General features: G+C 37.6%; 1 protein-coding gene across 1 annotated transcript; it reads right to left on the bottom strand.

Moving 5' to 3' along the window:
- Window positions 1-14,816: 14,816 nt before the first annotated feature.
- LOC128029240 (cadherin-7-like) lies at window positions 14,817-66,971 on the bottom strand. Its single transcript, XM_052616888.1, has 12 exons — window positions 66,577-66,971; window positions 60,657-61,118; window positions 47,272-47,566; window positions 44,564-44,683; window positions 43,443-43,610; window positions 42,782-42,969; window positions 39,355-39,605; window positions 38,367-38,503; window positions 32,926-33,047; window positions 27,310-27,427; window positions 26,916-27,167; window positions 14,817-16,672 (listed from the first exon to the last, which is right to left on the bottom strand). The coding sequence occupies exons 2-12, from the start codon at window positions 60,894-60,896 to the stop codon at window positions 16,164-16,166; spliced, it is 2,400 nt and encodes a 799-aa protein (XP_052472848.1). The 5' UTR covers window positions 60,897-61,118; window positions 66,577-66,971; the 3' UTR covers window positions 14,817-16,163.
- Between the last annotated feature and the right edge of the window lie 5,118 nt (window positions 66,972-72,089).

Genomic DNA, 72,089 nt, shown 5'->3' with positions numbered 1-72,089 from the left:
CACATTTTCAGGATTCTTTGAAGAATAGAAAGTTCAAAAGAAAACATTTTATTTATTAAATATTTCTGAAACATTTGATCAGTTTAATGTATCCTTTCTTTGAAGTACAACACAGTTCCCATAATGAACGCACACACACAAGTTGCTTTTTTAAAACCTTCAGGACTTACACCACACCACACACACAAATCACAGAATCAGTCACTGAAACTAATATGTAATTCATTCACCATATCAGCAAGAGTTCTTTGTCCTATATCTAACGGCAACAATGTTCTATATGAATGTTGATTGTGGGGACAACGGCTCATCGGGTACACTGATGCGATGCAGTGCTCCATACAGAGGACAACTAATGTGGCAGAACTTATGTGGCTTGTGTCTGAACATGTTACCGCAGCCGTATTTCACCCTGCGCCAGCACAGCCGCATGCCTTTAGACCGGCTCCCCATGCGCAGATTAACCTGATTATGGCTATTCTATGTCCGTGATAATCCTGTATGGTGGGTTAGGATATAACCGCTCTGGGATGATAAACAGGGCTACAGTCATTTCGACAGCAGAAACCCATTTGCAGACAATAGGGTGGTGATTGGTGCTACTCAGTATTAACAGTGAGAAAGCCCTTGAGTATGACAGGCACTAAGAAGAGCTGAAAAACAAACCTGACAGTGTATATTAAAGTCAATATTCATTCTCACCGAAGGCTAATGAAGAGGCTTTCGCCTTTTTTTCAATAGCGATCCAATCAAAGTGACTTCGCAGAGGGTCTTTTTCTCCTGCAATGTCATTTGCACTGCAGATAGAAGGTAAGATTTAGGAGACATGAATGGCAACATAGTGGAGAGGCTTCTCTTTCTCACTTATGCATTTTATTTGGCACATCTAAGAAATAGTAGCATCATGTTGCTATGCCTCCAGTCCACTGCTGCTTGCCCATTCTTGAATATTGTCATCCATTAGCTTTGAGGGTGATTAAACTCTAAGTGTTTTTGAATTCCTGTAGGAGGCTTCAGTCTGGCCGGCTAATCCATCAGACCAGCCTAGATGAGCCATGTGGATCTGCGCCTTAATCAGAATGAATGATGCTGCAGCGATCAAGGATGCAGGTCAATCTCTTTCCAAACTTCATTTACATGAAATGTTCCAGCCTCCAGTACTGCATTTAAACACCTGGCTACAAGCACAGTTTACCAAATATCTTGCGCCCTTGAGATGCTCTCCCTCTGGATGAAGATGCAGAAGTCAGCAGAACGCCCCCTGGATCATTAAAACATTGGCACCTGATTATGGTATTGCTCACTGGCAAATGGCTTCTAAAGTGTAGAATCCGTTCTATATAGGCAAATTTAACCATATTATTGTCTCATAATGCCAATTAATGTACAGTATATGCAAAAATCACAATTTCAATCTGGAACTTACTTTCTTAACCTTCAAAATACTTACTGTAGCCCGATAGATTAGCATTTTTCTAAATTACAGAAATCTAGAAAGAGGTAAGGAGTATAAAAAAAAGATACAATAAGATGTATTGTATAATGACAGGCTTTTGATATGAAGTGGCAGCATTTAACAGAAGGAAAGCAAAAAGATTTGGCTGAAGAATGATAGACACAACTCTAACCGAGAGCCATGATCTAGATATGACTTTTGCGCCATGCTGCCCCTCATAAAATGTCTGGCAACTCAAAACTTTGCAACTGTGACACACAGTTTGGCAGCCTATCTCCAAAGATAATTGAAAGAGTTTACGAGGTTCGAAAACTAGCCTTGCTCTGGCGGTCTAGTGAACTCATTTTCTGAGTGGCAATTTACAGTTGATTTGCGGACACTTAAGAAAGGCATAGAGGGTCTGTCTTATCCTAAAGTTGTGCAGCCTGAGGCCTGTCTGTCCTAATCTGCAGATTGAGGTTCTGATAGCTCTATGTGTGTCTGATTGCTCTTGGTTTCCCTGAGGGGAACTGCCCTCCCCCAAGCTACCTCCTCCTGCTCTTGATTGGCTATTTTTTTTTCCTCTGCCGCTGTTCAAGCACCCTATATTTTGATCATAACAATCGACTGAGAAGAAAAAAATTCTAAATAAAAAATAGAAGGTAACCACAAGGCAAAAAATGGTAGCTGTTCCTGTTTTTCCTCAAGTAAACCTGTGAAACTGGAAGTGTGCGTTAATGATCTGCTGTTTTTAAAGCAAATGCGAGAATGCTGTACTGTGTTCTTGTGAAATGTGAAATGTGCAAATGTAGCTGTAGCCTTAATAACGGGCACTGAGAGCAGCTCTGAGACTTTTTTAGTTTGATTCACACTATCAGATATAATGTAAAAAGAAATAAATAAAAACAGTCAATAACTTTAAAATATTTCCAGAGATGTGTGATGATATTTATTCATCAAAAGATTGCAAATGTATGCAGTAAGGCTGCCAGCTGCACATTGAAAAACAGATAATCCTGTCAATAAAAGCATATTGTCTCAGCTTTAGAGTGATGAAAAAATGTGAATATATATGAAGAGTTCAGATGTAAAAGCATCCAAGTGCCATCTGAAATGTTCTTCAAAAATGAGCATTTTTATAAGGCTCCTGTGTGTATGTTCAGTAATTTTTACTTTAATGGCAAAGAATGGGTTCTGTTGTTTGCCAATTAAGTGTAATAACTGAACATAAACATGGGAGCCATGGGAGCCATGTTTATGTGTATATATATATATATATTGAAATAAAAATACAAAATAAATAGAATTTTTGTAGTTCCTGTTGGCACCCGATTATTGCAACGTCCTTTTCCCAAGATAACAGTTCCAAACTGATTTTGGAGAACAGCTGATAAAAATAAAAATAAAAATGTATGCATTAAGCAGACACTTTTATCCAAAGCGACTTACAGTGAACTCAGACTATCAATTTTTACTTATGTGTTCCCAGGGAATCGGACCCCCAACCTTGCGCTTGATAGTGCAATGCTCCACCAATTGAGCTACAGGAACACACTGATAAGAGATCAGATAACATTTCTTCATACAGAATCTCTCCAGATCCTTCAGATTCACAGCTCCATGATTATTCTCTTCATCTCACCCCACTCATTTTCTATTGGGTTCAGGTCAGAGGACTTGGACGGCCATGGTAAGAGCATGATAAACCCATTTTTATGTTGATTTTGATGTTTGTTTTGAATTATTGTCCTGATAGAAGATCCAACCACAACCCTTCATAAGATTTATAACAGAGGCAGTCAGGTTTAAATTTTTCAACTGTTGGAATTTGATATAATCCATGACGCCATACAAGACTTCCAGGACCTCCGGCAAAAAAATAGGCCCACAACATTAAAGATCCAGTAGTGTATTTAACCGTGAGCATTGGGGTACTTCATAACACTATTTGTTTGTCCCAAACCCATTTGGTGGGTTTGCAGCCAAAAAGCTCTTTTATTTTGTTTGTTTCATCTTACCATAGAATCCAGTGCCATCTGAAGTTCCAGTCGTGTCTGACAACTTAATATTCTGGAGTTTGTTTTTGGATAAGTGAAGAGAATATTTATTGAAACCCAATCCGAACAACATGTGGTGATGAAGGGGCTATTTGATATATTTTTAAGGCTTTCTGACCCCAAGACTCAACTAATATCTGCGATTCTCCAGCTGTGATCCTTGGAGAGTCTCCTACTCACTGTGCATTAGGACAATACACATGTCCTCCTCCAGGCAGATTGGTAACATCTTTAGTTGATTGGAACCTCTTAATTATTGATGGTGGATGTTCCCTGTTGGTAGAAATTGGGATTTTCAGCCACTTTATATTTTGTGAAGCTCAACATTCTTGTACTACATATCAAAACCATAGTCTTTGGTTTACTCCTTGTTCCTTGATGGATGATTAAGGGAATTTAGCCTCTGTGTTTATCATATTTATAATCCAGTTGAACAGGAAGCCATGGCTGGACAATTCTATGCTCCTAGTCACCCTGGTGTGCTCAGAGATATTTTACTCATAAAAATGTCTCCAATAATTGTGGTCATTTTTGGGATAAACATTTATTTCATAATGTAAGTTTCCCTCCACTTTCAGTTGTGTTATGTCAATGAAAGATTACAATTTTGTGAATTTTTTGAATAAAGATCAAAAAGATAATGCAGATTTATTTACACAGCTGCCTTTTCTCATATTTACTAAGGGGTCCAATATTAGTAAATATCACTATATATATATATATTGTTTTATGTTAGAAAATGTGAAAAGTCAAACCACTGTGAATGATCTACAGAGTTAAGTAGCTCTGAATGGAGGCGCACCAGTCAATCACATAATAAATTCTGCACAATGCTGACCTCTATATAGGAAAGTGACACAAAAGGCACCATTACAAGCACATCGGGAGATTTTTAAAAGCATAACAGAGACTCCATCGCAAAGTGTGTAAAGATTTCATGGTTAGATCACACCAAGATAGAGCTTTCCAACCAAAATTCAACAGATGCATGTGGTGCTAATATAACACTTCCCACACCTCCAAAAAGCACCATACCTTCAGAGAAGTGTGCTGCTGGTGGTGCATCATGATGCAAGACTGATTTTTTTATTAGCAGGACTGGGCATCTTGTTAAAATAAAGAGAACAATATATGGTTCAAAATGCAGAAAAATTTGGATAGGTATTCAGCCTGCTAAAATTCATGAGTGTTTTTCAGCAGGACAAAAGGGCAAAATTAACATTGGAGGGGGTAAAGAACAAAAATATTAAATGTTTAAATGGGCAGGAAAAGCCCTGTTCTCACTCCAGTTGAGGATCTGTCACATTACCTGAAAATTGCAGAGCACAAGCATCATCCAACCAATTTGAACAAGCAAATCTGGCTGTAAGAAAGGCTGAAATAGCGCTTGAACTGTGCACACAGCTGTCAACTGCTGCGAAAGTATCTTAAATGTGCCTTTTCTAAAGTGTGTTTTTTTTTTTTTTGCATTGAACTATTTTGTAATTTATGCTGTATACTGAAGACAAAGCACTGTAAAGAAAGCAACCAAGAGAAAGAGGAACACAAAGGAGAGGTTTTTATGTACAGTATGTGTATATTTGACTGTTTTGACGGAATCAACACTTTAAAGGGGAGCAGCTCAGTCATCCTGAGGTCGGTTCAAAGCAAATCAAATGTGCATGGGACTACAGCATACTACATTAAACATACACAAGCCACAGAGACGACACTCAACCCAGGGCTCAGCTTTAGAGGACAAATCCACGAGAATGTCAATATATGACTTGAAAATAGCAGTCTGCACCAGGCAGCTCTGCATTTGTCCGGCTCTAGATGTGCCTGATTGTGAATACAGATCTAAGACGTGCTCTTTAAAATTATCGATCAGAGCACCATTAGAAGAGCCCTTAAAGGCTTTGCTTTGCATATCTCTCTCACATATTTTTACAATTATTATTATAAACTCTTTTGAAATTATATTACGTAGGTTTCAAATCCAGGATGTTTTCATAACATTTGCGAATTCTTCCCTAACCTTTTTCTGGGTTTAAAACAGCCATTGCTTGCATAATTATCCTGGCTGTTTTAATGAGTTTTCCACTGGCTTGAAGTGGTAATTGGATTTTTCTTGGAGCAATCTTGTTAAATGCATAAAATCGTATATTTAATTTAGAGAGGAAATCGATGGCAAAGTGAGTGTCAGTGGCAGCGCTTGTGCCGTTGTGAACAACGAGGCAATATATCAACACACACACTAACATCTCGTTACTGTAATGAAAGCTGTAAATCCAAAGCATGAGCTTTATAAGTGTTTCATGGGAGCCATATAAGCAAGAATCCGATATTCTGTTGTGTTAGCGAGACTTTATTAATGTTGTTAATTTTCAAAATGGACTGCAATTTTTCACAGAAAGCCTGGAGCCGTCATATTTTAGTCAAACAAGAACAGACATTTCCAGTCAATATTGCTGAGCTCTGTCTCTCTGACATTTGTGTCTGTCAAACTGATTTAAAATCTGTGAGGGCAGTGAGTTGGAAAGCTGATGTGGTTTGATTTAAAGCTACAAACACCTTCCAAGTGCTGCGTGAAGATGACGTGCTGGTAGCTGTGCTCTTTCAGGTCCAAGTTCAGCTGAGTCCATGCACCGTAAAAGACCTCAAGAAATCAAAACGAGTGATGTGAGTTTGCTGTGAGGTTGCCTAAATGATGACACATTTAAAGTTAGCGTCTGTCCAATTTGTACCTTTATTATTATGAAATATTTAGGTTCTCATAGATATATTTCTCATTTAAAGCATGTATGATTACTGCAATATGAGTATGTTTTAAGGATTATGGATTGGAGGATTATTATTCTCTGACACAGTGATACCTGTGCATGAGTTTCTTCAAAAAATGCTGTAGGCTACATTTTCTGACAGTACGCAAATTTGGACACTGCTATGGTTTTTTGGCTGACATAGCCAAAGCCCACAGAGTGTGACAGACAGGTTCTAGAAGTAAAAATCCCATTCATTTTCTAAACAGGGAATTGTTTTTGAAAGTTAACTTATAAATCATGGAAAGACAGACTGTGAGCTACAAAATGGTTATTTGGTGGCATAGACTTTTGTTCAAGCCATCAATCCACATTTTTCAACTACATATTCAACAGAGGAATTTCAGATGAAAAAGGACATTGTCCATGATTCTGCAAAGAAATCTCAATGAAACTGCAACAAAGAAAAATAACCAAAATAAACCCGTTAGTGCCCACGCACTCCCATGAAGCTTTGCAAATGATGCAGATTTTCTCAGTGTACTTAAATATTTGTATACAGTATATATGCATATTTTAAAATCAGCATCTTCAAAAGATGTATTTCTCCATTGTTTTTAATTTTGTTTTTTTGTTTTTTGTTTTTGTTTTTTTAGTTCATGGCTTGTAACTCTTAACAAAAAAAAACCTTATGGAACCAAGCTTAATAAGTGGGCAGGCACTCCTGCACTCTGTTTGCTATAAAAAAAATGCCATGTCTGTCAGTATGCCTCATTCAAACTTCCTGTTTCATAAGAAAAACATCACAGGAAAGGCAACATTTAATGCTATAAGTGCCATTTCAGAACTGCTTTTTAAATCATGCTAATCAACTGAGGAGAAAGTAAGCACTACTTCTGTGGCATTAAACTCATTTTCTAAGTCATATTAATTTAAGTAATCAGCCACTGGACTGAAGTTGTCATTAATCAGACTTTTGAATCACTCAGTAACTGAGCAGCTGAAATGTCCTCGCACTGTACTCTCAACGAAACAATATCAATTATTTGATTAAAAGTTATACATAGAAATTGAAGTGGTTTCCTTTGCAAACATGAATATGTCCCTCTTTATACCAAGTCTTTGAGAAGACCCTGATGAATATCAGGGCATTGATTGTCTGCGACATGAAAGATAAGCATTCCTTTAGACAAATCCAGGCATTCACTCAGCCTGACACCAAGTTCACATTGCTGAATGAAAATATGTATGAAGTCATAAAGAAAAAGACATAACTCAATGTGGAGTAAATAAAAAATAAACAGAAGACAGGATGAGAGGGCTTTCTATTGAGATCTGTTCTTATAATTATTCTGAATAAATGACGAATGTCTGCTTGAGATCTCGAAACTGTGAACGGATGAGTTTTCTTTTCAGTGTGTTTTATTAAGCTCAATTGCATTTGACAGCCACTTGTAACAAGCCCAGCATTCCTCTCATGTGCCTTATGAGATCATTTCCTAATAACGTCCGTAATCTCGCACCAAACAGCAACCAGTTCGGAAAAGTAAACAGAATCAAACTCATGAAAAGAAAAGGCGACATTGATTTTCAGTCCCTTTGATATATGTGTTCTAGAGTCTCGTGTCTGTAAAGAGAACAGTGATGGGGTGACCCTATCCTCCTTTGTTTGCATTATCTGCTCGCTGCACTGACTTGCTTAATTAAAACTGTATTTATCATTACTTAGTGCCAAGTCAAACGAGATTTCAATTGCCCTTTTAGTTTTCATTTAGCGAGCCAGTTAACAAATAATTACATTTGCTTTCTGATAGCAGCTTCCCTCTAATGATCACAGACAGTATTCTCAGTCTTTATTACCATTAATCTGATAAACAAACAAAATAACAAGTTATCGCTCGCGTTGAAAGCCAAATCCATTACTGAAAAAATGATCACTTTATAATCATCCGGACTGGGAAAAAAAGACTAAATATCCTATTGAATTCAAATCAAATTTATATCCCCGACTTTGACAGGCACAACAACAGTTGATACTGAGCGCGTGTGAACAAAAGTGACAAATTGAAACCGTGCATTGTTTGGACACTGAGATTCAATCTCCAAACATTTATGCCATCTGAAAAATGTGGAAGATTTTTATTAGTAAGATTTTAATCAATCAAGAATAATCAATGTGAATCTAGCCATTTTTGTTGCTAGTTGTTTTTTCCATTATAATCCTATAGGAAATGGATAGAAAGGAATATGGTTACGTGCAGGAATGTACAGGGCTAATGAATAACATATGGTTAGACATACATTAAGGACCTCCCCTCCCTAGGGACTTAGGTAAAGTGTAATCTAAAGGAAAAGTTTTACCATGTGGAACCGCCCTGTTTACGGTATATAATGAGATGCAACCTAGTATTTCGACAGAACTTCTTGCAACAAGCTCTCGACTTTGTTTTGCTTAAAATAAAGTCTTTTCTTCTGAGAGAAAAATCCCTGACTGAGTTTGATCCTTGGGAGAACCGGCAAAATACACCACAGATTTGGCGACCCAGATGGGACTGGAAAGGAGCAGAGTGGACGACTGCTTTTGAGCTGACTGATGAGCAACACACACACAGTGGTGGCCACCATAGAATAAGGTAAGCATTTTTGCTTATATAATTAGTGTGTGTTGTTGACTGGTCAGCTCTGAGTGGTAAGGACACTTAAAATCTGCTCTTCCAAATTTAGAAAAATAATATGATATCTAGATTGAAAAAGGGGTTTTACTCCAGAAGAAATAACTGCATGCACATATTTGGGTTATTAATGGGAAGGCCTTGAAAGGCAACCTCGATTTAAGACAAATATGGTGTAGGCAGAAAGACATGGCATGCTGTGGTCTGTGTTTATTGGATAGCTGTGCCAGGTAGGACAGTGATAAACGGATAAGCAGATTAGTTAAGGAATCGCGAGGAAAAGTCCCATGGATACCGCTTTGAGAATGTATAAGTGAAATTCTCGAAGGACTGAATAGATGGGCCCTTAAGGACGCTCTAGGTAGAGCGAGCTCTAGGAAGAGCTGTGTTTTGTTGTGTGAATGTATCTGTGTCCGGACTGAATGAATGTGTGAACAAAGAAATTCCGTGTTGGGTGGGTAAAAGTTGCGCACCATTCTTGGACCGTCACTTCAGGGTGGCTGGGTGGAGTTGGACGCAACTAGTATCCATTTGAGAGGGATGAATGTATTATGAGCCTTGATAATAAAAGGACAATTAATGTGTGATTATCCCTTAGATAAAGGGAAAAAGTATGCAAGAATAAGCACTCTGGCTCAATAAAGAGTGTAGCAAGTGTGAATGGGTTTAGAAAAATAGCATCAATAAAGTTTGAACCAAGATCTATAATAGATTTTTGCATTTAGGATGTCTGTGTGAAAGGGGAGAAAATTTTCTGAGCCCAGTGTAGTGGGAGTGAGAACAAAGGAGGACGTTTCCACAGTAAAGTTGTATTACATGGGGGGAGCAAGAGGTGCTCTCCCCTCCTGGACCATCACTTGGGAGTGATCAGGTTACAGAGACTGGTGTTGAGAAAGGAATGCAGGAGCCCTAAAACAATAAAGTCAACTGTATGAAGGTTGTTTTAGAGAAAAATAAATACAAATGTTCCAAGAAATGGACTAATATAGAGAGGGCAGATATGGTGGAATATAGATATAATGATAAATTAATTAAAATAAGATATGCATTTATTATTGAACAACTTTTATTAATAGATGAATTTAAAAGATGCACGTGCTTAAAACTTTTTTAATACGTGAAGACATCTAAAATTTGTTTCTTGTTATCCCTGGGACAGTATGAAAGTTAATCCATTACAGAGTTTCAGAGATTGGGCTTGTGTAAATGTAAAAATAAAAGAAATAACTTGTGCAATGTGGAATGAAAGCAAGATTGGGTGACCAAGTTAATAGACATTTTGATTCAAAAGCTATAGGCATTTTACAATAGGAAGGGAACTAGTTGCTTAGAGAATTAAATTTAATTATTTTATTTACAACAATAGGAATTATTTTATGTTGGTTAGGAAACATTAATTCACAAATACCAGATTATTCTGAATCATGTATGCAAATATCGAAGAAAAAATATGATTGAAGTCTTTATTTTACCATATGCATGTCATGCTGATATAAAAGGAAGGTTTATTTTATTTTATTGCAGTATATTTAGATAATAAAGGTAGCTGATTTCTGCATTTTGCAAAGAAGAAAAATGCTTGCTATTTTCCTGCAATGAAGAACTTGCTTAACTAACAAAGAATAAGAGAACTGCTGTTTTCAACCAGATGATTTAGTTTTTATTAAGGGACCACTGAAAGAAGAGGTTGAAAAGTGAAAATTAGAAAAAGAGCTGACTGCTCAGAAACAATTTGGTCAGAAGTTACATAGGTACATTTGATTAATGCAGTCTCTGAGTGTTAAACTTTCAGATGATTTCTGGAACAGTGCCTTGACAAAGGAAAGCAATGAAATGGAGTCTGTCGAGGAATGGCAAAGCAGCAAACACAGCTGCAGAGAGAAGAAGAGGGAGGGGCTGATGGATGTTCCCCTCCCCTCCTGAAAGAGAAGAACACACTTCAGCAAGGGGAAAGACTGAAATTAAAGCAGGAAAAGGTGAATCTTTCACTTGAGACTTTTCCTGAGGGTGAAAAGAACATTATGAAATGCAAAACTCTGGCAGAAAGCAACCAGAAGCCAGACTGAGAAGAAGCAGAAAAACAACGGAGACCGTACGCCACAACCTCAGGTCTTTAAGTGCCATCACAGACTGACGACCCAGTACAACAGCCCAGGCTGATGATCTAACCAGAAGGACTTCCATCCCTTCAGTGCACAGGTCCTGCAGATTCAATGAACACATAGAGACTGCTTCAAATGTTAATTATTTTATTTCATTATTTTATTTATTATGTTTTAATCTTGATTAGTCACTGGTCTCACAGCACTTCCTTAAATTCTGTGTTTTAACTAACTTTCTCAATCTGCTTTTCAATAGGTACCAGTCCAGCCTCATGTCTTAAAGAAAAAATAATTTTGACAGACAGAAGTGAGTACTTGACTCACCAATCAGATAAAAATGGAGCTGGATTTGGCATAGTAAGACAGTTTCATTAAACAACTAGGGGAAAGTGCATAACTAAATACTTGACAACAATGCTGAGCGCTTTAGGAAAGAAGAGAATAAATAAATAAATAAAAAAGGGTATCCTGATGAACAATAGGAAAAATTTATATGGTTGAAAAAATAGAAATATTGGTCACTCCATTTTGTTTTAAGGTAATTTTCTAAGGTAAAACTGAATAAAATAATAATGAATAAAAGATTATTCCAAAGATCCAAAATCATGTAATCACATATACTGTCATCACTGGGGATAACCAGATGGAAATGTAGATGGTCATGGATCCAAGATATGCAGAGATCTCCAATCCTCTTCTCAGAGTCGCTCATGAGCAATAACAAAAAAGTATTTCACTAAACTTTAAATTAGACAAACACATGACATTTGAGAAATGATAATTGGCTCTCTCAAATGCTCAATGCCTAGGCCTAAAATTCTAAACAAATTCATCTAGGAGATTTTGGAAAAAGGAAGGAAAGAAAGAAAAGAAAAGTTTTTGGCAAAAAAAAAAAAAAAAAAAAAAAAAGGGGGAGTGAAAGTGTGTGAAAAAGTATGAATGATGGTGTTGTATGGCATGAAAGAGAGTGTCTGACGAGACACTGAGGCAATTCAATCGATTTGCCCAAACAGCTGTATACAAATTTGAATGTGGGCCCACAGGGCAAACTTATGCCCAGTAAAATAATGACCATGGATGTATTTGGTTAAGTTTCCTGGTCAGTACCAAGGTCTTTGTTGTGGCAGAAATAAAAACAGTGCCACACATGCGCAGCGTATAACATGGGAAGGCAGAGCAAAGCAAGCTTGCTCTGTCCACCCCACATCTAACTTTCTTTTCAGCATATCATGATGGAGCTGATTGTGTCAAAAGGATGATATATTGTCTTTCTGACTGTTAAAATAAAGTGGGTTGAGTGTTTTCCAGGTCAAAAGGCATATACTACTGAGCAAAATAGGAAAATATCCAGTGATATAATGGAACTCAGTTTACAAAACAAAGAAGATAACTAAATAAGCAAATTGCTGAGAATAAAATTGAAAGGAATTAAAAAATAGTAAAGACAGCACTGAAATTGTGAAAACTCAAAAAGGGGCCAAGACAGCCCTCAACCCACATTACATTTCCACAGGTCACACCAAGAAGGACGACTAGCAGATGAACAAATAAGCATGCTTGATAACACTAACAAAAAACTCTGAAGTTTTCCATTTACAGGTGACAGCAGTTCCAGTAAAGCCAAGGAATGCTTCGCTCCGTCAAAGAGAACCAGTGAGGGTGCAGTAATGATCTCAAGAGAGCCTTGCATTAATCAGCAAATCAGTTACAGAGTGACACCTGAGTTCACATCTCTAACCTTAAAATACACTAACCAGCTTCAACAACTCCACACAGCATGAAGTGAGGGATGAAGGGCGTGCTAGTAACGACCCACCCTTGCCAACGAGGGAAAGACCATTGCAACGACTCGCAAAGAGTCTCCCTGGTGAAGATGGAATGAGACGTGATGGGACTGCTACTGAGATCAAAATACTTGGGGGCAGATGTGAGCCAACAAATAGAAAAGAATAGGTGGAAAGATAATGTCAAGTAATGTCAGATCAAGAATTTGGAGGTTATTAGAAGGGAAATATAGATGTAGGAAGATTTGAAGGGAGAATAGAATGAAATGAGCAAAATAGAAAAGCTCAAGATTTGTAAACTGAAGAAGGAAAAGTATGTGTTATGTTTGGGGGACAATGCTGTATTTATAGAAGGGAGCATTTAATGAAGAACTGATCAAATTGAAAAGGCTAAGAATGGTGATAAAGAAAATGTTGGAAAAGTTAATAAAATGTAAGACTGGTTTGATTTACAATTAGGAACATGTGGAGCATAGTTTATAATTAAATAGGGAAAGTTTTTAGGAATGGCATTAATGACAGGAGATTTACTCTTTTACTGTATACTTCCTATATTGAGGTCACTAGTCAAAGCCACAGTTAAGCAAATTAAATTCAAAGATATCAAAATAATGGGAAATTGATACATAAGGTATCTAAGCTGAAGATCAACTCTTATAATCTTGTGATATTCAATGTGTGATGTGATTTGTATTTGTATGTGTATGTATTTTTACGCCTTTTATACAAAACTGTGATAACCAGGCAAATGCTGAACCAATTGCACATTCATGTTTTTAACAATGTCTACTATTAAAGAGGGGTTAGGGAGACTGGATCTTTTACTCACTCCTTGTCAAAGTAGGAGAGAGATGTTTGGTCCAGTAGTCCCTCAGAGTGGAATTTCATAATCTAGTCACTGGGGATAATACAATGTGACTTATTTAGTCACTAGGTAGTGTAACTAATATGACTGGATTATGGAGTAGCACTCTGGATAAGAATAATCAAATGTGAGACTTATTAAGTCTCAAAGGGGAGAATATGTGGAAGATTTTTATTAGTAAGATTTTAATCAATCAAGAATAATCAATGTGAATCTAGCCATTTTTGTTGCTAGTTGTTTTTTCCATTATAATCCTATAGGAAATGGATAGAAAGGAATATGGTTACGTGCAGGAATGTACAGGGCTAATGAATAACATATGGTTAGACATACATTAAGGACCTCCCCTCCCTAGGGACTTAGGTAAAGTGTAATCTAAAGGAAAAGTTTTACCATGTGGAACCGCCCTGTTTACGGTATATAATGAGATGCAACCTAGTATTTCGACAGAACTTCTTGCAACAAGCTCTCGACTTTGTTTTGCTTAAAATAAAGTCTTTTCTTCTGAGAGAAAAATCCCTGACTGAGTTTGATCCTTGGGAGAACCGGCAAAATACACCACAAAAACAGTTTACAGCATCTATCAGATTGCCAGAATTTGTAGGGGAAGAAACCAAAATGGAGCATGTTTCATGACTCAGAAAAGATCACAGCTATCTCACACTGCCATAGCGCAGGCCGGGCTGCAACAGGCGTTCGTGGAAAAACTGCCATCTTAACACGTCAAGCTGTGTAAGAGTCCAACAGAGAGACTAGACTCAGTTTAAACACACTCATTGCAGGGATCTAACTAGCCCATGCAAGACAATTTATAGCCTAAGCTTCACGTCCGACCGTGTTGTAGCGCACCCGCTCTTAGATGCGCAGTCTTATATCTGGATGCATGTTTGCATTCACTAACTGAATCATCAATCTCCTCTCTTGGAGGCTAATTTAGCAAAGGCCTTTTAAATGCTCTGACAAGCCTTGTGTCATTCATCAAACTCAAGGCTCCATTGGCTCTCTCGGCTAGTCTTGATTACACACCATGTCTGTGTGCAAACAACCCTGTTCCACAAACAAAAGCAGCCACTTTAGTAGTAGGGTCTCCACATCAAAATATGCACCACCATCTGGCAGTCCAAATGAATGGAAGCAGTCATGAGGAAATGGCCACAACGTTTGCTGCAATTAATGTGCTTTATTACAAAAATCTGTACAAAATGTCTTCCCAGCTTTAGGATTGAGCATGTGTTACTGTCATTTCATATCGATACACTTCAAAATCATGATCATAACCTGTCGGACAACAGCTAAACATTGAATATACTGTAGTAGTAGTAGTAAGGTCTGTGTTGTCCGTATGTTATACACCATTTCACACGTCGCCAGATATTGTTTAGGGTAATGTCTTTACATTCTTTTTTCTCTTACAGTTTGCAACTCAGACTCAAACTGACAACAGGCCTGCTTTAAAACAAACAGCGCTCACAAGATATTCAGCAAGAACCACTGCAGAAAAAAAAAAAAAGAAAAACCTGTACATGGGACAGCGTAAAGCACTACAAAAACATTTTGGCGCTTTGAGTTTCTCCGCTGAGACTGAGGTTTTCGAAGAAAGGAATAGGTTTAATACAAAAGACTCCCCTTCAAACGCTCGCTGTCATAAGGGATCTCTCAAAAAAAAATACAAAATAAAGTCTCAAAATAACTCGGGTTGACAGCCTCAACTGAAAGGCAAGTAATATACTTTTTTAGTGATTAAACCTGTCCTGCTTGATACATCAAAATCTATTCACTATGAGTTTGACTTGTATTTTGGTCGGTGGAACTGCGGGGTACTTCAGAAGGGGTGATGGCGATGCACCTCGACCCAAATTTTGCCACGGAACTAAGGCCTGATAACAAACGTTAAGCAATGCATAAAGGAATTTTTTTTCTTTTTTTTTCTTTTTACAAAGCAACAGCTGCAGTCCCTCGCAAGGCAATGCATTTGGAAAAGATATCAGTGTACTCGTTTGCTGAATTTATATTGACTTTTTTTTTTCCAAGAGCCTATGAGTCATAGAAACATCTGATAGAACAGAAACATTGATCTTTCGAGCATCACTGCAGCATGGCTAGCTGGATGACACTGTTCTCATTTATAACCATGGGGAGAGCACTTCAGATTTCTCTTTGAAACGATTGGTATTCCTGGACCAGCCCACATGGCCCTGCCGTCCACTGCCTATTATTCTCTTGGGCCTGAAGATCGCTCTTTGGGCGCTTGCAACCACACCCCAAGTCCAGACTTGGCAACTAACTGCAATTTAAATAGAAGTGCTTCAGACTTGAATCTCCACCGTCTATTCGTTATCAAAACTGCTGCTCTCTGCAGATATAACTTCCCCCTGTGCATTGAATGTTACCATTTCTTTGCTCCCCCCTTCTGTCAAGCATCAATGAGTCAGTGGTATTCTCTTGATCATTGTTCATTTCCATTATGCCCTTGATTGAGCAGACCTTGGCAGGAAGTTTAGTCCCGGCTAGGAGGAGAATATATTGCTGCTGTCGCCATGGCCGTACAGGTCGGCTAGCTTCCTGAAGCGAGGTCCCCAGTCACTAAGATAGTCATAGTTCTGCTCCGAGTCTGTGCTCAGGGAGTCTAGGGAACTAAGGGATTCAGCCACTGAGCCACTGCCCTCAAAAGCGTATGTCTGCAGGGAGTCATAGGGAGGAGCAGAAGGATCCACATCGGCGTCCTTCAGGCGGTCCCATATAAACTCCCGGAAGATCCCGTTGTCTGGGGTGATTTTGTAAGGGGGAGGGCGGGAGCAATAAAGGGTGGGCACCTCCGGGGTGACGTCTCGGCGGGCTTTGCCGTCTCTCACCGCATTGAGATTTCGCAAAGCCACCATGTCGAAGGCCTCTGTGTCTTCTTCACCTCCGCCTTCGTCATCGTAGCGCACAATGTTCTCCCGCACATCCCGGTCTTCGTCCAAGATCAGAGGTTCCTTCTTCCTCCTCCTCATTGTCACAATCAGCAGCACCAGCACTGCAAATCAAAGCCAAAAGAATCACACGTTAGTAGTATAAGCAAACCAGAGCGACCGCCAGCGACATCATATGTTAGCATTACAGAGGCAATACACATTGTATACACTATTGTTCAAACATTTTTTGTTTGAGACTTTTGTTGTTGTTGTTGTTGTTAAAGAAAATCAATACTTTGAATAAAAAGGGATGCATTAAACTGATCAATAGTGATATTAAACACATTTAGAATGTTAGGAAAGGTTTGTATACATACAAATCATAAATGTATTTTATTTTATAATATTATAATAATATTTCATAATATTACTGTTTTTTTAATAAAAATAAATAAAAAATGCAGCCTTTTCTGAGCAGAAAGTGGCAACGACAAATCTGTCAAGAAACATTTTTTTAACCATATGATGACATAATAATACATATTATTTACTGTATACTCTTTTTATAATAGTATTTATAGTAAAATAGTGTGTGTGTGTGTAAATCATGATATTATATGGTTTATAATGTTGTAACTGTGTAATATAATAATATGCATGTTGTTTACTGGCTATAGCATATTTACTAATAGTATACATAATTTGTTTTTATTATTACTATTATAGTTAATTTATATATACATCGTTACTGTCTGAATTTGTTTATTACTTCTACAAGAAAATACAATTTAAGTTTTGCTTCAAAATGCCATTTCAAAAAAGAAAAAGAAGAAAAATTCAAGGCCACTTCTCTAAAAGTGCATTTATTGGTAGTTAGTTTCCACCAGACTATTGGGGAGCAAATAGCTACACAGTGCTGTTTACACCTCAAGCAAATAGTCATTACGGTTTAACAATTTGCTAACAATGCGAACAACAAACCCCTTTTATATGGGAGTAGAATGTTTAATAAATTGCTTCATTACAGATTCATGTCCTTGTCACCGTAAACAACAATTCCATGAAATATCAGGGACCAGGAAAGATTTAGAGGCACCAAAGCTTTAAAACACACACACACACACCCACACACACACCCTTTCAAGCAGTCCATTTACCCTCCATTCAAGATAAGCGAAGACATAAAAGGTGTAGAATCAGATAGCATTCGACCATGACTGTATCTCAACGATATTTATGACACTGGACCAAAATATCACTTTCTCATTGTTTTCCACTCTATAGACCAATTCTGCCTCAAGGCCTGACACTTTAAGCTACAAAATGAAAGATAAGCTGAATTATCTCTACAGTTCAATTAGAGCAGATCTGGTACATTAGTTTTATCAATAAGTTCATCAGACTGGGTAGTAGTGATTTTAATAACACTGCTGACAAGAGGTGTTTCATCATGGGAGGTGCTCCTGGGAGCAGGAGGTGTTAAAGGATCTTATCTTATCCTGCATATTTGTTTACAACGGTTATTAAGCGTACAGACCCTTATCCGCGCACAAAAACACACGTGTGGCTGAGATTTAAGCGCATGCTAGCACTTTTTTCTTCTCTCTCTGTGCTCTGTCATGTGTGAACATAAGCAAACAGACAGAGAGGAACACATAGATGCACGAAGAGCGAGATTTAGAGCAGGATGTGTGCTGTAAATATGGGGCTTTAACAACCACTTGCTTCCTACCCACTCAGACACAAGCTGCTTATTCTGAAAAAGGCCAGCATTAAATCCTTTTAATGAATGTGGCATATGCCTACTGTACGTGTAAATCAGTCGGAAAATATCACCCTTCCCTGAAAGCACAGACCCCCGTATACAGGCACATCAAAACTATCAACAAGAGGCAAGGCTACACCATCACACAAAAGGCGTGTGTCTCTGCGATTCAAACCGGGGATCAAATGCACGGAGAAAGATGGCATGAAAGAGATGGAGAAATTCTGTCAACACAAAAAGAGTGCATAGCGAGAAATAACTAACATAAGACACATGCACAAAAAAAGGGAAATAAATCCATTTTTTGTGGTGTGTGGAATGCAAAAACCAATCATCCATGTTGCCGCTCTCAGACCATGAATGCGAGGGATCTTACAGTGCAGCCACAACACAGTCCTCCCACGGGAGTCTATCTCTCTCTCTCTCAGTGTAGATAGCGCATATGTGTATTTGGCTGCCAATACCAAGCTTGAGGGGGAGGGAAGGGAGCAAAAAAAGTAGGGAGAGAGAAAGAGGAGGTGTAAGTGGGAGCAGGCTGAAGTGAGAGAGAGAAAGATAGAGTGGAGGGAAAAGGGAGGCAAACGTCTAATGATCCATCCTTCAGGCCTGCCACAGCGAGTGTGAAATACGATGCCAAAGTCTCATACTTCATCCTCAGGCCTAGTGTCATTTTGCAGGGGCAGACAAGCTGCGCGAGTGGGCTGGCGAGGCAACGGCTGCCCGTGTACAGTCATAATCACAGTACACATACACACCGGGAATGATATAAACAAAAGCAAAGCCAATACCGGCCTTAAATTCAAGAGCAACATTCTTACACTAGGGTTAATGGTGAAAACAAAGAAACTACTATACAACTGAAGATAGCGGAATAGAAAAAAAAAAAGACAAATCTGTCGTTGTTTACTCAACCTCTTGTCTTTCTAAAAACCCCCCGGTTTTCTTTTTCTGTGGAACACACAAGGATATTTAAAGCAGAATGTCCAAGCTGGTTTTTGCCATACAATCAATGTACGTGAAGGGTGACCATGGCTTCAAGGCAAGGTTTTCTATAAATTAAAAATAAATAAATAAATACATACATTTCAGTATTCTCCTCACTTCAAGCTTTTGTATAGAACGTGTATAGAATTTTTTTTTTTCACTTTTTGAAGCTTGACAGCCTTTAGCCTTACTAAAGTAAAATTGCATGTATTTTAAAAGTTCTTCACAGAACCATAAATGCCAATAAAGAACATCCATATTTAATAGTGCATGCTGTACTAAATACAGAAACTTCTCTGTATGGTATAACAATAGTAAAGGAGACAACCTTGAAAACATATTGGACAAAGAGTTTGTACTGAAGTTTGTACTGAGTTCAGTTATTATGTACATATGGATTAAATTATGTATGAAATTGCTGGTATTTTTCTGGATCTGGGAATCTTTTCTTAGAAATCCTGAATGTGATCATACCTTTCTGTAAAGCAGCTCAGGTTGCTTTGAGTGTGATTTCTAGGGTGTAACAGAAAATAAAACATGAAATGACTTTTATTACTGGGTAATATACTTGGTACTTCAATTTTGCACTATATTTGATATATTTTTTATATATTATTCTGAATGCTTTAAATAACACATTCAAAAACTTTAATATACAAAAAGAGCAGCATTATACTAAAATATATTGCGGGTGTCATAGGGGTTTGGAACAACACGACAGTGAGTAACTAATGGCAAATGGCATTTTTGGGTGAACTATCCATTAATAATGTACACATGCATATCATATTTATACAGTTGTGTTTTGAATATTTTCTAGGGCAAAAACAAAGCACTTTTGCAACATGAAAAACCGTTCATTTTTCTTTAGCAACTCGGTTTAAAACAAATACTTCATATTTTGCTGAAATCAGATTTTGTGCGAAGCCTTGTTTTATTCAAAAAACTCTATTTACTCCTAAAAGGTGCATATTAGTACATTTGAGTAGTAATATGTACCCTCGGGGCACTACTCAGAACTTTTTAGGGTAAATAAGAAACGGAGAAGTCTCTTTAAGTGCACTGCTCCAGTGATGAGCTGTAGTATCCCTAAGGGAAAGATTTTTTTTTTCCTGATGCAAGGTTTGAGTTTTTTAAGCCACTGTCATGTGATTACAAGGAGTTATATGGATCTAATGCAGACTTAAGTCTTTTAACTGTTACAAACTGCATCCACTTTAAGGCTTGATTTACCCTCTCTACAGTTTTGACACAAGATGGATGTTCAACGGGAGCAGCAGATCAATTTAACATTATCCCCAATTTGCAGTAATTGGATTGAGAAAACAATCCGTCATCCAGAATCAATTAAACAACAAGTGGGATATTTTGCGGGGGCCTCGTTCTCATCGACCTCTTAAAAATGAGGCAGCGACTACTAGATTATGCTCTGCCCTTCATTGTCTCTTTCCCTCCCTTCCTCTCTTTCTCTTGCTCCCTTCACATATCTCAACAACTGCCAATAGCCCAGGGCAGTGAAGACCAATCAAGATATACTGGCGATATGCGGATCTATCTGGCTGTTGACATTTATCCCGCTGCCCAACACAAGGTGTTGTGCTTTATGACACCTGTCGGTCCCTGTGTTTTCACAGTGGCAACATTACCTGCAAAATAAAATATGATTTATTTTGGGTGATGTAAGAGCACACTACATCGCCTTAAGGGCCCTCATAAGTATTACTGACTACCATCCACTGCACTGTCAGAGGCTATAGGAGAAACGGGCCTGGAAGACAAAATGCCCTGCGATTGGTCGAGCAGGGATTGAAAAGGTGATGTCACTGTTGCGAGGGTGACCCGTGGACATCAATGCATCAGAGTGCCTCAGGCTTACCTAAACTCTCTGTGTTCCTCCACCTAAGACTGAAATAATGAGCACAGGGTTTTCCTCAGAACAACTAGTCACGCAGCGGCTGTCATCACGTTATACGCGCTCCTGAAATCCTTTAGATTATTTTATACAAACACTGATAAATAGCAATGTGTTTAGCGCAGCAGTTCGGTCGAATCCCTTCTTTTGAACTCCACTTACTTTATATCAAGTATTTTATGTTTGGGCTTGACAGCGCAACTGAGATGTTGTAATAGCACTAGGCAAGCAAGCAATAGAGAGTTCATATGAAAATCTGTCACCATCAACTCGCCCCATGTTGTTCTAAACTTTTTTTTTTTTTAAGTTTTAGAAGAATTATTTATACCAGAAAAGAAAGTGCTCTATTCCTTTTAATGGAAGTGAATGGTGACCAACTGTCAAGGTTGATTTTCAGTGGATAATGACTATTTTCACACACAACAGCTTCAGAAGCCTTTGAATATATATTGAATAAGTCGTGGACCATTTTTATGATGATTTGTGTGCTTTCGGGAGCTTGATGTCCTCTAGTCACCATCCACTTTCAGTGGACAGATTTTTCTTTTTCTTTTCTTTTTTTTAAGTGAACAAAAATGTTTTTTCTTAGTGTGAAGAACATTACAATTCTAAAGAAATTCTAAAGATTCTAAAAGATTCTAAAAGTTTTCTCCACCCATAAAAAGTATTTCGTTCAATGGAAAGGTTCCATGCATGCCAACTATAAGAACCTTAATTTTTAAAAGTGTGCTGTTTATGGAAATGAGCAGCATTAACATACTCTTAAACATCTTTTGTGTTCAACGAAAGAAAGAAAAAAATAGAAATACAAGTTGAAATAAAATGAAGCTGAGTAAATAATGTCAGCATTTTCATTTCTGGGTGATTAGACAAAAAGAGAAGAAAAAAAAAGAAAAAAAAGGAAACAGCTGACATGTCCTTGTATATCATTCATTCCCTGGCATGGTTTTAGTTCGCTGCTTTGATAGCTAAAGCAATGGCAGGCAAAAAGCTTGTTGATTCATTACTCCTAAATAAGATAAAAGCTGAAAAAGACGATTCTTTTTCCCTCTGCAGCTCTCCTCCTCTGAAGCCATCCTCCTTTTTTCCTCCTCCTTTCAACCATGAGTGAGCAGTCTCGAGCCCCTGGGGCCGGACTCTCTTTGCCAAAAATAACTGAGTTGCTCAGATCAGGCAGCGCAGTGGTCTAATCCAACTTGTGTAGTTTGGGAGGAGACGGGTGTAGGGGTGGCGGCAATGAAGAAGCCTACATTCACACGAGACGGCAAACCACAGACTATTTGACATCATTTACAGCTGCTAGTTGAGCTCAGATTCAGATGAAAAATGCTTAAAGACAACGATCAATCAACATGAGGATGGAGTATGCCACTGTGGGTCATAAGCTGTGCTGTTTAGAGTAGATGACATTTCTCACAGGTTCCTGTTGAACCTGAGGAAGGGCAACAACGCAAGAATCAACGCAAAAACACTGTTGTTGAGTAAAAACATCTAAAACGTCCTTCAAAAAGATAAAATGTACTAATAACAAAGCAAATCTGTGTAAGATATTAAATGGCAGCATACATTTATTTTTAACCCCTTTATCAAGTTGTTTGTCTTGCTTAATAAAAACATGAACAAGTTACTTGCCAATGGGGTATACATAAAAAAAAAAAAAAAACTGAAATCAAGTCTTAATGTCTCATGCCGTTTTGCTCCCCCCCCCCCCCATTTTTTTTTTACTGGAGTTTTTTTTTTTTTTTTTTTTTTTTGAAGTGATGTTATATATGGTGCTCCAAGTCATGTGTGAGAACAGCAGAGTTCTAAAGGAATGTGAAATTGAAATATATTGCACTTGGATTCACTGTAGTGTATTATTTCAGATCAACCATCTAGTTGTAAAGTCTCTATAGAGAAATAAATGAACTAGTATGAGGGGCCGCATAGTCCATAATTATTGAAAAGCCTCTTACAAACACTAGTGAAACGAAAAACATTGATAAACCTTAGTAAAAATTCATTCATATGCATTTCTGAAAGGCCTCTTACAAACACTAATGAAATGAAAAACACTGATTTACCTTAGTGAAATTCATTCATACGCATAACTGATCAACCTCTTCCATTGACTAGTGAAAACATTGATCAACCTTAGTGAATTTCATTCATGTACATAACTGAAATAAGTAAAGGTTTCAGTAGATGATGAGAGCTAATTTCACTTGAAACGGAAGCTGTGTCAACACTCCATTTAATTTAACCCTTCAATGGCGCTTAGCCGTTAAGTTGTCTGAAGTTATTAGTAATATAAACAACATTTTACAGTTGTCAAGTACAATTCCAAAAGTGGGAGAAAACAGCGGGATGCTACAGAGCATGGTCCGTTGTGACCTGTCATCGGCGCGGCTCTGAGACTGACTCGACAGTCGACTGCACGGGGAGGACGTGTTTGCTAGCGCCACCGAACTGACAACACGGACATCAGCATCTCTTCATAATACTTCACAGAAATTGGTGATTTTCCCTGCATTTAACATAACGCAAATCAGTATTCATTTATTATTACATTGGCTTATTATCTTTCTTCTACATAAACAGCAGAGTTGTATTTTGAAGAACTGCTTGCAGCAGATACTTTAATAATAGGCTACTGTAGTCCTCTTGAGGAGCATGTCCAACATTGTTTAGCACATCCAACAAGTGTTTAATTTTGTAGGCTACTTGTTTTCAATTTCTATTCAGCAGTTACCATTTTAAATTTGAATCCCATTGTTAAATAAAGGTTATATAAGGGATTTTTTCCCCCTCTAGCAATTAAAGACCAGGCAACGGTCAGTGTTTGCTTATTTAACTTTCACTCTGCAATTTCATTAATACAGTGTACTGTACTGTATATGGCGGTATTTTTAATTTTGCATTGTGTTGTGTTTTAGGGTTAATGGAAAACGTATTAAAATTAACCATGGTACACTAACCTTAGCCATATTTGTAGTAACACTGTGGTTAAACAAATTACAATTTGCCAAAATCCATGGATAGGCCTACTACTCTTTAGTAATTAGGTTATTTTCCACATTTCCGCAGTGAAAAATTAATGGATAATATCCTGGCAGAAAATGATCAGTACCTTTTACTCTTTTTTTCCCCATTATATTCTATAGTATAGTCTTTAAATGTATAATGTACCTAATGCCTTGATGAATTAATCCATAAAACATTTTTAATTCTAAGAGGACTAAGTATTGTAAATCATTAAAGGGGACATCGGATGCTACATGCACTTTTACAAGTTGTTTGAACTGAAATGTGTTTTGGCACATGTGTGTGTACACAACCAGCCTATAATGATAAAAATCCACCCAGGGTTTTTTTTTTCTTATCTACTTTAATCTTTACCCCTTTCTCAAATTGAGCTGATCTCTTTTGTGACATCACACAGAGAGGACCCTCCTACAATAGTTTGATTGACAGTAGCGTTTCAGCACAGACTGGACTGGCGTCTTACCTTAGACCCGTCCTGAATGAGCTGTCATCAGTCCTCTATTGTTTCAACACTGGAGCAGGTGTAGACAAGAATGACTCCTAAGCGACTGAGGTGTTAAAATATCACTATCTTTGAGTTTGTGAGATAAACGGCAAATTAAATGGAAGTATTGACACAGCTTCCATTTCAAGTGAAATTAGCTCTCATCATCTACTGAAATATTTACGTATTTCACTTATGCTTATGAATGAATTTCACTAAGGTTGATCAATGTTTTCACTATAGTATGCAAGAGGTATTTCAGTTATGCATATGAATGAGGTTTATCAATGTTTTTTATTTTTTTATTTTTTTTATTAGTGTTTGTAAGAGGCTTTTCAATAATTTTGGCCTATACGGCACCTCATAAACTAGTTTATTCTTGTAATGCCACCAAGGAAGTAGACAGAGCTTCCTTTGTTACTTATTTGTCATCTGTGCACTCTGGAAAAAGTGGAATCAAGAGTGGAATCAAACAATGGAAATTACTGCGGCTCAGTTCAAGTTTTGTGTGCACACACAAATTACCGTCTTGTCACAATAACAGCACCCTTTTTTAAAGACTATTTGTCAGCAAATAGACTTGTGGTTGTGTCCACGGACAGATCTCCACACCGCCAGCACAGGCAGAGAGACAACCTATCGATGGTATAATCAAGAAATCAATCAAACCATCAGGACTGCATTCACTCCCTCTGTGCAGTCTTCAGGTCAACAAATCAACACAAAGACACGTCAGTCAACCAATCAGTCCAAGTGAATGGTACATACAGGGTAGAGGTCAGTCATCAAACAATCAGCTAATAAGGCTCCAAATAATAAGTAATCATACAGACCAGCAGCCTCCCTGGAGAGGGTAAACAAGTCAATTGCGGCCAAGCAGACCTCTCGGCGCACACCACGTCCCAACTGTTGGAGCTGTTGTGCCAGCACTTCTAAAGTAATGGCAGCCCGTCTGTGTGCTAAATGTCAGTACGGGGGAGGTGGAAATGCAATAAAGCTCTTAACAAATGTTTTTGTTAAACAATAACAATAAATGGACACATATCCTTTGATTGGAAGCTGCATCCAGAAAGCACTAGCTTTGTCCTAAAGACAACATGAAATCAAAATCAACCCTATATGCTTTATTAATAAATGTCCCTGGTCCAAATGTGCATGATTTTTCACATTATTTAAAAAATAAATCCATAAATAAATAAATAAAAATACACTACTGTTCAAAGGTTTAGGGTCATTTTTTAATGAAAGAAATCAGCATTTATTTGAAACTGATTACTTCTGATCAATATAATGCTTGTAGAAATCTTATATATACAGTATGTATATATTCTTTCTTAATGGACTGAACCCAAACATTTCAAGTAGGGTATTTAAATATATATATATATATATATATATATATATATATATATATATATATATATATATATATATATATATATATATATATATATATATATATGTATTTATACATACATAATAAATATATATATTTTTATATAATAAATACATTTGTCAAAATGTAACTTTTTCAGACTCTGAAACGATTTTCTTCTATATCAGTTAAATCAAACCCTGATGAATACATCAACTCTCACCCTACATCCTTTCATGCTGAATATTCACATTATAAAAGCTAAATGCTGTTTCATAAAAAAATAAATAAAAAAATAAAAAAGCTATTTGTTTAATGATTTGATCATCCTGACCAGCCGGACAAAGCAACACTTGTTCAACCAATGGCATGAGTTTGAGGCAGGACTAACCTTTTTTTTTTTCACATGTATGGCAGACAGAGGAAATGTTTCGCAAGTAAACAAAGGAATGCAGCACTTTGTTAATTCAGACAGTATGATTAAAAGATGTCTGTCATCATTTACTTCATCCAAACCTGTATTAAGGTTTTTCTTCTGTGGAACACATGAGCACACTGAAAACACGAGTAAACAAACCATTGATACTAGAGTCACTGATTTCCATAGTTTTTTTTCTTTCTATAATATGGAAGTCAACGGCTACTATCAACTGTTTGGCTACCTATACATTCTTCAAAATATCTTATTTTGTGCTCAGCAGAAGAAAGAAATCCATACAGGTTTGGAATGACATGAGGGTGAATAAATGATGACAGTTTAACATAAACTATCCTTTTAACCATTGCTCTATGTGTTCAGGAGGGTTAAATGTATCTCCTACCAAGTAAAGTGATGATGCAGGCCAGGATGGCAACGAGAGCTCCAGTGCTAAGTCCAGCTGACAACATGAAGGCCTCTGTGCCACATGACTGGGGCGTCCCATCAGGGTCGCAGTCACACACTCGAATAGACAGCGTGTTAGTGCTGCTGAGAGCAGGGGTCCCGCTGTCCACTATCAACACCGGCAGTCGATACATAGCCTGCTCCCTCCTCTGAAAACCACCCCTCTTAGTTAGAATAGAAGCGGTATTATCTGCAGAGAGAAAGAGATATATCATGTGAAAAGTGAAAAAAAATTAATGACTTAGATGAGTAAAATGAAGTTTTTTTGGTCTTATTAGGAATAAGAAGAGTTTAGAGGATACACCATAGACTATCTTAATGAAATCACATACCTTTATTGTCTCGGAGGGTGAAGTTCATGTTCCCAGCTGTCTCTGCAGTCAGGGAGAAGACGAAGCGATGCCCGCTGGGTGGTTCATCTCTATCCACGGCACTTATGGTTTCAATGACCTAAGACAGTGTCGAAGAGGAAGTAAAGAACAAGAAGATGAATACTGTTATTGCCTCACTCCAGACTAAATAATCAACAAATCTCTCGCTCAAAACACTGCAGTGTTGCTATAATAAATACATGTTTGAGATTATAGGTAAACCTGAATATTTCATAAATGGAATTAGTTATTTGATAAATTAGTTACTTGATATGTTTATTAATTGGTAAACAATAATTGAAATGACCAGAAAATCACCTAAGGGCAGATTATTTAAGACATTGCATTATTGTGGCAGGCTAAAGCACTGAATAAGTCAATTAATTATGATTATTAAATTAAATTAATATATGATTGAACATACACTGTACTAACATATTCACAAATTCTTCAAGCAATTGAGTGTTACTGCTTTTGTTCCTATAATCAAAGTGAATCAATCAAATGAACTAATAGATTTCATTTAATTAAATTATTTAGATACTACAGAATAGGTCTAGATTATTTGCAAATATGTTTACCATCCACAACAACCAATTTTTTTATAAGCATTTGTTAAAACACAGAAAAAAAGTCAACCATCAGCCGAATTCAAGGTGGTGAATCTGGGAGAAAAAAAAGTAATAAAAAACCTATTCTCAAGTTTAAATCATTCTGAAACCAACATCAGGAGGATAGACCAAGCCAGTGAGCTATCTGAGTGAGACTACGCTCATATGGTATCCAGGGATTTAGCAAAGCAGAGGGCACATCCCGGTTTAAATCAGGACTGAAACTCCCAAAGCTGGGCAAAGTGCTGCATTTTAGTGATGAATATCAGGGTGGCCCATCAGGTGGTACGCTAAGAAGATTCTCCTGACACACTGTTGTGGCCTAATCTGTGGGCTTTGGCTGGGTTAAATACTGTGTGCACAGCTCTTCCCTTGTGTCAGGCTGCAGTCAGCACAAACTCAATCTGCTTGAAAAATCTCCTAAAACCTTACACACAGGATGAATGTAGCGGAGCTGTGACTAGCGGACACTCCTGTGTCAATTCCTCATTCACCCGAGGAATATGACCTTGTACTAACCAAGAGCTTTTCAGCGCTTTAATTCTCCACTTAGTTATTTTTGTTAAACACCGCCCTCCATTTATACTAAGTGAGTATTTGGCGATAGGAACTCTGACTGATTTATCATTTATCTGTAAATATTTTTGAAATCGTAAAACGCTGCGCTATTAAAAACCTGCATTAGCGACACAAGCAGAGCAGGATGTTTCCTCAGCACTGAGCGCTGATTACAGTAAACTGTGACACAATTAATTACAGATAGTCCATTAAAGCGAATGCAAAGTGTATTGATAAAATCATTGAGGCAATGGGTTTATTTAAAATGAATAAGAACATCTTGCCAAGGCAGAGCATCTTAAACAAAACCTGATTTTGCATTTACCAACCGAGAAGAGGTGGAAAAGTAAATCATTTTTAGAATAATACTGTAAAAAACACAAAATGGCTATTCTGTAGCCAAGAAGTGCATTATATGGAAAAAATATGAGTGATTTAAGCATTTTGCTGTACATGTAAAAATGGCTGGAGGGCAAGGAATCTCTCCTGTGCCACCTGATTTTAGAGAGGGGAAAATCTTCACCGTGGTGAGTCCGCCCGTGGAGAGTTAGCAGTCACGAGTGCTTTAAAACACCAATCTGTCAGCCTACCACTGCTGAACATGTCTCTGAGGCAGAAAGAAACAAGACAGAATATAGACGACCTTAAAGAGATAAAAAAAAAAAAAAACTGGGAAAACACTCACTCCTCATAATCTAATCTGTTAAATCACCTGTAACAAATCACCTGGCTCATTTAGAGACCACAGCTTCAATTCATATTAGGGTTCTATTAAATTCAAGAAGTCATATTAGGAACAAATGAGAAACCAAGGGCACAGAGAAAAGATCTTTGTGCTAGGAAACGAAGGTGAAGACATACGTTTGGTGCCTGTGACCCCATTACAGGCACTTGTTGGATGGGGATCTGGGGACCTTTTTCAACAAGCCATCTGTTTTAGACTCGGATGCAATGATGGGGAATATTCCCTCTCGTATCATGTACATAAGGGATGGGCGATTATGATTGCCTAGTCATCCAACAACTGACTTCATCTACAGATATTTTTTTAGTTTTCAGAATTTTAAAGACCATTCTTTAAATGTTAAGGAATTGATGGCAAGAGTGAAGATAAAACTGCGCTAAATAAACAATACTGCTAAGGAAAATAAGATATTAACAGTGCATTAACAATGTTTTCAAATACAAGTAATTAGTCATAAAGTTAGTAATCCAACCAAACTTTCACTTTTTTATTTTTAATTGCCAAAGCATTATTTTTTAGCGTCTTGCATTTTTATGACCGTGCAAAACAAAAATAGCACAACTTTTAAAAACACAGACTTCATTATTATTTGTTACTTTGTGCTAATTGCTTTCTAATTTTTAAACTCTAAAATGATGTACTTTATTTGCACTTCACAGCAAGTGAGCACATAGAATAAAATTGAAAAGATTTATTTGCACTCAAAACCTGCTTTCTTTTGTTTTACCACACAACTATATGCAACGATTCCTTCTTCCTCCAGACAATTCTGAGGAGTTCATTCAAATTAAAGAGCAGTCTCTTTCCGAGTGTCTGACAGGTGTGAAGCTCTAAATATACAAATATGCAGATGAGGTGTATGAAAACAACAAAGTGGAGATACACTTGCAGATAACAATGTAAATACACACATGAAGGCTCGCTGAAAAAGAGCCTATTTTACCTCAGATGCAAATAGACAAACAGCATTTGCGACTATTTTGCAAGGCACTGATGTGACAAAGAACGTAAAAGTGCCATCACTGTTTGTTGATGATATTGTGCCTCACGGCAAACATTGTGTCTGATCACAATTCTTCTTCTAACAACTCCAGAATGCCTCAAAGACTTTGACTTTCAGATTTGGTCTCCAAAAGCACTCCAGGATGTCTGAAAGCCGCTGTTTTGCAGGTACAATGGTTTAAGGGCCGTTATAAGGACAGAGTCATCGTGCTAAGAATCACAAGAGAGATCCATGCTATCGAGACTATCACTGCAGCATCGCTCAAGCACTCCCATGGCTGAAGATATGGAAGGGAACATGAATCACAGGGGAAAATATATCATTATGAAAAAATATAGGCGCGCTCATTTCTATTCAGAGAAAGGGAGACCGCTCTACTGTTCCTTGGAGAAGCGGGAAAGTAATTTAGCGTCTAATATGAGAGAGAGAGCTCTGAAAGCTAGAAGTGATGGAAATCTGGGGTGTCCAAAACACATAGAGACTGTTCTTGGGGGACTATGGTAATGTGTTTCAAGGCTGAGGAAGCATTTGTGAAAAGAGCCCACCATCACTTTTTCATTTAGACAAAACAAACACAGTTCCCTGTTGGTCTGGGACACAGGCAGGCCAGGACTAATTGTTATGGCCCCAACAATCATGCCACTACAGGGGATTGTATCTCATGCTCAGTAAACCCTGTAGCCTTGTTCTGTTCTCTCTTTGTTTTGAGAGCTCTCGTGGGAGGGATTATTTTTCTTAAGGAAAAGAAAAACATCCTTTGGTATTATTTGACTGCTCCCAAAAGAAATGATCAGATCAAGTCTGTTTCTGATACACTAATAAAAACATTGACGATAGACACAATCAATTAGACCCAAATTTTGACAAATAAATTTGATATTTTGAAATATAAAGTCACAGTTGTGAGACGAAGTCAGAATTATGAGAAATCTGTGAGACATGAATTCACAAATTAAAGGTACAATTTGTAAGATATTTGCAGTAAAATATCCAAAAACCACTAGGCTAGTGTTATATATCTTGTCCAGCTGATTACTAACAATATCTCTAATGTTTTCAACTACTTGTAAATCATGAGAAAATTCCCATTCTAAACAGTGACACGGGGCAGTGCAGTCGTCTGTAAATGACGTTAGTTACCCTTTGTGACCGCCTTTACTGATGTAGAAACCACATGACAACAGTGTTGTGGACAAATGCGGAAGTAGTGTCTAGCGTCCAGCAAACCATCAGCTTGCTTCAAGCAGTTCCTTATTTACTTCTTCTTGCACGTTTTGCCGATCTCACTTGTGTTTTACTCAACAGGTGAGTTGTTTTGATTCGTATCTTTACAGAAAACGTATGTTATTATAACGAGCAACAAGATTAGTATTATGAGGCATACACGCCAAACGAGGGACATCGTGTCTCTAGACCCACGCGAGGAAGCGTCTGATCCATAGTCTGACCGCGTCTTTGCATTGACTTTGTATGTTATCTACTCGCGCAAATCGTTGAACTCGCGTTTGCTATGTATGCCCAATTATTGTGTTAGAAGACAACAAATCCCATCATTCCACGCTCCTTCTTAGCGTCATCAAACCACACGATTGTTATTGTTTTGGTAGTGCGCCCTCTAGTGGCAGGTCCTACAACCTGTACCTTTAGGATAAATAAATGCAGTTGTGACAACTGTGAGATAGAGAAAATTATAATACAATACAATCAGAATCTGTGTAGCTTTTATAGATTGGTAATGCAGTAGACGCTCTGGGAGGGAAAGGCACCTATAGTTGAGTAGAATCAGTCATGTTTTCACCACTGGTGTTGGTCCTCTGACATTACCCAGCGCTTTCAAGATCAATGGAGCATCATGCCACAAAATTTGTCAGTGGCTTTTATCATTCCCATTAGGACTGAACGAAGGTCCAGAATGTTTCCTCTATGCACTCAAAGTGAGTGTTTAGTATGTAGCATTCGTAATGCCCTTTATACCACATTCATCTTAGTAATGACGTTCTGACAAACATTGGAATATGAATGCGACAGAGAATGTGTTTAAATCAGGGCATGCTGCTGGCTCGAAAATGAGAAACCCATTGGTTTGCTTGTGTATGTGTTCTGCAATTGCTTGCTGAAGGACTTCACATTTGGCTACTTGACACAATGCCACGCTCCCCAACAAACCAATTTCATGCCACAGTCACCTCTGTCTCATTTGCATCGGTGTAAAGCTTTTTCTGCATGAGCGCACAATGTTTTGATCCCGTGATTAGAGTGATCTGCAGCAGAAAGCCACCAGAATCCTGTTGTTATCATTTTGTCCATCTGTGGCTCTCGCTGCTCTTTACTGGCTATGGATCAGCAACCAAGGTCCAGATTCTTTCTGGCTGAGTTTCTGATAAAGGATATCAAATTATATACATATAAACTAATGAAAAAATAAAAGACGCATTATTATAACCTTGGTTTAAACCATCTTAATCTGCACACTGCAATGCATAATCTGACCATGCATAATGAGATCTCTTCTTATTTATTAGGTGCTTCCAACAGTAATGCTGCACAAATAATTTCATGCAGTATCAGAACAGTTGTGACATGAATAATTATTTCTGTTTACTGGACTGACTATACAGGTTATGAAAGCCTTTCTGTTGAAGAATCAAGAGCCACAATACCTGTCCTGGCCCAGCACTTTCACACAGGATGGTCTCGTACTCTATGGCAAAGACTGGTGCGTTGTCATTAATGTCCATCACTGTGATCAGAGCCGCTCCTTTCCCAACCTGCGACGGATCCACTGAAATCACAGAGAAAATTATGCATGCATGAACAGGGAAACAGATTAAAAAAAAACGAGGACACCAGCACATTTATTACAATATGTTTCATTTATTCAAATGTGTTACATTATTTAATAGATTGCATTTATTTAAATATGTGCATTGCCAGCTTCCCGGCCACCATTGGTTTTTCTCAGTGAAGGCATTAAATCATCATTTTCTGTTAGATTACGGAAAGATTTTAGTTCACCATATTAAAAAAAAATATATAATAATAATAAATAAGTTTTGTTCTGTATCATTTGAAAATATTATACAAATAATATATTATTTAAAGAATAAAGCTAAAATTAATAGCATGAAATTAAGTATTAATATATACCAGGTTTTTTTTATTTTTTTTTTTATTTTTTTCACAGTTTTTGATTTGGTTCGGTTCTGATGGTTTGGCACAACATTTATATATTTATTTATTTATTTTGTGTGTGTGTGTGTGTGTGTGTGATTTAAAATGTGATTTTTAAAACAAATTAACAAAAAAGAACAAATAAATATTATTTTTCCTATTTTTACACAAAATATGACTGACTGACACTATCGAGCGCTATGTGTGCCCTCGCGCAGAAACTCCACATGTGCATCACAGAATAGAACTCATAAAACAGACAAAGGCATCCAGCCATCGCTGTAGCTGAATAAAAAGATGATGAATGATGAAACATGAAGTCAAGAAAGACCCAACAGTGAAAACATGTACTGTTTTGTTGGACGGCAGGTTTAGAAACATTTCTCATTACAAGTTATTACAAGGGAGGATGTTTGGCTTTATGTTTCTTTTTCAGTGGGGAGGTGTTTCATCATCTCAGCACGTAAATTCACGGGCACACACAACAGAGAATTCGGAAAGAAAAAAATGCACGGAAATTATTGAAATGCAAAACCAGAAAAACGCAGTTTAAAAGTGTGTATTGACCCATGGATGTTGAACAGTTCAATATTATATTGAGAATTGTAGCATCCCTAGTATCTAAGTTTAATAAAGGTAGATAAAGGCGTGTGGAGGGTGTTGAAGCAGTTATCACAAAAGTGAGCCAAGTAGCTGTTTAACTACACTTGCGTTGAGATTAACAGGATGAGATGAACATGCTCCTCCTGAACTTTCCTTTTGAGCTTTACTTAAATATTCCCATTGATGTTCTTACAAGTGATTGCAAATGCACTTCTCCTACTGTGGCTTCCTAAACTTTGTTCTCTTGGTTCATTTCATCCAGAAAAATAACCGAGAAGTCATTTATATCTCACAGTTATTCCGAAGATTTTGTTACATTTACAATCTGACCCTTTATACACAGACAGAACTGCAGTGAGGAGTAAATCTTAGAAATTAAAGTCATAATGATTGATGCAATACAGGAAACTGAAATGGGAATTAGCTGCTGTTTTTTTTTTTTTTTTTTTTTTTTTGTTATTCCCATGAGTGCTGAGGACCATAAAAAAGGACTCCAGGAAATGTACTGCTATAATACAAACAATGGAATTTTATGTGACTTTGAATCAAATTTGAGCTGTCTAAACAGGCCAATCGCAACATCATCCCATTTATCAGCAATCTGATCCAAAACAGCGGACGTAAGGGCCTTTCTGGTACGACTTGGGTATAACATAAGCATATTGAACATTAAGCCCTGTGCACATCTGATTTCTGTTTTTGTTCTACTTTTACACATAAGGGGATATTTTCAACCACCAGGCATACTGCACTTGGCAATCAGCAAATTAACAGACTGTACAAGGGCATGAGGTTACTTTTGTTGTGTAACTATGCAATATAGATATCTCTAATGGTATTGGTGCTTAAGCAAACACCTGTTGAGGGCATACTGCCTCTACTCAACCAGAACAGACACAGCTGTTAGTATTCTTTGAGTATGCTGACTGCTGTTTGCTAGTACCTTCAGTGCATGCTCACAATGCACTACAAAACTAATAAACGCATTTCCGTTGTGTGCTAATCGGCAAAATCTCTATGCATTCCTGCAAGCTGTCCTGTCATTATAGGCTTTCTATAATTTTGGCAGCGGTGATGATATTTGAGGGCACTGAGGAGGACAAAACAAGGTCATGGTCTTCAGCCAAATGAGTTGATGGAGAGCAAAAATAAATCTATTCTGCAGGTGTGAACATGCACCGGCTGGGGGCTGGAAATATGCTGGCTCATTCGAAGCTGATTTCAATTGAAAACCCAGTGATTTATTGTGCGTACCCCACTCGCTTGACTCTTTACACGGCTAGCAGAATTCAGCCTAACTGTCTAATCCAAACGCTGTTCTGGTTTAGGGAAAACGCATATCCCAACAAAACCGGACTAGTAAATATATGACTCATGCCTCCCAGTATCTTCCAACCAAGATATATAGAGTCCATCTGCCTCGGTGCCATACACACCTGCAGGAAACTTGCTGAGTTTGCAGGCAGGGAGAGAGAAAAGACATGCGCTTTGAGCTAATTCATCTATTAATTTGACTTTTTAGAGGATGAGGGATCTACAGTGAATTAAACCCAGGCAGATTGCCATCGCTGGATGTGTATCGTAACTTGCTTTACAATGCTCTAAACAATAAAACCGGTGATAAGTTACCTCAGCGTTGATGGCACGGACAGCGGCTGTTAAGCACATTGCCGTGGCGGTGACTATAATGTCACAACTGACGCCCCTGGGGACTGGCTCATAATTCACCATGTTAAGTGCAGTCACAAATGTAATAGCACCACAGTTTCTTGACCAATGAATTTCCTTGACTTTTCCAAGACCTTGCCAGTCGTTTGTGATTACTAGATAAAGACTGTTATGAGAAATCATTTTAGAGAGATTACCAGTCTTATTTCAGGTAAACAGATTTGTCAGGTAGCAATGTCGTGGACTAGCAGTACATATGCACTGATTACACATCTGGTCAAGGTAATGTGAGTTGCTTTTAGAAATACAGCGCTATGACAAATAAGACCATTCTTCAATAAAAAGTTAAAGGTATAAGTATTAATTCGGGCTGCACAACAAATTATATAAATATTATGATATCGCTTGAAAATTTAAATAAACCACAAAATATTTGTAGAATAGTATTTTTACAGTTAAAGTTATGAATAAGATTTTTATAGTTTATTATATATTATAGTTAGGTTATTAATATATTATAGAAATATGTATTACTTTAAATAATATTTGTATTTTATTTTAAATTAATAGTATTATTATAATATATTTAAATTTGTTTAATAACTTCATTTAATAATAATTGTTATTATTTTAGTCATAGCAAAAAAAAAGTGTGGAATGTGGCCTATGATAACTCACTTGGACCAAATGTATTTATTTTTTACTCTATTTTGTACTAAGTTTGAACACCCCTTTTATTTATTTGTTTGTTTTTCTTAAATTTGTTCAGTGGCCTGTAGCACAAAGATGGTTTCATTTTTTACCCAGGCAAGTTCATGTTTAGTTTGAGCAGATTTGTGTTTTTGGGGTCAAAAAGGTGGGTTGGCTTTAAGCGGGTTTTGTCACCATGGTAACTTATGCTACATGGCTACTCTGCTCCAGAGCAGGTTTTATTCTGAGTTAGAGATCGCAAACGAAAGCTGGGCCAATCAGCTCCGAGCAAAGTAAAATATATCTGATGCAATAAAGCCACCCCTCTTTATCTCTAACTTAGAGACAAATCTTTTGCTGCTAATTGTTTACTTATCCTGATCTAAATTAGGTTGTGTTTTTCTGGTTTTGTCAACTCAAAACTTACTCTGCAACTCTGAGTTTGTTCATCTCGCTTTGTGCTACAGGCCACAGGTCTAAAAAGGATGGTTTACAAACAAACAAAAAAAGCTTCAAGGCATAACATAGGTTTTATTGCTGTTTTTTGTTTATATATATATATAAATTTCCTTAAAGGATGCAAGCCTGTAAATTCATAATGCAGTATGTATTAATGAAGAACTAAACAATCTAAGTTTTTCCAATATTCCGCAGCCCTAGGAACAATTAATAAACAGTGCTTCGGTAATATAGTCAATTCTTCTTAACTTCAGGCTGTTTACAGTGACTAACATGGCACATTGCACATCAATATAGATTATGTAGGCACACGTACAGACATTGTACAACAGCTTCTGAAGAGATTCTGGCACACTGAGCAACTTTGTCCTGAATGTGCCTTTCAATTATGGTTGCCCTTAGAATCTAAAATAACCATTTTCAGAGATTTAGATTTCCTCCTTTATGATTTTCAGGGACATTAACACCTTACCTAACATTGCCTAAAGACAAATGGCTTTGAGGCTACCTTTTTGGGTAGCTAGAAAGCCACTGTCTCATTCTTACAGACTAATAGAGAAGGACATTGCAATCGTCCCTGCCAAAACCCATTTTAGAGACTGTGGATGCCTCTGACAATGACTGATTGTCTATGAGGATGAACCTGTAAACTTTTGTTAAGTGCGTCCACATTCACGCATATGGGTTAAAAATGTAACTTCATGATGGAAATTATTCCCCTCTATCACTCAAGTCAATATGGTTATGGCTGTCTGTTCGAAGACTGCAGGGAATCGAGAGAACAGATGCACTTGAGTGAAGGTCATGGTGAAAATCAGCTTCAAAAGTTAGGTGAGAGAGGAAGCTACAGTCCTGCCCATCGGCTACAATCAGGACAAGACTCGATCAAGCTACACGGTTTCTGTAGATGCCAGTGGACAGCGGTCACCTCAGCAGCACAGCATCTGTTCACAGCCCGGCCAGAGCACTCGCCCAGATTGAACGATTGTGCTCTATGTGCCGTACGGCAAGACTGACACACGCGTCATGCACAAGGGACATGGTTTGAAATATTGATCACCCAGAGGAAAGCCAACTATTAGCCCAGGGAGCCTTAGGATAATGGTATTCATTGTGAAATTAAAGGCTCACATTTTATGAAGGATTTCATTCTAAAAGAACTTGATATTGTAAAAGTGAAATGCAGCTGCTCAATACTTTCCCATACAAACTGAAAGTCAAGGTATTTTTCAATACAAGCTCCTTCTGAATGGCTCACTTATTCAAGCAGTATCAGTTTCTGTAATTGACAGACCTTGTTGGACAATAGATAAGAACACCATAGCACATCTACTGTACACAAATCAGGCCTCTTTCACATATCATATTTTGTGTTCAATTATTTGTTTCAGCCAAGAAACATAATTATTGTCAGTGTAACCTTCACAAATCTTTCTGAAGACCTTCAAATCATAACAGCAACCATATAAATAAGTTCAATAATCGTACAAGCTAATTTGAGGTCACTCACAGCTTTCAATAGCCAGGATGGTGATGTTGTGCACAGCATTGGCTTCTCTGTCTAAAGGCTTAGCCGTGCTGATGACTCCGGTTGTTGACTCAATGTTGAAAAATCTCTCCAAGTCCGTGTTTCGGTCTATTGAATACCTGGAAGAAAAAAAAAAAAAAGTTTGAATGAACTCAAGCTTTGACTTTTAAATGAATTCTATAGATATGACCTGAAGCCAAAGCCCCAACAGCAATCATTATTTCCAGTGGCTCTTAGGCACAGAACTACTTAATTATGAGCATTTGTCTTTAAGCACTAAACACCTGAGTCCCACAACTCATTTACAGTCGAAATTTGCATCCGCTCCCTCATAAACAAATAAAATAATTTAATGCAATAATAATAGCATTAATGACTTGCATATGTATTATCTTAGGCCTGTTAACATATTTTATAAGCTTGAAATCAGATAGCACTTGACCATAATAAATGTTTATTGTAGTGTGTAAATATACTCAAGACACACTGTGACGCATTGTCTTTATTAACATGCAACTATGTGGATAATATTATGTTCACTACTGTTCAAAAGTTTGGTAGGATCAGGATCATGTAACAATGAAGACTAGAATAATGGCCGATGTCCCATGTATTTTTATATTTCACAATATTATCAGTTTTATTGTATGTTTGACCAAATAAATGCAGTGCTGGCGAGAATATAAGAGTCATCTTTCAAAAACATAAAATCTTATGTGAGTTTTTGCAAGCCATTTAGCACTGATAACTGTGGTCAGATTTCAATCCGTAGACATATTAGACTGCAAGGGGAGAATGAAATTCAGCTAATGTCTGACAAGATATTATCTCGATACCAAAATTGGGTATTATTTTTTTATCAAGGTTTTAAAGCTTTAATTAAAAATGCTGTCTTTTTCAAGATTTAAGCTTGCCTTTATAAAACCAGTATCACTGCAGTGTAAAGTCATTCCATGAGGCCACGTCCTACCTAATGGGGCTATTGGTGGAGTCTGGGTCCAGAGCAGAGACAGTTCCTATGATGGTTCCCACTTTAGCAGCTTCAGAGACAACCATTTTGCTGAGCGGAGAGAAGATAGGAGGCTCATCAACATTCTCCACAGTCAGCCTCACCATCGCTGTATCACTGAACGGTCCTTGAGACAAGAACCGTGGGTCTATGTTCCTGTTGGATGCCTCAATTTTCAGAGTGTAGCTTGACTTTTTTTCAAAGTCGAGATTCTGAGGTGAAGAACACAAAAGGAGCAAGGGAAAGTGAACTTTAGAAACAGTTTTGAAATGATAAACAAGGACAGAGAATATGTGGTAAGCATCCAGGCAATTCATAAACAGAGTCCACATTTGAAATCTAGCTGTGATGTGTGTACATATATAATCCATTCAAGAACTCTTGATTCACTCCTTTTATCTCTCATATTTCATTTAAGTATTGTTATCGATTGTCAGGACAGAAAAGCACAGTGTCAAAGTAGTTCATTGATTTTAAGACAGAGATACATGATGCTAAAAATGTCTCGTGGAACACTTTCTCATATAGTCATTCATCACACCTGTCTGCTGTAATATGCAGCACATTGAAAACTACCTTCCGAGTCTTCGTCATATCACTGATAAAACATAACTTCCCTGAGGGTGCAACAAATCCAAATCCAGCACTTTTTGAATGTTTAACTGTAGTTTTAAAAGTCAGTTTATTCAGGGTTCGTACAAAAACTGCAAAATGAAATTCCAGGACTTTCAAGGACCTTTCAAGCACTACTCTGTTAGTTTTCAAGGACTAAAATCAGAGATCTCACTTATCAAACAATATTTTTATTATCTTTCAAATTCTAATAAACTAATACAACAAAGTGGCATCAATAAAGTGCAGCACAAAAGTATGCAAGGACTGTGGCAACTATAACAAAGGATATTATGGCAAAGTTTCCTTATTCAAACTGATTTTCTTTTTTGTGAATATTTGATTGACCCGAAGAATTAATGCTGTATCTTACACTTGGGAAACTATGAGCTATATCACCACTTATCAACACCTGGGTGTGTGACGATACACTTAGCTCATGAGATGACTTAGTTCACTAGAATGAGACAATAATTTAATACTATTTTTGTCTTTTGATCACACAAACCAAAACAATGCAGTTGTATTTTAAAATATTTTAACTAATCAAGGTCTGTAACTATGATTATGATTATTTTGGTTTAGTAATACAAATAGTAGTAAGTGAAAAACAGTCTTTAGTATGACTAATTATATATTTTTATATAAACTTATGATGAGGAAATAATAATAGTAATTACACGGTTTTATTAAACAACCCTGATAAAATAGGCATAAATAATGTAATACGCCTGTACACAAAATATGAACATAGCCAACTTAAGTGTTTGGATGTTTGGGATGCATCATCCTTGGTACTGCCCCTTTTGTGAAGGGGGATTTAGAATTAGGGTTGGTACCATGTCCAGGGTTTCCCACTGATCTTAACTGATGCTGAACAAACATCAAGTAACTGACTGCACTGCTGTTCTGGTGTTGTTGTTGTTTATATATAGCTTTAGGTTTTGTTAGAGTGCCGTCTTTTATTTCTGTTTGTTTGTTTTGTGTTTGAAGAACTGGCACAAGATTGCGCTAGTCTGCGTGTGAGTTATCTGGGAGGCTTAATTCCTGTAATCTGGCTCTTCTTGGCCATTTTATTCCCATTTATCCCTCCTCAGTGCCAGTGGCTGTGTTTTGTTTGTATTTTTTTGTAAACTGTTATTGTATTGACTTTTTGTGTGTGGATTTAAGTCTTTAAAGTGGGAGGGGTTTGCCATGGTACCCTGTGTGTCTGTTTTTTTTTTTATGTTACTGGTATAGACTTGATGTGATTGTGAAGTATTGTGTCTGTTGATTTGTCTTTATTAATTGTATTAATTATTATCTTATATATATATATATATAAATATATTTTAAACGCCCGACCACTCTTACCACACAAATATAAAACACTGTATTGTGTATACAATATACAGAGTTCAAAATTCAAGTTTTCAAACAGATTATTTTTGTGTCCATGTCCATTGCATATATAATTTAAAAATGTTTACAAGTATTTTAGTCTAATTTCTCTGTGTAAATGTAAAGTGGTGTAACCCAGTAAAAAATAATATAGCTTATATACAATATATAGCTTATAACAATATATGTATATCGCTTAAATACACTTGAGTGCACAGATCTGGTCAATAACTTCTGAAACACTGTTTTATTCAGACTTGAATGTTGTTGTTGTTTTTTAACCTGTAAGTTTTCTTGGGAATTTGGAGTTTATTCATATTTAAAATTTGATTAAATATTAATATTTAAAACATACAATATATATAGGGCAAAGGGGAAGGGGGGTCAAAGCAGTTAAGGGGAACGATTGCCTGTGGGAAGACAATGTTCTCAGGTCCAGTAGTTTAGGAGTGTATATGCTCCCGAGGCTTCTGCCAGAAGGCAGAACGTCAGAAAAAGCGGAAGGCCAAAGTACTGTCCTTCATTCTGTTACTGACTTTCTTAAGACACTGCTTCTTCAGGGCAAATAACATGCTGAGCAGTCTGCACTGTAGGGTGTCCAGTGAGAGGAAGAGCAGTTTCCAAACTCTGTTGATTTCCTGAAGTCAACAATTATCTCTTTGTCTTGAATGACATTAAGAGATGGTTGACTCCTTAACATTTTTCTAGATCTCTCATCTCCTCTCTACAATCTATCTCATCATTGTTGTTGATGAGCCCTAGCACTGCGATGTTATCTCTAAAGTTGGTGATATAGTTTCTGGGGTGCCTGGCAACCAGGCTGAGATTCAACAGAAAGAACAATAAAGGTCTGAGGACATAGCCCTGGGGGATACTGGTAGTCAGGGTGACAATTTGGGAGGCCTGGCCATGAATCCTGGCTGCCTGAGGTATGTTTGTCAAGAAATCTGACAAACAGCTTCAATGTCTAGTTTTGAAGCAAAATACCTGCTATCTGTAATCCAAAAATAAATAAATAAATAAATATGATTTGTAACATGAGTGGTATTTATATTGAATAGTTTAGGCTTTCAGCAAAACGTCAGTAGTCAGGTGTAGGTGGGATGGAGGTCTTGATAAGCGTCATGTCCAACTGCTAACAGTGCTTCATTATTATGCTTCATTACTTTGACACAAATTCAAAGATGTCTTATATTAGACGTGATCCCAGTGGTTGTTAGTGTCTTCTATACACATAGTCTCAGATTAACCTCTAACAGCATCTAAAGATTTACATCTATCACATTTTTTTTATTCTCGCCCCTTTGACAGGCATGAAGAATATATTGCCTTCACTTATTTCCTGTCAGCAATGGAGCCGAAAGTACATATAAAGTTTGGCCTGCCTCTGGCCTACCTTTAGTAGAATTATGACTCCTTCCTGGGTATCTTTGTCTGGCACGACCCTGAACACCCCAAGGCCGTCGCCCTCTATAATCCTGTAGTCCATCTCAGCATTTGGTCCGATGTCAGAATCCAAGGCTTTTATCTTAGCCACCACTGATGCCACAGGCAGGGATTCAGGCACAGCAAACTGATAGGATTCTGCAAAAGACGCCCAGCAAACACACACACCCATACGCAGTGGTTATTGATGATGCTATTTCTCTTTTTTCCTTCCTTATCACCCAGCTGTTAGGGCCAGGTCTGAACTAATAATGTATTTCTCTGCTCCGTAGCAGGTAAGCCACTCTAGATATAGCAAGCATGAAGATAGTATAAGCTCTTTACACTCCCAGACACATACTGATTCCACCAATAGTATCATGCGGTAAAATAGGGACAGAAATAACTAAGACAATAATCTAAAATCCTGTATTATAAAAGAAGATTGTTCATTTCTATTCTAAAGATCATCTACCTTATAATTACACAGCAACTACAGCGAGCGCTTGATCTCTATAATACAAGATCATTAAAAATCTCATATTGCTTGCATGCAAATTAAATGGGGAGGCAGCATGCATTAATGATGCATCAGGTCCACGTTTGTTTTATAGCTGATAGAATAATCATACTCCTTGAAAAACGGGGCGGGTTGTCGTTAACGTCCGTAAGAGTGACCGTCACCGATGTGGTGCCTGAGAGTCCTCCCATCTGACCAACCATGTCTTTGGCCTGGATTACCAGTAGATACTGATCTCGTGCTTCTCGATCCATGTTGGGCAGAGCCGTCCTCACAATGCCTGCACAGAAAATAGGACTGTTTTAGTGAAGGTCTTGTTGCCTTGTGCTGATTAAAATGTAAGAAATATGGGGGGTTGTTGATGCATGAGATGTACTGTGTAATGATAATATCCTTCTGGCCTGTAAAAGCCGTGAAAAAGCATCTAGATTACAATATAGATCACTTCCCTTCTGCATTATACGGAGATGGAGTGTGCATCAATTAAAATAGGATTACCATTTAGTAATCTAAATAGCAAGGACCTTTTCCAGATTTGTTAGGCCATATCATAATGGATCTCTCCACAATGAGTCAAATCCACTGAGCCCAGTGAAGGACTGTAAATCAATTTTCTCTCCAAGTCATTGTTAGTTTTGGATTTCTTATTGCTTGGCACACCCGAGAGTGATTAAATAGTACCTACTTCCTTTTTGTGCACAGAAAGCTACGATAAATCCTAATCAATAAGCGCTACTATTTGTTATATCTGCCTTCATTTTCCTTCACATGCTGTGGTGGCATCTCTCAAATTAGCTGCATACTTTAAAAGAAAAAGGAGAAAAAGTTTAATCAAGCTTTGTAATTCACACAGCTGATTGAGTCCATATGTGGAAATGACCTCAGTTACAGCTAGTGCTGATTACATTAAGGATTTCATTCCCTGTAATCAGTTGGAAAGGTGCAGCGCTAACTTCATCACAAGTACCATCAACTTTTTCTGTCTTTAAGTGAGTCAATCAAAACAGCAGTCTCTTGACGTTTTCATGTTTGCATTCCAGGAATTGGTGGTTATTGTGTAATAGCTTTAGAAAAGACTTGCCCCTCAAGTGATTTTGTGATATTGTGCACTGTTTACTTAAAAAACGTGATTGGTGAGAATGACTCAAAATCTTGCTGCTGGATAACATTTTAGTGCTTAAATATTTGACTGACAATATTGCAAAGAAATAAACATTTGTAACTTATGTGTACCTGTCTTTGGTTCCACAGAGAAATAGGGTTGTCCTTCAAGGATGCTGTACACGACTCTGGCACTGTTTCCGTATGTAGGGTCATCTGCGTCAGTCGCCTTAACCTCAACCACAGATGTGCCTGGAACAAATTATCCACGCAATTTGATCAAAATGGTACCAGACATACACTGGCATTGCGCCTCCCTTGATTACAGAACTGATATCTGATGTAGACAGAAAACATCAGAAAACATGAACAGGATCAAGTAAACCAATAAAGAAACATTTGGATGCACACAAGTAGATGTCCATTGTTGTCCTCCAGCAAAGTTTTTGAAAGAAGACTCTCTGAGCCTACATTTATTTGATTAAAAATACAGTAAAAACAATAATATTGGGGAAATATTATTACAACTTCAAACAACTGTTTTCCATGTTTAATATATGATATGCATTAAAAGAGGCTGCTTTTGCCTCCCTGAACCATCTGACATGCCGTCAGTCACAGAAACGAGGCATCTGCTGCTGATCGCTATAGCATACAGGAAGTTCATTAGAGTGTTTTGTAAGTAATTGCATTTAATAAAAGAGCCACAGTGGCTTCTCCAGTGACAACAACGTTCATTTCCATTGTGCATTAATTTCTCCAGAAATTACAATTATGTTCTCTTGAACACATGCAATGGAAATGCTGCTTTATCCATAAATTATTTTCACAGTTGTTTTACACATTTTTCAAACGTTAATGCAACCTAACTCAGATAGAAGCATATCTTGTGTTGGCTTCTGCAGTATTTTGTATTCTTGTGCCTGTCTTGATTACAGAGTACAAAGCTGGTGTTGCCTCAGTTCTCATTAAGCCATGCACCCTTGCAAAAAGCCCTGAAGGACAAAACAAATCTAATCAGAAGCCAAACACACACTTTAAACACATTTCTGTATGTGGCCTGCACATGCTTTTCGCAACACATGCACTGTTGTTGAAAAGTTTGGGGACGGCAGGTAATTATTATATATATTTATATTGTTTTTTAAGTCTCTTATGCTGCATTTATACGATAAAAACAGTAAAACAGTAATGTTACAAAATACTGATACAATTTCAAATATCTGTTATTTTTAAATATATTTTAAAATATAATTTAATTTAAAAGAACGTTCAGTAGCCATTTGTCTTCAGTGTCACATGATCCTTCAGAATTCATTTGAATGTGTTGATTTATTGTTCAAGAAAAATTTATTATTATCATCACAGTGGAAAACAGTTGTGCTGCTTAATCTTTATTTTGTAAAAAAAAAGTACAAATCTTTACTTTTTATCCACCATAGGTAAATAAAAGTAATAATTTCTTTGGAAAAACGTAAATGGTTTATTCTGTAGGACTGAATCACAAAGGCAAGTTTGGTGCTACTTTACTGGCTTACTGATATTTCCCAGATTTGATTTAAACTGTAAAATGGCTAATGGAAAGTGCCAGGCCTTCGTTTGAGCACAATTTACAGACCGCTCCAGACTGTGGTGTTCCTCAGAAATGCAAATTATCATTAAATGCATTTGCTTGTAAAAACAAAGGAGACATTTGGGGACAGGCCCAGATGTTGTCATATTGGTAACCTAAGCATCTGGAAACCCAGCTGAGTGTACAAAAACGCAGCACCATGGTAACACCTCACCACAGGGACCAAGGCCAAATGACTGTTACTCTTTATCTGATGGTACGATGTGATTTCATCTCTTATATGTAACCTTGTACCTCTGCAGAATCATTTCAGACTCTTTAGATTCAACAGGCCGCTACATTTATAGCCAGTTAAGGACACCGGCATATGGCCAGCCCTTAAATACATATCACAGAGAAACCGCAATGTGGGAAAGTGATTGGATGGGAGTATAAGGCATATGTTGTGAATTTCCATTCGGCATCACGCTGACGTCTGGATTGAGGGAGGGGTGTCTGGGTTAAGTTGTGGACCTCACACTTGCAAACAATCTCCTGTTTCTTAATTACCAAATTAAATTAATCATTTTCTCGTTAATCAAATCCATTAATCATCAGTTGACTGCTAATGAATTTCAATGGATCTATAAAGCAGTCATTGAGGACAAGGGTCACTTGCATTCACAGAGGCTAATGGCTTTGTTCACACCGTTGGACAGACACTGGCAGCCAGCATGTTAATTGCTCTTAGAAAAAAGCATGTCAATGATTGTGTGATTGTCAGCTACTATGTTCTGCGAGGTCGAACTGACAAACAAGTGCCTTGTACTGGGTGCATTAATTATGTATATTACAGTTCATACTGTAGGTGGTCCGCAGCTCACACTCACATCTAAACAAATTCTAGACACAATTGTCTAATTTTGAAACTGGATGTCAAAATATCTGTTATGGATGCACCGAATATTTAAATCATGGCCGAAGAGCTTATATTAGTTTTATGTTTATAACTGATTACTGATAAATGTTAACCATAATCAAAATTTATCATTGAATTAAAAAAATGTTGTGTTTGTTGTAAGTTTATCAACCTTAAGTTTATTAAGTTTACATTACCTCTGCCATCATATAATGCTCCCTTAAAGAAAATGAACATGAAAATGTCCACAATTAACCAATACTAGTAAATAACTTTAAAAACCTATATATTTTATAACCATATATATTGTGTATTCCTAACATCCCTTTTTGGTGTTTGGTTTTGTATGGATAAATCCAAGGCACTTACCAACAGGAGACATTTCGGGAACTTGAGCATTGTAAGGGCCGTCCAGGAACTTGGGCTCATTGTCATTGATATCCTGCACTTTGATAACAAATTCAGACTCTGGTTCGACTGGCAGGTTGGTGGCACGGTCTCGGGCCTGAGCTCGCAGTGTGTAGTAGGCCTGTTCCTCCCGGTCCAGGCGCTTCGTGGCATGTATGTCACCTGTGTTCTCATCGATGGTGAAAATAGAGGTTGCACCTTCACCATTAAGCACATATTTTACTTTGCCCTCCCCTCTGTCCACATCTGAATGAAGCTACAGGGAAAGAAGAAGAAATGAAAAAACATTCATATCTATTATCATTGTAACGGTTGTCTAGTTAGCATAGTAATGAATAATGCCAGTAATTGTGTTTACTCATGAGAAAGTACTTCTGCAGTGCTTTAAATAATGAATGGATAAACCATCTCCAGCAGATTTGTGCAAGTCAACAAAAGAGAATGGACTGAATAAATGTCAAATCTCACAAGTTATTCTTCCTCACACATTTCAGAACACATGAATGCACAGGTGGAGGGTGAACATATTCAAGGGTAAGGCTAAAAGCAGCCAAATGTATTAAACATTAGAAACCCCCCTTTTTTAGGCAAGAATAAGACATGGGTGTCAAGTACGAAAAAAAAAAAGTTTTTACAATAAAAAAAAAATCCGAAATAAATAATTACAGTATATGTTTCCTTTCCACGGTTATTCAAACAGCGTATAAATTGTATAAAGAAAATAAAATCACTAACATTGATCTATGGCAAGTTTAAGCACTCTCAAAAAAAAGCAAAACTATAGTTATTATCACTGAAGCTGTATACACTGTGAAATGAATCTCTTACTTACATTGTACGTACAGTACATCTGCGCTTTGTTTATGATGAGAGAATTTGCAAGAGTTCGGAATTCAGTCATCGAAAGCGCACGCACTCAACAAAACGCATACATTTGAATGATGACTCATCTGAATGCCTCTGATTGGCCATTGCATTCCTAAACTCAACAGAATTGTTTGTGATTGGTTAAAATGTGCAACACTGCAAAAACGCCTAAAATGTAAAACACGGTCTATTCATATTCACTTTATTTAGCAACAGACTAATAGATTTAATTTGTTTGTGCATTTTTTTTTTTCAAATTTAGAGGCATTTTTGCCCTTAAATCCCTTTGACTAAATTAAAATAATATAATAATAAAATCCATCTTTCCTTGTTAGAATATGGCTTGAGATGCTGTTGCTGTGAGTTATTTTCCAACTAAAAAAATAAATTAAAAAAATCTAAACAACAACGGCAGTGGGAAATCTCAGAAATCTCACGGTCAGTGGTTCTGTTCTGAATGTTTAGTCAGATTTATGAGTGTACAGTTGTTTTGTGAAAAGCCTGACAATACATGGTTTGTTATTTTACATTAACCATTGTGTTAATCATGTAAATAGTGCCAAAAATGCACATTCGTAATATACATAAAAACTGTTCAATTTAATTGGCAGTCCAGAAATTTTCTCATGCCATTACCATTTTATGGCAGCTGACTTGGTATTTCCGTCACCAGCATTGAGTGATTTTATTAACTTGTTTATTTCTTGAATTATATTTTATTTCCCTCTCTGGGGGATAATAAGCCAAGTCTTTAGCTTTTCCTCTCTTTGCTTTTCTTTCCTTTATATATATATATATATATATATATATATATATATATATATATATATATATATATATATATATATATATATACATATTGTCTTCAAATCCACATTCTTATACTTTCATGTACAGGATCTAGCTGGTATGAAAAGACAACTTGTTTGCTTCATTTAAGCAGTCCTTTCATATCATAAGTCTTTATGATGCTCACAGACTCACAATGATAGGCTAGTGCACCATAGCTGCATCGCTTTCAAGGGACAAAGTAAACCCATGATTGAATTTGGGAAAATGGCAAACAGTGTCCTGTGGTGTGACATGCTATAATTCATCTAAAACCATTTCAAACAACATTATTCTAATGGTTTTATATTGCACATGCAGTTTATGACCACATTCTCTATATGGAACTGTATTTTTTATTCATTTGTCACACCACAGGACTACAAAAAGGAAACAAAAAGCTCCCATCTAGTCACATCTGGTTTAGGTTGCCGTTTACTTGCCAATAAAACAGCGCAGCTCCACATATGATGTCAGTTAATCAAAAATTACAATTGTTTCAGTGCAGGAACCGAGCGCGCTAATGACACTTGAGGCTAATTAATCAAAGTAAATGTGTGTTTGGATGTCAGTGCTGGCAATTCACCGAGGCCAACACTGGTCTGATGACTGCTGTGTGGCTCAGCTCTGGAATTTTTTATTTTTTTTGTAATGTTTATTTTGACCATAATTCACCATGATGATGACTGCAGATCATTAGATTCTGTGCGCTCAGTTACACCACCCCAGCTCGCAAACTCATCTAAAATTATTTCAATAAATGTACATATATTTTCATCTGAATAAAGCTGTCAAACCTATTATCAGTATTGAAGTACCATTCTCAGAAGTTCAAAAAGTTGTCACATTAACAACATTTATAATGTTACAAAAGATTCCATTCTTTTGAAATTTCTATTCATCCATGAATCCTGAAAACGTATCACTGTTTCCATCACAATATTAATCAGCACGACATTAATAATAAGAAGCATTGTTTCTTGAGCACTGGAGTAATGACTGCTGAAAATTCAGCTTTGCCATCACAGGAAAAAATTACATTCAAAAATGCATAATTATAGAAAACAGCAATTATATTAATAGTTATTTTAAACAGAAATAATATTTCATAACTTTTACTGTATTTTTAATCAAATAAATGCAGCTTTGGTGAGCATAAAAACATAAGAAAATACATGAACCATGAATCTGAACATGAACCTTTGAAAAGCAGTGTATTTGCTAAAAAAATATAAATAGATATTATAATAATAATTGATGACTTATTTGGAAATACATAGATTTTTTTTTCTCTCTATGATGAGACTGTCCCTCATCCTAATGTGAAATGCAACCAACTACCAAGTAGCAAATCACGATTCATGTCTTTTGAGGTGAAAATGTGATGAGGATGATTTAATGTTAATAAAATGTATAATTCATTTCAGTTGATGTCTCACAATGTGTTTTTTTTGTTTGTAATTTCACAGCTGTAATACCCTACTGAAGTTGGAAAGCTCTGCTTTTCTATCACAAATGTGCCAAATCTGCTGATGTAATTACAACCGCTAATGTTAGAGAAGGCAGGGAGGCCGGGGAGACTAAGCGTGCCATTGTTTCCATTGGTACCATTGTTAAAAATAATTATCCAATCAGCGTGTTCTCTTTCAGCGCTGAGGAGTGTTGAGAAAAGAAACCTTACAGGGGAGGCTAGCCTCCCTTCTGGTATATCAACCAATCATCATAGAGACATAAATTACGTGCTATTAGTCTTAACGTCTCCCGCTGCGCTGATAATGTACCAATTACTTATGAGTAGTGATATTTGACCACCAACAGATTTACCAAACTGTCATTCAAACAGTATATACAAGTAAAAATAAAGGGAGAACACGCCTAAGCTGGATAAAGGCTAACATTACAGCAGTCAGCTCTTTTAACACAGACTTTTAAGAAGGGATGGATGGTTGCTTCAAGTGACAGGCCAGGTAAGTTGAATTATATTACCTTGCTGTATGTTTGTCATTTTCTTTATGTTTTCCGACTAAAAGCAACCAAAAAGTAACTTTAAAGTGGTTTAGCAAATAATAATAATCAGCAGAGATCCCCAGACCAATACAGTTTGTGTGCCTCCTCTATTTTGAAACCCACAAGCCACCACTGACAGGAAACACTACCAACACAGGAAAGAAAACAACATTAGAACTTAAAACGACATTTAAATGTCTGTGCCAAGTATTTCAAATCGATATTATACATGTTTTCAGACAGCTTTCTGAGCATAGCTTATATGTTTGTGTGCGTGCGAATATGATGAAACCGTGAATCACTCTCCTATGCAGGAATGCAACCCTTGGGTCGTCTCTTGACTTAGTCCTCTATCTCTCACCCTTTGGCTCTTTTCAGCTCAGAGATAAAAAATAAATAAGAACTGGAGAGATGGAAAGGCTAAAGTTGCACGTTAATGAGCTGCTGAGAACAAGATCAACAAGCTAAACAGGAAGGAGAGGAAGGAGGAACCGAGCCTGAGGAGGGAACTACATGAGGAAGCCAGTTAGGACCGTGAAGTCTTGGTATGAGCGCTTACCTTTTCTCTTTCAGCCTGTAGTTAAACCTACCGGCAATCTTGCCGCCCCTACCAAACTGGCTGAGTCATGCTATGTCTGAGTGTGTAAATCAGCAATGTGGGTTGTTGTTGACGGAGATGATAGAACAACATAGCGTTTCCTTCATCTGGACTGGGACCAGTCTCACGCTGCCAACACATTCCACGTCAATACAGAAGATAAATGAAGACTGTCATTACGTCCCTGTCATCTGTCTCTGGCAAACCAGCGAGCCCAATTACGTCGTGAGATTACAAACGCTGCCTGTTTTACACACAGCTAATTTATGTTCATCTGTCTCCTTCTTGGATCCTGCAGGGGTGCCCTTAATATGATGCTCTGTCTCTTACCCGCTCTCACTCCCTCCAAATACGGAAAGATTATGGATATGGCAAACGTGGAACTGCCTTGCCTGCCAGCGCACATCAATTACTTTCCTCACAATCCCACCTAATGAGAGAATTTCAAACTGAAACGAACTTCGTGATAAATAACACAATTGATATGAATGCCATTACTTGAGTGATCGGCTCTGGCGAGGCGTTCTCTCTGATTTAGTGTAATTTCTCCATAGTGATTTAGAAGCTGTGACTAAAATCGCACAGCAAGATATATTACAGATGGTGCCTCCCTTAATTAGCTACATCTACTCAATCAAAGCAATGAACATGCCGCTTGTCTGCGAATTAAACACTGTCTAATAAGCCACATAATATAGATGTGCAGAAATTACCAGTTTTATACGTACAAATACAAATACATACAAATAATACAAAATATTAAGCAGCAAAATTTCATTTCACATTGATTGATATATATATATATATATATATATATATATATATATATATATATATATATATATATATATATATATAGTAATAATATATCAATGTTTTTACTGTATTTTTGATTATATATTATATATATTTTGATTATATATATATATTAAAATTTGCAGTTATAGTTTTTAACTGTTTTTAAGCTAACGACATTGACAAAACAGCAACACTTAGTATTTACTAAGAAATATCACAGTATCAGACCATAGCTTTTTACTACACACAGACCATAATTTATCAGCCTTCTACAGTCATTATAAAAACACCGCAGTTAGACATTACTATGCTAGACCTGTGGTAAATTATCATAAAACAACTCTGAATGGAAACAGTAGGTCTGCTTTTAATGTTTCTAGTTGTATTAGCTTCAAGTACTGGATCAAACAACCTTCATATTTTCTGTCATTTCCTGGAGGAGAGGGTAACCTATTTTTGCAGTGATAGCATGATTAGCATAGCTCTTTGAGGATGACTGTGTTCTTTTGCAGGCTGGCGAACAGGGTAAACTCCCGCCACATCAAGGTTAGCACAGTGACTCAGCATCTGGTTTGTTTAATAATCATCTACGAGTTTTCCACGTGTTTTTTTAAGTTTTTTTAGAGGTAGCTAGTTGCCTATCTTTGATTATGTGCTTTGTGCATAAGAGAAATCAGGTGACACACTCTTCAAAAGCAGAAAGAAAGAGTGCTACTTTTCTGAACCATGTTCAGTAGTATGGAACACTTATCAGTTTGACCCAATAGACACAGAGCACAAGTATTTACAGTACTTGAAGTCGACTATTTAACATCGCTATTAAACTGTGCCGTGATGTTCAGAGAGAAGCATGTGGATTTGGAAGTGCTGTAACAAAACCATGTTTTGGTGATTTAAACTAGTTTAAGTCTAGATGAAACGGTGCTGACATTCTTAGCAGCTACTGTACATTGTACCATGAATGGAAAGTTAGAAGGCTGTTCAATCCACAAATCACCAGCATTTATCATGGATTTTCTTTACTAACACTAACTGAAACTATGGTATTTTGGCAAAAATGTGGTATATTGATAATTAATGTTGTTATATTATTAAAATAGTAATGTATATTGTATTAAATGTACTGTATAACAGAAGTAAGGGAATATAATTATAGTATTTTAGTTAGAAACTAGATAGTTACCTTTTACCATGAAAGCCATGCATGGTTTTACTGTGGCTCTCATAAACTTCAAATGTACAATACAATGGGAAATGTGTCACTGTCAAATGTATATTTTTGACAAATTATGAAATATTATTAGCATCTACACTTTTGAGTGGAAAAAAGTTGTTTCCCCAACACCCTACAAAATCAGGTGCAAATGATCTAAAAAATGACTACATCAATCAATAATTAATAAACTACTAAGACACATTTAGATTAGAAAAGCTGCATTCACATGAACCAAACCCTGATTCACACTCACACCAAAAGCTCTTAGCATAAACCTTCAGCATAAAGGACTGAATTTGAATCATGTTATAAGTTTGTCAGCTGTCGTTTATTCGCTGCGTAAGCACATAAGCCTAGACCTGCACTCATTAAAGCGACAGTTGCCTTAGAGATACCCTTGGCTCACAGTTTAAAGGTGAAAGAAACCTAGCTTGGGATTCTGCAGCTGTTCCCATGTCTAACGACAGAACCAAGACATGCATTGTCTTCCCTGTTCCAGGCTCAAGACATGTAACATTTCCAATGTCATTTTCCTCTGCTTTCAAAACCATCTTACCACCCCGGGTAATCAAGAGCCGGGCTAAAATCCGGTCTATAATAAAGGAAAATGACTGAATCTGTGAGGAAAGGCAGTCTTTTGTACTTGATCGTTTTTTTACATACTGGATCTATTTGCCAGTGCCTTTCAATACGCTCTCATGGCATGGGATTCTTCCCTCTGTTGTAATATTTCACCTGAATCAACACCTGCAGAGTGCTATATAAATGCAAATGGTATTTTATTGTGTTGCCAAGCTGCTCTTCATTGATGAAGTGCGAGCCACATCTCAGCCTTATTGTGGAGGATTCCTTATTCCCTGTCATTAGATTCAGTGGTGTCAGCTCATATCACTCTCCATACGAGAAAGACTCTACTCGGATTCTATTAAAAAGCTCCTCTGTGACTAGACACCCTCAATACACCTAATTATCTGAAAAGACACGATTCACTTTCTTCACCGTCTCTATTTGTGGGTGTTCAGGTGCCAACCCCTTGGCGGGCATATATGCGCGCGCACACATACTCACAAGGTTGGCACCAGAGCCTGGGCCGAGACTGCCAAGCCAATGACTTTCATCTGCACTGATGACAAATGGCCATGGCATGGACCAGTACGGACTGGAAGCAGATGAAAAGCGGCCCATGTTCTCCAGCGCTGCATTTAATTACCCAGCATATGTTAGAAATCACTCCAAAGAGGATTTGGGGAACGCTTGTTGATCAACAACATAAAAAGCGCTCTTTCTTTTCTGTTTCATTTTGTTTAATTCAGTTTGCGCAAATCATTGATGTGGTGGGAGGGCGGGCACGACGGAGGGCGCATTTAATCTGCTCGGCCCTGGCTGACGAAAAGTTCCCGGTGGCCAGAAGGGGAGAGGAGTGTGGAGCTCTCATCCTCGCCGCGGGGTTACGGCGGTACTTCTGGTCTGCTTCTCATTAAGTGCGCATTTAGAAGGTGAGCTACGAGTTGTTTTTGGCAGGCTAAGAAAAAGGAAATGCAAATGTGCTGCGATGGAAGTCGGCCTGGGAACACTTCCCCCCCACCCTTGCTATTACACAGACTGCATCATCAAAGGATCACCCCCCCCCACCCCCCCCCCCCCCCCAATTAAGGCTGAATTCAAAGTATTTTTCTCTGGTGCACTCAGTGAGCCAGGCAGAACCTGATCGGGCATTCAATGCCCAGCTGAGGGATTCAAACCGACGGGCCCTGCACATCCCATGAAGCTCAAATACGGGAATGGGAGGACAGCAAGCAGCTGAGAGGCCTTGATACAGTATGCCGGATAATCAGAGATGCATTCCTGTGATTCCGAACCAGAGGCGAGATTTCTAATTACGTGGCGGGATACAAGTCCAGGTAACTTAGTGCGATGGAACTATTAACGTCATCGGACACTTGTTTATGCTTATTCCGAAGTGAACTCGCCTGGAAGTGCTGTAATGAATGTGTACTTTCAGTGGAGACACTAGGGTCATTTCTAATAATTGTTGATATTACTGAACTCACCCCGGAGACACCGATATGCATTATTCATTGCGCTCTCTTTGACATCCCTTGCGTTTGAGCATTTTATTCAAGCTGGACCTATCATATCCATATTCATCAGGCTGCAAAGAGGTCACCATGGGCAATATTCCCAGTCGCTCATGGTACGATATCAAAATGGCAAAGACATATTCATTAAATTCATTCTGGTATAATTTTGCAGATAATAACGGGTGAGCAGATTCGACTTTGGTATGTTCGACCACATATATCTCTGTTCGCTGCTCTGCTCTTTGTTCAGAGTAACAAAAAAATCTTGTTTTCCAGCATGACCTGCAAGTGAGAGATAATCAATAAGTATAAAACCAAGAACAGAAAATGTTATTTCAAGTGTTGATTAGAGACAGAAATGAAAGGTTTCTCATGCTTTCTGCAAAATGTTTGAAACAACAACAACAACAAAAAAAGAGATGTAAATGGCAAGCTGTGTATGATGGAGATCTGTGATGTGAAAATGGCTTCAAAAGGTTCTTCTATTTTACTCTCTGGAAGCATCAAAGTCTTCCTTCTATCAGCCCGGAGTCTAAACATCACATTTCTGCCTGGAAAGTGTGTTCGTCTCGTGTATTTGAGAGCATACCGCATCTTTCAACTTTCTGCTCAAACATAAAAATAAGCTGTTAGAAGTTTACAGTATCATCAAGCCAACTGTTGCTGACATGGATTAGTCTCTGCTCACTGTTAAGGCAGGGTCAAAAGGTCAGAATACACAACTTGCACCTATCTACTTTGTATGTATCATTCTCATGATATGTTTCTGTGATATGTATGAAACTTGTGTACTGAAGATAAATAAAAGCTTTTGTGTCCCAAATGTCATCTCTTGCTCTTCTACTTGGCTCAAAACTTGACTTTGGCTTGCAAAAATCTCAGGTATATTGTATGTCAAGTGGTAATTGTAGAGAATCTTGGGATTTAGTGTGCATAAACTACTGTTGAAATGTTTGGGCTCAATCAAATGTATTAATTTTTGTGAAAGAATTCGGCATGTAATATTAGAAATTTCTTTACTGTCACTTTTGATCAATTTAATGCTGAGTTCCTGATTAATAAAACTATTACTTTCTTTAAAAAAAACATACTGGTACAGTACTATGTATATCACCTAAAAAGCCTTAATTACCTGATATTGGGCCATTTGGAGATTTTGAGATGTAACAGTATAGTATAATATAGTTCAATATTAAATTATGTAAAATAGGAGCTTATTCAGTAATTTTGCATATATATCATCATTTAATTGCAATTAATAATATATGTATTAACATAAAATATATAAATACAAATCAACATATCAGCTTCCCTGCCGCCTGGATATCAGTATCAGTCATGAAAACACCCATTTCATTCAACCACTACTCATATCTTTATTGTTTTGCGCTTGATACCATGAAAAGGGCCATAGGCATAAAAAGAAAGAGAATATGAAAATGGTCTATAAGATCTCATAGTAAGTTGTTTGTGAGGACCCTGTCTTTTATATCTGTATTATCCTACCCTTATCCTGATGAATAAGACCATCTTTCATGCTCACTAGTGATCAAAGGATGGATGTCTACATAAAAGCCAAGAAAGGAGAACAAGCAGGCAGCCAATGGCCTTAATAGAGAATACATTCAGCACTTGAGACGTGAAAGATAAAGAAATTTTAAAGAGAAACCAAGAGTAAAATGTTATTGCTCAGAGGTTGCTCTTAATGGAGTTCTCAGTTCTGCCTAATGAACATTGACTCTGATATTTTCCCCAGAATAAAAAAAAATAATAAAGGATTCAAAGGAAGTCACAAATCTGTCAGATGTTGACCTATAACAAGAAATAACCAATAACCAAATTAATCTGAGAAGCAGAGCACCAAAGTAAAAACCTCTTTACAGTCCAAGAGAAACATTTGAGAGCTTTGAGAGATTTCATTTGTGGCTTCTCTTTCCTATGGGAAGATAGAGAGATGGCCATGTACATTACTCCACTGATCATCATTCAGTGCGGGGGAAACATTTGTGTTCAGTCACTTCTCTTTTGCCCGGATCCCTCTGGCTAGAGTGAATTGGAGAGGAGCCAAAATCTAATAAGGTTCAACCTGGCTGTCATGGTTTGAGTGTGTGATGGTAGAGAGGTGTGTGTGTGTGTGTGATGTAGAGGCTGAGAGATAATGTATTGTAAGAGCCAAGGATAGTAAAGCAGGTTGCATGCTGGGGTATCTGGCTCATTATCTTTAAAATGGGAAATTGTTTGGCTGGTTTTGCGTTTAGTATCGAGCTAAGTACTTACAAGCATGTGCATATAAAGCAATCACATTGCTAGTCTGGAGCCAATACATAAAAGAAAAGATGCTTCCTATTGTGACAATGCTTTTTTCCTTTTTGTGTGGCTCATTTACTGTAGCTTTGAGTATAACTATAAAATCCACATTGCATCAGAGAGGTCTGATCATACACTACATGAGACATTTATCAACCACATGATCATCCAAATGCCAAAGTGTTTTGATCAAACAATGCATCAGATATGCAAAAGTTTTACATGTTAATTTACACACTAATGTCAATGTGAGGAAAACTGATGTCTAAAACACTTTAAAACCCCAGACTGATTGAACAGCATATGTCAACATCCATTCTCTAGTGCTTTCAATTAAGGTGTCTGAACATGAATTTCAGACAAAGCTTTTAAAATACCCAGAGAGCAGGGGTGGACGATGGGGTAAAAATATCATATTGGATTGAAGGAAAAATATTGAGGAAAATCATGATTCACGATTCTTGTTTTACTATTCTGCAAGTTGTCTGAGCAGTACAGCCAAACTAATTTCTCTATTTTAAAAACATGGTAACAAAATATAAATTTAAAAAAGAATGGCAGACATTTAGGCCAACGTGGATAAAAATAAAATGTCATTATTTTATCTCTGTTATTAAAATGCAAGAGTGCTTTATTTTTCACAGTAGGACAGTAGGTGTATTTAGCAGTAGCATTCAAGAAATGTAATGAACAAATTTTCAAAATAATGCACTTCACTGTGTAAATTACACATTGATTCTTATTAAAGCAACTGTATTAAAGTTCTTCAGTCAAGAGCAGTGAGTGATTTTTCTCTCTGTGTGTTTTGTTGTTTTATTAACATTAAAGAGATACTTCTCCCAAAAAATTTATCATTTTTTTTTAAACCTGAATGAATTCCTGCATTCTGTTGAACATAAAAATTATTTTGAAAAATGTGCTTAACCAAACTGCTGCTCCGCAGTGAATTTCCTAGTGTTTTTTGGTTTTTTTACTCCTACTATCAAAGATGAGACCAGTAACTGTTTACCTATATTCCTCAAAATATATTATTTTCTGTTCAGCACAAGAAAGAAATGAATACAGGTTTTGGACCACATGAGAGTGAGTAAATAATACCAGAATTGTAATTTTTAGGTAATCCCATCCCTTTGACAAGTGGCAGCATGTTTACTACAATTAGTCAGCTGTCACGTGAAGAACTGAACACATCTAATATACAAGCACATATCCGTTGTGCTATCAACTGTTCGAAATATCCAATCAGGTGCTGTTTGATAGGCTTTTTAGTTTGTGTGCACTTCAGGTGTGCGTACACAGAAATAGTGCACGTCAGAACAGCACGCTAATGAAATGTTTAACCCGCAAAGCTTTAAAGCACATGCAAATAATGGAGTGATGGGAGTGTAACTCTACTTTCTGAGTTAACATTAGATGAGAATGTATGTCACATTGTACTATTGCAACGGAAGTGCCAGAACTGAAACTGATAGAATGTGCACTGTAGCACGATACCATGATTCCATTTCTTCAAAAGAAGATCGTTGAAACATTTTAATCATCCACGATCAAAAACAGTGTTATATCACACCCCTACCTTAGAGTAATGATATATTACTGATTTAAACATTCTCATAGGAAATAAGCAGGAAGAGCATCTGTTCATCACACGCACTTCATTAAGTGTTTGACTGACACATTTTCACAACGTATTACTAATCCTCATCATGGTAGAAACATGAGGCATGTGAGGTTTTTTATGATTTCACTTGGCATTAATGAGAAGGAACACTTTGTAATTGGCTGATACATAACTGCTATTCAAAACATCAGTTCAGAAAATATGGCAATCAAAAGTGTTTATACCTTATGTTCATAGCACATATATCAAAAGATAAAGCATAACTGGATTCCTTAGGAGATAACTTCTTTAAAATTAAAATTATTAGCAAGGTCCCTGTATGCCTAGTGTAAGCACAATAGCACACACTTGGTTATAGTCATGTTTAAACAGCATCATACGTTTAAGAGGAACGGAAATTGTGTATGGTTGAGGCACAAAACTTTGCCGTACACTCCACAGAAATAAGTCTGAGTGACTGGACAGCTCTAGTGGCTTCTGGGCACCCCGAGAACATTATCTAAATAAACATGTCAGCTAAGGTAACAGGCAGCCACTGGATGAGATGAAAGACCCCATTTACACCTGATATTAAAATTCATTTTATGTGGGTTTTTTTTTTTTAAACAAGACTGAATGCTAAATGCAAGAGAGAAAAAAAGTCCAAAACATTTCAGAGGTGAGGTGAATGAAAAAGTGATCGAATGAGCTGTAACACCACATCATGACAACAAGCACAGCAAACAAGATTTTAGTACAGAAAATGTACATGTCATTAGGTCTGGGTGAAATAAATATCCACAAATATCCTCAAAAGGATGAAAAATATTACAGTATCACAATACTGAGTTGAAAGCAACTCAGTGTTTTAGTATATTTCTCAACCTTTTAATAATTCCTACATTTATGTTTCCCTTTTTTCACTTAATGAATTCAAAAAAGAAAGAGAATAATATTTAAATGATAATACTCAGCCCGATTTGTCATAATAAATGACCTCAGTGCACTTGATACGTTTTAAATATTGGAAAAATTTAGCTTTACCTTGCCAACATAAAGAGGATCGTCTCCTGTGTACTCCTCCAGGACGAAGAATTGGTTCCACACCCAGTTGCGCTTGTGTCTTTGAAGAGATGCACCCACACTAGTTCTGAGGGTCCTGAGGGGAGCCGGACGAAGCGGGAAAGAGTTCAGAGTCATCCCCCAGCAGCCCATGTCCCACTGGGCTAACAGCAACATAGTCATTACACTCAGTCCAGTCCACACTGCAGAGCCGATCTGCATCGTTTGGATGAAAGGATGAAAGTAAAAAAAGAAGGAAATTCAAAAATACACTCCTCCGTATTGAAGAGGCACCAAAGATCTTGAGGCTAAGAGTGGCTCCTGGGAAACTGTGCACTATCCTCAGCTCTGGCGTGGGTAGCGGGGACAGAGCAGACCGTCTGACTGGTGATTGATGAGAGAGACCACAGGAATGAACGATGACTGTAGCTGAAGCCCTCAAACCTGTGGTGAGAACAGACATCAGGAGGAGAGGTTGAAGAAAATCAGAGAGAAAGAAACAAATCCAAGAAATATACAAAAAGAGAGTCTGTCAGCACAGATGCAGGCTTGATTTACTGTTATTTTTTAATACCACTTCACATTTGAACCCCAGATTAAGACAACATGACTTTTGGCATTTCAGAGGTTGCAGTCTGAGATGCAGGTGCAGGCAGAGCGCTACAGGTGAGCAAAACGGACATGCGGCTCTTTTCCTTTGGATGGGTATGTGACAGCACTGCTGAAACTGGAGCACATTCATCTTTAGGGCTGAAGGGAGCCAAGGAGGGAAGGGGAAACCGACAGAGGGAGAGGGATAGAGCTAAGGATTGGAGAAATAAAGCAAATATGTACCATCTCAAGTCCCAACAATGGAAAGAGTAGCTCCATTATCATACTCAGCTTACACAAGACTGCATATGGGTCAATATCAAATAAAAATGTCTAAAAATAAATCCAATTTAAAGCACATTTACTCTGTATTAATGTCAGTTTTATAAAGTAAAAAAAAAATGTTTGGACCATTAAAAAAAAAAAAAAAAAAATCTAAAGACTAATAATTATGCCACGGTCTAACCATCAAGTAAGTTTTTTCTTAATATTACCTTAATCATAAAAAAGGGTTTAATATATTAGATATATTTTAAGGTGAATGATTTTATTTGATTGATCGATTTAGTTTGAAATATATATATATATATATGGAAATCCATAGAAGTGGTGTTGTGTATTAGGGCATTACATGGATGAATTTCATTTTTCAAAGGAAAAAAATCATCATGTCATTGACTCACAGTTTCACAGTATATCACATTGTTAGATTATTCTTCATTTACCAGTCACTTTCCAATCCAATGTGATTTATGGTACTTTTTGTACAGTCTGAAACTCACTGGGGTTGGTTAAGTACTTTGCTCGAGAGCACAATGTCAGTGGCTCGTGAACGGCCCCATCTTGGGTTTGACCCTACAACCTAACCTTAAGAACTGCTACTAAGAACGACAAGGCCCCACTACACCGTAAAAGTGTGTTATGCTAAGTGACACTGGATTTTTATAGTGTATAAAAAAAACCCCCTCATGCTCCAAATTGCAAAGGAGAACTACAATTTAAAAGTGTGCACTCTAAGTTGAAGTGACTGAATTCCAGGCACAAATTTCTCCTAAGGGGTCCCTGGAGCTTCTCGGTCCATGAGAGCCTTTTAGGTGTTTCTAAAATTCTTTTAAAGTCAAACACTTACAAGTCTGGAAAAAAAAAATAGTTCAAAAGGGATTTGGGTACAGCACATATACGTTCTCTAGAGTAATCTGTCCTTCCAGCAGTTCAAACCCACAGCAGCAGGATTCACGCCCCAACAGTTTATTTTGATGTTGAAGAGGATGTCGAAATCTACACGGAAATCCCTCATTGTCCAAAAAAAGATGAGATCTGACCTACGCTTTACAGACAGATAAACTCCCATATTGGGTTTAGTGTCCATGGCTATTTGAAACCTTGCAATTATCGCACCATGTGCAGAAGATTTATTATAATATTCCCTGCAGTTTAGATGGGCTTCAAACAATGATGCTATCTGAAAGTGTTAAATAATTACATTTATTATAAAGTGTTGATGGTAATATAGGGTTTAAATAAAAGGTGTAAAAACACATCTGAGAATTAAAGCTATATAAGACAGATGCTGTAACTGTGCTAAATAATAGCATATTTGAAGCTGGGATTCAGAAGGTGAACAGAAGAGTAAATCACAAAGCATCCCTCAGGGAATCCATTCCCTCTTTGTATTGCCTTCAAGCTCAAAAGGGCCGGCGCTGCTGACGGAGAACAGAACGTCCTGCGCTTTGCTTCTGAAGACCACAGTGCCAGGACCCCTCAGTGGGGAAAAGTCTCATCTAAAGCCTGTAATCTCTATCGTAAGCTTCACTTTATAGGGGAATTACAAGTGCTTAGTGACTGATTAGATCTCGGCGCGTCTGACTGTGTAGATTCAACAAAAGTTTTCAAAAATGGCTGACGGGTATCAAGAAAACACAGTTATGGCAAAATAATCCGCTACACGTCTCAATTATCTCAGAGCTCGAACAGTTTCATTGAAGTGCCACATGACACCACTGCAAAATAAAAAGAGCTTCGAGTCTGGAATGCTTATAGCGTAGCGGAGGCTAATAAAGAGAGCTGGAAGGTGATACGGATCATTTATCAAGCTTGCATTAAAACACAACAAACAAGGACATAGGAGACAAGCCCTGGGATTTTGTGTTATGTGTCTGAAGCAATATTACAGAACATGTTTGCTTTTCTCAGAATTCCTCAAATTGCTTAGGTCCCATACTATATAAGTAAAACAACAATAATAATAAAAATAAGGATTTACAACCTAACAGAAAGAAATACCATCCGATTTTTCAGAAATTAATGTGAGGGCATCATGTTACAGTCTTAGTTAGATCATTTGAAACATCGACACAGCTAATGAACTGAACTGAATCAACATTGAACTGACATGAGCTGTATAACGACACTACTGCCTTCTGTAGAGCTTGTTATAGCTGAATTTAACTCGATTTATAACTAATGAACTTTGCAACATCAACACATTTATTGAACTGAATTGAAACAACCCCGAATTAAATGAAGTTCAATAATGACACAAAAGAGTGACTTAATGCCTGCCCAAATTCGTAGCTGCGTTTGTCCTGCTTGTCTCTTTCTTTCCCTTTTATTTTTTCCCATAGAAAAATAAAATACAGAGATACAAGACTGTTTAAGTAATAGTTAGTGAGGGCATCATTCTGTACAGCATCATGTGTAGTATAGTTATTCTCCATGAATTTTGTTGTTGAACATGATTTTGTAAAAAAAATAAAAAAAAAATAAGTAGAAATAATGCAAATAGACTGCACAAAAGCATCTTGGAGCTCTTTAAAGGTTTTGATTCAAAATTTGTTTCCCTATGGAGAACATGAGTGGAGTATTTACTTCTGGAATCCAACAGTTGCACTCTATCATCCTCTGTTGAGCTCTTTTACAGCTTCATAACTGTTAATTCATAACTGATTCATTTTACAAAATTAACACTGTTATTTTCCTGTTTATCAATGTGACGCTCTAGTTTAAAACAATCTGTACTGGCACTATATATATATATATGTGTGTGTGTGTGTGTGTGTGTGTGTGTGTGTGTGTGTGTGTGTGTGTGTGTGTGTGCGTGCGTGTGTGTGTTAAACATTCAAATCTGTGTTTTTTGCATTAGGATCCTTCCCAAACCCATTATGGTTTCAATCGATTTTTCACCAATTATTAGACTAATCAAAAAAATGGATCATGACTTAAAACCGATTTACTGTACAAGGCAACAATATGCCATGCTCTGACTCTACTACATTTGTTCCTCTTTTCTTTCCAGCTCCCCACTAAAAAATTTTCCCTGCCCGAATCTGCTCGCTGTCGGGCTTGGCTGAGGCCCCGGACTTTGTGTTCAGCACAGATCGCCCAAATGGTCTGGGACAGGATGATGAAGTCTCATTAGCCCCCCATGCCATCTGACGAGAGGAGCTGAGGCTTCAGCGCAGACCACCCTGTGAGAGAGTGCCCACAGCCACAGCCAGCGATTCAGCTCCAAAACCCCATCTCAGCACACTCTTTAGTCATATCCCCCTGTGGTGCAAGAGCGATTGTGGCACACACCAGGGACAGTATGCTCCAACACAGAGCAAAGCAAGGCTCCTGGCATCTGGACATCAAACACAGCACAGTGTGGACTGGTAGCATATGGCCTTCTTATTATGGCAGCCCTTCGCCGTGCAGACTCTTGAGGGTGACAACGACAAGATTTCGCAAAAATCTGGGCTGGATATTATTGCTTATGAGCAGGCAAGATGTAAATTCTAATAAAGAATACATTTACAATATATATATTAAAAAGATGATTTTCTTGCAGAGTTTCATGGTACGCCTGAAAAAAAATTTATTAAAAGGCCTTGATCAAAATATGTATGGGTGGGCCACCCCAAGACCATCCCTGAAAAAATCTGCACATTTTTAATTTCCGACACAGGCATACTGCACTTCTTATCTGATCTACAATGTAAAAGATTATTTTTCAAAGATGTAACTAAAGCAAAGATTCCTAAAGTACATTTTACACGAAATACTGTTTTAGTCTTTCTATTTCAACATTTCATGTTTAATTTAATATGTTACTTGCTTTGTAATTTAAGTGAAAATGTTTTTTCCAGTATATAGTATGACTTGGCAAATGACATCAATCTCATACCATTTTTACACCATTGGTTCTCATTTTCATAATCTTTCCTAAGGGCCCAAAAAACTACACGACAGCCGCCTACGCTATATAAAATCTTATTGGGACCCCCACATTCCAGGTTAATATTCTTGGTCACCCCTCCCTGACGCCAGCCCAGTCTATGCATGGGCACAAACTAAAGTGCAAACAGACTACAACCAGATGTAAAGTCAGGAAATAAGCAATAGTAACAATTAAGCAACAGCACAAGAACATCTAAACATATTCTACAAATAATACTAAAATTTACTTCGCAACGAAACACACTCACACACACACACCCACCCAAAGCCACATCAAGTTGGCCGAACAGTTCACTCAACGCGCCACCTAGCGGCCGTCAGCTTAACATTACAATCGAAGTTTCCACTAAGAGCCTTCCGTGCTGTCGTTGGCATTGCAGTGGCGTCCTGACGGGAAGGTATCGATACGAAGGTGTGAGGAAAATCTGCACCTCTGTACTTGTGATATCCGCTCTTGTTCTGCTATAACACCACGCACACAAAACAAAACCTCTAACTCACACCAAGGTATTTTCACATCAAAAAGTCTTTCACAGTCACACTACAAACGACAGTATTTGCATCACAAATGCGAGTCCCTGGCAAGGTCCCAAGCATTGCTCTTAGGACTGAGAAATTGTACTTCGTAGCGACTCCTTGAATATGCTGACTGCCAGACCTTAACTTTTATAACATCACAGATGCTCCTGAGGGAAAAGCGCTGAATATTAAAACATCACAGCCACTGAGAGAAACTTTCAGATCTTAATGCTGACCACACTGTTCGACAATATTTGAAAGTGCATATCGTGTGAATATAGCTAATATTAGCGTTAGATTCAATTTAAAAGGTTTCGTTCATTTTATTTTATTCGTATATATTTATCAATCCCTTATATTCCCTTAATCATTATTTATGATATAGCCTACTTTAAGTACGTTTAAGGAAATCATCTTAATAATAACAAATAACGTCACAATAGTATTGCCATTTCTCAACTTTTAAATTGCTATAAGATGATATTGTAGATTCCTAATGTGTAATCAGGCACCGCAAATACACTCAGTCCGTACAGTATTGCAGCTCAGCAAACACCGCATAAATCAGACTCACCTTTTCCTTCTGGTCTTTCAAATTGATAAACTGTGAATGTTCTTGTGTAAATGCAGAAGAATCCCGTCACGTCGCTGCCGCTTTAGACGCGCTCTTCCCGAATGAGTGAAGGAAACATATTCAGGAGCATCCCTGCACTACAGGCGTCTTTCCCTCCGTTCCGCTCAATCACTGCGCTGCTCGCGCACACTCCGCGCGTCTACAATAAGCCCTATTGAGAAGCCACAGCTGCAGCGAACCTTAGCCAGGGGAGAGCACTGTGGAGAGACTCACAAAGGGACCGCAACACTGTCGGCCATCCGTGAAGCATGCCTCGGGAGACTCAGTCCCCACAAACTCTGGGAAAACGGTGGTTACGAGCTACTTATTGTCTCTAGTGAAAGTGGTTGACAAAATGGACAAGTCTCTGTTAGTGTGCTACGGGAGCATCCTATTGAGGGGAGGTGCTGATGTCAGTCACCGTATCCAAGGTGCCGTGGCGATTCTAGGGGTGGGGGGTGCACTGAGGGGCCTAAGTGTGCAGAGAGGGACCAAATTAAAACCTCTTCAGGACGAGTCAATGTTCCCGAGATGTGGGTTCAAGACCTTACTTTTTTCAAGCTATTTAAGCTATTTATTTATTTATTTACAAGTTGCCAAACCTAATCTTTATCTGCAATTTGAAACGAGGGAGATATTTTAATTCTTGTCACCTGTCCAGTGACAAAGGTATAAGTATTAATACCATAAAATTAATTAAAAGTTTAACGCCATAACATGAATATATTGGATTATTTCATTTCACTAAAACATTTCAAAAGACTCCCAAGTGTGTGTGTGTCTGAGTGTGTGTGTGTGTGTGTATACAGAGTACATATTATTTTACAGCACAGTACATATTAATTAGCCTTTTAAAAGGTACTGCCCAGTGACAGCTTTTGTACATTTATTTCTGAGAGTGTAGGCTACATGCATGTGATATGTAAGTGTGATTGCGTATGCGTATATATCTATACCTACCATGTACCTAGAAAAAGTCATGTCCTTCTACCTTGATTTTCTCTAAAACTCACTTTTTTTTACTATTACATGGTGCTTTGGAAGCCTATCTGATACCATTTTCCATAAGCGTTGCCTTTATACACAAAACATACTGCCTGATAAGTGAATGACTGGACAGCCAGGTAACTGCCTTCAGTTTCGGATCCAGCACTGGGATGTTTCACTGTTTTTATCAGTCCGCTTGTCAGTGTTCAATGTGTGCAGTGCTGAGAGGAAGTAGATTTGCCTGGAGTGAAGAGCACTGGTATTTTATCCCTTGCAATGGAAGCAAAGCTGTGTATTATATTCCTGTAGCAAGAAGGAGCGGGTTGATAAAAGTAAAAAAATTTTTGCCTCATAATGGCTTTGACCGGGGGTTTTCTCACCGGTGAGTATAAAGCATGACTCAAAAACATGGAGTGGATCTGGGGCAAAGGGAGGAACATGATCAGATAATCAACCAATTCGGCACAGGTAGCTTTACTAGCACAAATATATATATATATATATATATATATATATATATATATATATATGGGAAGTACTCTGGGTTCTGGCAATATTCTGAGCTCACTCCCTCACGGAGTTGGAAAAAGGAAGTATTTGAATCACCTTTTGCTTTAATTACAGTCTTTAGTCCTTTGGGATCTGTCTCTGTCTCTATTAAATGTGCACATCTGGACTTTGCAATATTTGCCCACTCTTCTTTGAAGAGCTGCTCAAGTTCAGTTAAATACGATGGTGACCGTTTGTGGACTGCAGTCTTCAAGTCCTTCCACAGATTTTCGATAGAGTTCAGTCTGGGCTCTGAGGCGGCCATGCAAGGACATCCACTTTTTTCTCCTTCAACCACTGTGTGTTCAGTTTTGCTGTGTGCTGTGAGTCATTGTCATGTTGGAAGGTAAACCTTCTTCACACTGACAACCTTCTGGCTGAGGGCTGTAAGGGAAACAGGTCAAATTAGCTCAAAGGGAATCATTTAGGATTTTAAAGGGAATTTGAACAGAATCACCGTTTCACGGCTGATCACTGAGACACCCTGCGATTAACTGAACGAGCTGTTTAACATCAAATCTGCACTGGATATTAATATATGTAGTTTCATAACAAGGTTCGGGAGGAGCACTTCAGATACTTAGCCTAATTAGCACAGGTGGAACCACTTGAGATAATCACCCTTAGGGTATAAATACAGCTGAATTAGCCTACCTGTCTCCATTGACAGTTTATCAGCATCCCCCCTCCACCCCATCTCCTCCACTAGAGTTCATTTTACACTTTTATATATCGGGGGGTACTCTAGGTTTGTGCCATTCTCGAGCTCGGAGCCCCTTCCCCGGACAGCACGCCAAATATGCATTATAATACTTCAGCTAATTATATGTAAGTGTGAACTCGTGAACCAAAGTATAGTGAATACACTTAATTAGCACAGTAACAAGGTCGGCAGTTTAAGACATTATCTTGTAAGCAGGAAACACAAGATACTTCTCTTTTCAATATGAATAAGGCTTTAGATAAATCTAAGACATATAAGTTAATCTAACACATAAGCACACGCACACTCACACATTCACACAAGTTGCAGGGAGAGAGAACGTTAGGGATGAATGAGTTTAAGAGAATGAGAATGTGGAATCCCAAGTTTACAGCAATACGTGAAATTGCATAGACATGAACAGCCATCAATCACTTAATTAACCCTTTGCATTGAGTTCCTCATTGAGGTTAAAATTATATTAGATACACCAGTACAAATGTGAGTCTGGAGGTGTTACTTACGTCTCCTGTGTAAAAGGGGGTTCCCTTTGTTGTCGTTGAAAGGGGGTTTCCCGAGGTTGCTGATTGGCTGGAAGTTCTTTAGTCGCTGAAGTCTTGGGAAGCCCGTGGTTGGTCGTTGGCTGACAATGCAGAGTTGTGTGGGCTGGTTGAAGTTGAACAGGCACTCGAGGTCAGACGTGGAGACACAGCATTACAAAACGTAACTCAGAACATGAAACTCTCAAACGGAAAAGAAAATAAACTAAATTAAAAGAATAGAAGTAAAGTGTGACGAGACTAGGTGGTGTTTCTTCTCATCGTTGCCAAGTAGCAGCAGGCGTGCAGGCCGAAGCATGCTGGAACCGTGCTCAAAGAACGCTAACAGTGATGACTAAAAACATGACGGGGGTATCATAAATCATATGTTATCTTATCAAGCACGGTATAATTTTGGACATGATTTCTAAAACAAGAATATGATACATTTGACAAATAACTGATGGTCAGAAACATTTCAAGCAAGCAGATTGAAATGCATACATACTAAACATGAATATGAATCTTTAAACTATTCAATAGTTATTAAAAAGGCATACACGATAAGTGATTTGAAACATACTAGTCAAATGTGTTGGTTTCATAAATGATATAGAGTTAAGCAATGGGCTGATATTCCTTTATAAGTCCTTTTCAGTTCATTGAGTTCACTATAAATGACAGTTCCTGTGCCATTCTGTGCCAACATAAGGATGTTCCGTGGAGACCAGAGGTTAAAAGGTCCCCTTAGGAATTTCAGTCTGGTTCGGTTAGATGGGGGGAAGTCAATCCAAGGATCTTGTGTATAACTCTCATGGGGTTACATGTGATGGCCGGCGTTGCATCTCGATTATTTGCCTCAAATTTGACAATCTCTTCTCCAAATTGAAATTGTCAATAATTGCTCTAATGGTGTTAATGTTGAAAGCTGTTCTGTGAAAGAGTTGGTTGGTTGGTTATCTTGCTTCTGACTTGTGGCACTAGGAATTGATTTACAACATCCTGTTGCCTTTCTGAGGAATTTGGCTCCTCATATTTCAACCATAGTCCTGATCGAATCTTTAATTTGTCTGGTTCGGATCTGATAAACTACAGGGCAGCAGATTTTTCTCAATAATTTGACATTGTTTTACCCTGTCAATTTTTCCTTTATCCTGACAAGTGTTCCAGTCCCTGCTGCAGAGAAACATCCCCATAACAGGATTTTACCACCACCATGCTGTACTGAATGGTGTTAAGGCCCGTTCACACCAAGCACGATAACTATAAAGATAAAGATAAAGATATAGTTCAAAAAATCGTTCTTAATATTAAAGAATAGCGGAGTCCACACCACAACTATAACGATAAAGGCACAGAGAAACGATATCATTGGAATCCCTTTCAGAACGATTTTTTTTCTGATGAATGATAAAAACATTGCCAACCAATCAGAATCAATCCTGCTGTAATAAGCTCGAGAATTTAAAGCAGCAGACATACGTCTGCTTAGAAAATACAGACAATATCGTTCGCTGGTGTGGACGCTAATATCGTTATTTTTATAGTTATCGTTCTTGGTGTGAACGGGCCTTTATTCAGTTAAATTAAATTCAATTAAAGTTTATTTGTATAGCCCTTTTACTATACAAATCATTGCAAAGCAACTTTAGAGAAAATTAAGTTTTTACAATATTTAGTAGTAGCTTATAAGTGGTGACTGTCAGTTTATTTGCATATGGCGGACATTTTCAGATTTTTTTTTTTTTAAAGACGTAGTAAAACAGATGATGAACACTATTAACAGTGATTATTATATGATGTTATCACACTTGTAGCAAAATTATTATTATTTATAATGGATGGTAAGCTGTATTCGATTTTCATTTGGGCAAAACTTACTCGTGACTGCTGCCTTTTTTGAGGAGTGTCTTTTTTCTTGCAACCCTCCCATACAAGCCATATTTGTGGTGAATTTGTGATATTGTTGTCACACGCACACAATGAACACTCTTTTTAAACTCCATAAACTCAAGCAGCTGCTTCAGAATTGCTGTAGGGCTCTTGATCGCCTCTCTGGCCAGTTTCCTCCTGGCTCTTCCATCCAGTTTAGAGCGACATCCTGATCCAGGGAGGGTCTGTGCTGTACTAAATACCTTCCACTTCTTAATAATAGACTGTGATTCTGGGCACTGATAAAGCCTTTGAAATGTTTCTGTATCCATTTCCTGACTTGTGCCAATCCACAACTTTACCCCGGAGATCTTTTGGCAGTGCCTTGCCACCCATTGTTGATTGTTTGCTTCAGTTGAAACACTCCAGGAAAGCCTGTTTTCATGCTGAGATAATCAAAATGACCACAGCTGATCACAGTTAAAAGTCAAATGGCTTTGTGTGCCATTGAGAAGGTGATTAGCTACACTTGGCTGAGTTTACAAGTCATTTTTAGGAGGGGGTGATCCTTTTTTCAACTCAGTTATTTTTATTTATTTATTTTCTGACATGTTGGTGTTATATCTTTCACTGTCTGGATGTTATAAGTTTGCACTAAGTAAATATAGATGGTATAAGTATATTTTCAAATACAAAAGGCAAGCACAAGACAGAATCCAGGGGCTAGAACCATAAAAAAGTGATCTGCTCTTTAAAACAAACATTTGGACATGAACTGCAGTGTGTATCATAAGAAATCTATGCAAACGTTTTGTTTGTGGCCT

Source organism: Carassius gibelio, chromosome A2 (assembly GCF_023724105.1).
Source record: "Carassius gibelio isolate Cgi1373 ecotype wild population from Czech Republic chromosome A2, carGib1.2-hapl.c, whole genome shotgun sequence".
Taxonomy (NCBI): domain Eukaryota; kingdom Metazoa; phylum Chordata; class Actinopteri; order Cypriniformes; family Cyprinidae; genus Carassius; species Carassius gibelio.
The sequence above is the reverse complement of the archived record's forward strand: the minus strand, read 5'-3'. Positions and strand labels throughout refer to the sequence as shown.

What these genes read in the sequence shown, in the direction of transcription:
- LOC128029240 (XM_052616888.1), bottom strand. Translation starts at nt 60,896, where the DNA reads ATGCAGATCGGCTCTGCAGTGTGGACTGGACTGAGTGTAATGACTATG. An exon ending in CTCTGTGGAACCAAAGACAG is followed by an intron (nt 43,611 to 44,563) that starts GTACACATAAGT and finishes TTTTCTGTGCAG; the next exon opens with GCATTGTGAGGACGGCTCTG. An exon ending in CACCCTCCGAGACAATAAAG is followed by an intron (nt 27,168 to 27,309) that starts GTATGTGATTTC and finishes TTCTCTCTGCAG; the next exon opens with ATAATACCGCTTCTATTCTA.